This window comes from Corythoichthys intestinalis, chromosome 15, assembly GCF_030265065.1.
Source record: "Corythoichthys intestinalis isolate RoL2023-P3 chromosome 15, ASM3026506v1, whole genome shotgun sequence".
Taxonomy (NCBI): Eukaryota; Metazoa; Chordata; class Actinopteri; order Syngnathiformes; family Syngnathidae; genus Corythoichthys; species Corythoichthys intestinalis.
The window spans coordinates 35,481,570-35,542,517 of record NC_080409.1 but is presented as its reverse complement, the minus strand read 5'-3'; the positions used below and the strand labels follow the sequence as shown (position 1 = coordinate 35,542,517).

The 60,948-nt window shown below is 38.6% G+C and overlaps 2 protein-coding genes across 8 annotated transcripts; one reads left to right on the top strand and one right to left on the bottom strand.

The window, feature by feature from the left end:
• Positions 1-235: 235 nt before the first annotated feature.
• Positions 236-33,430, bottom strand: LOC130930661 (inositol-3-phosphate synthase 1-A-like). 4 transcript variants are annotated; one of them, XM_057858661.1, is made up of 12 exons: positions 33,300-33,402; positions 24,299-24,325; positions 19,467-19,591; positions 19,228-19,389; positions 17,248-17,377; positions 14,058-14,251; positions 13,832-13,981; positions 8,169-8,384; positions 7,785-7,949; positions 7,562-7,675; positions 2,267-2,484; positions 236-607 (listed from the first exon to the last, which is right to left on the bottom strand). In XM_057858661.1, the coding sequence occupies exons 3-12, from the start codon at positions 19,578-19,580 to the stop codon at positions 415-417; spliced, it is 1,656 nt and encodes a 551-aa protein (XP_057714644.1). In that variant the 5' UTR covers positions 19,581-19,591; positions 24,299-24,325; positions 33,300-33,402; the 3' UTR covers positions 236-414. The 4 variants fall into 4 exon arrangements, with proteins under 4 accessions (XP_057714644.1, XP_057714645.1, XP_057714643.1 ...); XM_057858662.1 differs by lacking the exon at positions 33,300-33,402 and adding an exon at positions 24,420-25,013; XM_057858660.1 differs by lacking the exon at positions 24,299-24,325 and having other exon boundaries at positions 33,300-33,430.
• On the top strand, positions 19,263-52,963 carry LOC130930669 (programmed cell death protein 10-B). Of its 4 annotated transcripts, none has more exons than XM_057858678.1 (8): positions 19,263-19,410; positions 36,564-36,844; positions 40,365-40,418; positions 42,451-42,568; positions 42,629-42,755; positions 43,480-43,558; positions 43,642-43,724; positions 51,647-52,963. In XM_057858678.1, exons 2-8 carry the CDS (start codon positions 36,755-36,757, stop codon positions 51,726-51,728), a joined length of 633 nt encoding a protein of 210 aa, XP_057714661.1. In that variant the 5' UTR covers positions 19,263-19,410; positions 36,564-36,754; the 3' UTR covers positions 51,729-52,963. The 4 variants fall into 4 exon arrangements, with proteins under 4 accessions (XP_057714661.1, XP_057714658.1, XP_057714660.1 ...); XM_057858675.1 differs by lacking the exon at positions 19,263-19,410 and adding an exon at positions 32,653-32,818; XM_057858677.1 differs by lacking the exon at positions 19,263-19,410 and adding an exon at positions 32,703-32,828.
• Positions 52,964-60,948: the final 7,985 nt, after the last annotated feature.

Sequence of the window (60,948 nt, the reverse complement as noted above, 5' to 3'; positions counted from 1 at the left end):
TGTGCCATGATCCCAGTATTTGACATAATATAAAACACGCAGCTTACCCACCTCACAATGGTCCCACAGTTGTCGGACTTGTTTTGGTCATTTTCCACAGTGAACGGGAACTTTTTGAAACCCAAGAAAGGTCACACGCCTCTCCCTGGTGCAGCAACAAAAGCCTGCAGCACGTTAGGCTGGCGTGATGCGAAAAATATATATTGACAGATGCAATTGACAGATTTCTGTCTCTATAACAGCTTTAATTAACATTGTATGAATGTATTGGATGTATCAAAGGTACAGACAGATTTAACAACAAATATGGATGGTTTTCAAAATTCAAAGGTGTGTCTTTGCCTTTTGAGCTGTCTACTTTAACACGTGTCTGAAATGACATTCAGGATCTCAATTCTGTGTAACATTTGCCGTCTACTTGGAGTGCTCGGCGTCGTCGTAGTCATGCACGCCGTTGGTCATCTCCGTGTGGTTGATGCTGGCCATCGCCTTCTTCTTCTCCTTCGGGGTGGCTACTTCCCTGTTGACGTGCTCTGCAACCAGAAAATTCCTCTGGAGCTTTTCTTCCAGAAGCATGTGGCTTTGAGGGGGCAGGCCCAGACATGCCCTGGAAAAAGAACACATTTCAAGAAAAAATGTGAACCCCATAAAAATGCTCTACTCAGTGGTGTACCTGAATGAGTCCATATTTTGGGCGAACATGAACAACATCAAAATGCGATGGCGCACTTTTGAAAAGCAATACGAGCTGCTTAATGGTAAATGGTGTTACATATTTAATTGACCGTAACATGGTGCTGATAGAAAACGACTAGTTTGGCAGATTTTGAAGTCCATCAAAAAGAGTTCAATGCTGATAGATTTCAAGTCTTTTTATAAGACTGAAGTAAACTAACACTAAACACACGACGAAAGTAACATATTCCTTGCATTAAAATCCAAAATAGATTTTATCTTGAGAAGTGCTGTTAGCTTAATGCTATTATATACTGTAATAGCGTACCGCACAAATGCTTTTTTTAGACCGTTATGTCGCATCGTAAAGCGGAAATGGGAGATTATAGACACACCCTCGCATCCAAACCATTATATTTCTGCTCGTTTTCTCCTGTAATCTTTCAAAAACAAACATGCCGATCAAACACTGCTATTATGGAACTTGTAGAAACGACTCTCGATATTACGACCGTCCACATACGAAAGATGTTTTCTTCGTACGTTTCCCAAAACCAAAGACTCAAAGGAAAAAATGTGAACAATAGATCAGCTTGTGCGGACGTCCGAAAGACCAGTTTAACGCCAGCAAGGCGAAGTCATTCACCTTCATATGCAGTAAAAATTTTGTTGGGGGTCATGGTCCTACAAATGACATTTCCAACCCATTGACTGCCACAGCATCCCAAAAGAGGTGATATTTTTACTTATTTTCTAGCGTGGCGTTTTGCCGTGCTGCTTCTGAAAATGAATGACCAGGAAAAAATTAAAGTACTATCTGACTGCCACCGTTGTTACCTTTTCTGCTGTAAACAAACAACTTTAGTAAGGGGGAGGTGTAAATAAATTAATAGAATTATGATGTTATTAATGAAAAAATTTAAAGTGTTCGTTCGCTGTCACTGCGTAGCATTTTCGATCGCTACACAAAACTAACACTATTAATTACCCCCAAGAACGGTCAGAGACGTAAGACAATCAGAGGATATAATATAGAAGAAAGACAGGGCATATGGGGGTAAAGGATAGCTTGTTGAAACAGGAGAACGTCATTGTCAGTGGCGTAAGGAAAAAGGTGCGAATCAGCTCGGCTCTTTTTCAGCCCTCGGCACTCAAGCCATCTCTTTAACTGAACATTTGTATGTTCTTCCACATCTTTACCAGTTGATTTGGCACCAGGGACATCATTTTCGGACAGAATTGGTAGGTTTAGCTCTGTAAAAATCTCCTTCGTACACGATTTCCATTCATTTACTATTGGGGACAAACGGTAGCGTGTCCCCCCAATAGAAACAGTTGCTAACGTCACGAACATTAATGAGTGGAAGTGACGTGAAACATGCGGTACGACATTGAATAAGCCACTAAATTGAAAATGAGCATCGATTGTCCTTATTTAACTTTCAAAAGAATAAAAATTAACTCATGAAAATGCAATCAAATTTCTTGTCATACTTCATTTTTGGAAATGAGTGCAACATTTCCGACGAACTAAAACTGTACTAGTTCATTTTGAAATTTGTGACCTGATCTTCCCCAACACTGCTTGTACCTCATGATGTTCTCTATGGAGGCTCTCTGGCGGAAGAAGGCGTTGATGACGGGGGTCCCAGGTGGGACCAGCGGGGCCTTGCAAAGGAAGGAGAGCAACGCCAGGACGCTGTGGAAGGACTGAAAGTTGGTCTCACCATCGAGCCGAAAGCTCACGCGCTGACACAGCTCCGTCAAGATGGCCAAGTCCAGAATGATGGGGCTGGCCAGAAGAGAGTCCTGATGGGCCAATTATGGCACAGCCCCCCAAAAAAGAAAATAAGAAGGAAATAAAGTCACAATGTTACCATTGGTCAACAGTGGGACTTGTAACTTTACCAGAAAAATCTTTTTTTTGTTTTGTTTTTAATAAAATCACATTTTTATGTAAAATTGTGGAATTTTAGGAGGATAAAGTCAAAATGTAATGTGGAAAAGAGAACATTTGAAATATTTTGTGGCAACGGTAATTCCGCTGAAATAAAGTCAAGATACAAAATGTGAAAAATTGTGGGGATGTAATAGTTTTACTACAATAATGTTGGAATTTCATGATCATAAAGTAGAATGATGTGGAATAATTATATTTTATATATATATATATATACATATATATATATATATATATATATATATATATATATATACATATACATATACAGTATTGTGCAAAAGTTTTAGGCAGGTGTCCTGTGTGTGTGTGTGTATGTATGTGTATATATATATATATATATATATATATATATATATATATATATATATATATATATACACATATACATATACATCATTCAAGAAAAGTTTAGGGCAAGTGCCTATTTTGGGTTATAAAAAAGATATATATATATATATATACAGTATAAACTATACAGTATAAACTATACAGTAGTTTTAGGCAACTTTTGCACAGTATATATATATATATATATATATTTTTTTTTTAATTATTAAATTTATTAGGATCATGGAAGCTTCCACTTGGGGAAAATATATACATACAGTATATCCTGTATATACATAATATAATAAAAATATACAGTACTATGCAAAAGTTTTAGGCAGGTGTCCTGCCTAAAACTTTTGCACAGTACTGTGTGTGTATATATATATATATATATATATGTCTAATTTTTTCATGAGGAATAATAACCAACAATAGGCATTTTTTTAGGTGCCTCCACCAATGGATCTTTTGTGTGGGTCTGAGCTGAAACATAATATGAGTTAATAGAAAATCTAAATGAATGGGCCTTTTTTTAGGTCCAAAAAAGTTTTGTGAGGGACTGGGAATTTTTGAGCTAATGAAAATACAACCATGAGTCTTATGAATTTTTAAAACATTTTTTTAAGTTGTAACGGTGCAAAATGTGGGAAGCGATAGGTGCCAAACTTTTCGCCTACAAAAAAACGGGGCAACAACGGTGTTAATCTTCCTTTAAAAAAGTAATTAATTACAGTTCGAAATGACTTCTCCCAAAAAGTAATTGTGTTAGTAACTCAGTTACCTGAATGTAAGAGTAATTAGTTACTTGGTAAAGTAACTGGTGATAATTTTCTTCTTTTTTTTCCTCAAAAAAAAAAAAAAAAAACAGGTCACACAATGTGAAGTTTAAAGGGTTTTTTGGGGGGGACGATTGGCCCTAGCCCAATTCTTTACCCTAAACTTAACTTGACACAGGGGTATTGCGGATATTGCGATAACTAGATAGTAACCTTTGCTATGTGTGGAAGTCATTTAATGTTGTGAATCAACCTTTAAAGTTGTTAAAATTGCTCCCATTATTGCATTAGTTCTCTTCTGTTTACTTTTGACATGTGTAAGTTTTAAAACTATTTCATCATTTAAAGATAAATTTCAGTCAAGATTTTGCCGATTTAGGAGCATTTTAGATAAAAAGTTACTTAGGTTCGCTAGGAAGGTTCTCTGCAACAGAGCCTTCCTGTGAAGTCTACTGCTTTAAGATGGTGGCTGTTTACTAACGCATTTAGTTCTTTATTATCAGGGGTGCACATAAGTGGTCCGCATGCGCGCATGTGTACTGGACATAGACAAATGCTCTGGCCCTCAACGGCTTCCATACGCTTTTGCGTACCAATGGCTGACTACTGTATTTGCGGCGGACACGAGAAAATCACTTCTCAAAATGTCAAAGAGGCAGGCCCCACTGAGTAATTATTTCCGTGTTCGCCCGTCAAAAGACAGACAGAGACGTCACCGGAGCTAACGAAAAAAAGGACTTTTGCTGAAAAGTGGCTGCAGGAGCTACCATGGCTAGAAGCAAATGATGCTCGCACGGAAATGTGGTACAAAATATGCCGTGAGAATCCCAATGTCGCTGTCGCATTTTATGTAGGGTCAAAGAATTTCAGCCATCCAAACTTTGAAAAGCACGAAAAAAACAGCATGTGGCAATTAACTCATTTGCTCCCAAAAACGTATAAGTACGTTCAATTTTTTAATTATTTCAGTGTCCCAAAGGCATATTTATACGTCTTTTACGTTTTTTCCAAAAAAGACATCTCTGGCTTCTGATTCAATTGAGGTACAAAGCAGAAAATCAATTTTAAAGCAATAAAACTGGCCTTTGGAGGGCAGTAGCGCATTTGGTAAGACCCGCAACCCTATTCAATGGCAACGAGAGGCCAAGCTGCAAAGCCGGGTCGCTGGCGGAAGACGACCGAATGGATGCCAGGTGGTGGACGACCAAGCAGAACAACCGATTGGACGCCTATTTGTCTTTTTGTTTGTGATATTTTGTAAAAGGAAAACATTGTTCAGGTGTTTGGGATGTCACTAAAGCAACAAAAAATTGCTGTGTTAAAGTCAAAGTTATGTTTAAAATGTATGCGTTTACAAAAAGCTCATTTTCTCCGTTTTTTCATCAGAAATTGGAAAATTGCTCAAACTAAGCTATTTTCTAATGCTGATTTCTAAAGAATGGAAAATGATATGAACTTACTTTTTTTCTGCTGAAATAAGAGAGTCTAATCTTTCTTTTGGTGGCTTCCATATTTATATAGCAATAGAACAGAACTTACTGCGGCTTTGCAAAATCAGTCAAAATCTAGTAAAACGGCCGGGAGCGAAGGGCCTTGCTCTGGTGAAAATGGCTGGGAGTGAATGAGTTAAGCAAACTATCGATGTCAGACAGGACCCCTCTCGTCCTATGGACAAGTGGCGGAATAAAGTTGAAGAACAGCGCCATGCACTGACAAACGTGTTTTTGCTTGCATTTCACAAAGCTAAACATGCACGTTCAATGAGCTCTTATGAGGAGGACATCCCACTTTTACAAAGGCTTGGAGTTAATGTGGGAGCCGCATAATGCCCTTTATTTTGAATTAGTGCTTTTATGTTTATTTCTTTATATTTCACTTCAAAGTAATGGCAATGTTGTTGTGCCAGTTGATGTTAATAAAGCATTAATTCTTAATATAATTAATTAAAGGTAATTGGCTCTAAGTAAAGCTTGTCATAATTTTATCGCATCAGGCGGGTCGGTTCTCAAGCTCAATGAGGACCAAGTCACATCTCCAGGTCCTCCTCTGAGAACCTGGGCAAAAAAAAAAAAGTGCACCCCTGTTTATTATACATGTTGCTAATGCAGCCGTGTCTGTCATTTGCATCTAGTTCTGGCCACATGTGATATCTACCGAAGCATCATGTGGGCGTAGTTTGTGGGCTATCGGCTACAGTCAGGTATTATTGGAGCCACCTAGCATAGTAGCATCGCGTTTGCAACGGCGTCACCCTCCATTGCCTGCTCCCTGCTCTGCTATCTCGTCTCCGTGAGTCCGTCTTTCTCAGACTTTTATCGCATCAGTCAACCAACATAGTAACGTACGCCTTTCCCGCCTCAGTAACGGTAACGGCGTTGCCAAGATGAGAAAAGTAATTAATTAGATTACTTACTACTAAAGAAAATAACGCCGTTATATTCTAACGCCATTATTAACAACACTGGCAACAACTACAGCAAATTAAAAGCATCATCACTAGGGTTGTTCGGATCTTTTTTTTTTTTTGCTCCCGATCCGATCGTTTTAGTTTGAGTATCTGCCGATCCTGATATTTCCAGATCCGATTGCTTTTTTTTTGCTCCCGATTCAATTCCAATCATTCCAGATAATTTTTCCCGATCATATACATTTTGGCAACGCATTGAGAAAAAAATGAATAAAACTCGGACGAATATATACATTCAACATAAAGTACATAAGTACTGTATTTGTTTGTTATGACAATAAATCGTCAAGATGGCATTTACATTATTAACATTCTTTCTGTGAGAGGGATCCACGGATAGAAAGACTTGTGACTTTGTATATTGTGACTAAATATTGCCATCTAGTGTATTTGTTGAGCTTTCAGTAAATGATACTGTAGCCATGCCCAAATGCATGATGGGAAGTGGAACCATGACTTCGTAGTGCTACTAATTGATATATCTTCTCTGCGTTGGGAAATAACATAAGGTGTTAAGAAAAAAGATCAATTGCTACATTGCTTCTTATGATGTTTCTAATTGTAGGGAGAGGGATTGTAAGGCTTTAGCCAATTAAAAAAAGGCTCCAAAGGCTGCCAAATTTCACTCTCCTCATTCTACGCTGCCTTTTATCTCTCTATATAGGTAAAACGGCGCCGTTACAGATTGAGCGCGACAATGCGTGAGTGGGTCGTGCAGTGCATGCATTAATTGCGTTAATGTTTTAATGTGATACATTTTTTAAAAAATTAATTACCGCCGTTATCGGGATAAATTTGATAACCCTACCTTAAGCCTAAACTAAAGACTCTGGATGAGTGTAACATATTATGTCTGTAATGTTAAATAAAATTAGAAAACGATTTAATTAAAATATATATATACATTAAAAAAAGGCATGGCCGATATTTTTTTGCCGATTCCGATACTTTGAAAATGACGTGATCGGGATCGATCGGGACATCTCTAATCATCACATTTGTTAAGAGTGGGCACTCCCTTAAGAAGTTATCAAAAAGTTGCTTTTATAACCTCTGTGACCTCATTCTTTCAAAATGTAATCACCTCTTCGGTTTCATAACACTAACATATCCAGATTTGATAATAATCATTTTAATCATTCTTGAGTTATCTTAAACAAAAACATACAGACATAAGGAACCGAATGCATAACCTCCGCCTTCTGTATGTTTTCACCTACCGTCGGAGGTAATAACATATGTGGGATGCTTTTTAAAGTCATAACATTCTCAAAAGAATGCTTTGTCTTTGTGTCTTTGTTAAAACCAAAGCATTCTCATAAGAATTCTTTTATACGTAACTAGACTGACCTCGCAGGTGTTGTGTAATACAATGGTGTTAAGGCCGCCCATCATTATCTCAGATGTGTATTCATCCATGGCTCGCTTGCTGTCTCCCACGTATGGAATGTACTTAATCACCACCTGGTAAGTTACGAATCACAACAATTCCTTTTTGTTACAGCAGTAGGTGCACAGCACTAGTAGTAGCATGTTGAAAAAGAAAATCAATTTAGAGTTGAACATGACTCACGCAGTGATCAGGCTTCTCCCCGCGGCAGTAGAGTACAGGGTTGGAGCGCACCATATCATCCACCACATTGCTTTTTGTGATTTCCTTGGAGCGGAACTGCTGCGGCGCTGACAGGTTCTTGCCGTCATTGTTGCCAAGGTGGTTGTAGCTCACGATGGAGGTCGGCTGGAAATTGGGGAAAAAAGAGGGACAAAAGTTTGAACTTTCCTAAAATACAACAACTATGATATAACGAGACAGGAAATGGAATTGGAGTTCAATTGTGGTGTCAGTCATACAAAAAAATTGGGGATTGCTGGCATTGACTGATCATCTTTCAGTGAGACAGGCAATCCATTTTGTTATAAATTCAGCTCAAGCAGTATGTCATTTTGTTAGCTTCACCTTGATACCCGAGCTGACCAGGAAATCCACCAGCACTGACTTTATCTTGGTCTGCCCGGACTTAAAGTCGTCTCCCCCAATGAAGACGCCCCTGTGCTGTGCCAGCTCCACAACCCCTGGCACGAATGTATTCTGCGGGGAACCGTTAATGTAGGCGCACCCCTCTAGGATGCTGGCCACTGCGAAAAGAGTGGAGGGAGACACCTCTGAGCCTTCCTGACCAAGGAGAGGGACAAAAACAAACAAAATCCAACCATCAATTTGCTGTCTCTTGAGGACGGTGTTAAGTATGAGTTGAACTGGCACCTGGACGAGGGTTTAGCTACGTTATCTGCATGCTCTGCTGCAACTGTTATTGCCTGGGTTTGAATCTCACTGTATCTAAAGTGAAGTCCAGTTCACTTAAAATGTTGGTTTCAAACCACTTAAAGAGCATACGACAGGAGAAAAAAAGTCTTAAATAGCATTATTATGTGAATTAGAATCATATTTTGAGACGATTCGACTATATACAACAATTTAGCAAAGCGCAGATGACGAGAAATTAGTCTTTTAATCTGCCGGTTAGCCACGCCTACCATTATAGGGCTCAAGCGTCCCCAACAGGTGGATGACGTCAGCAGGAGGCTGGGCTCATCGGTTTTACTATCCAGCCCATTGAGGGGGAATTATTCATAACGAGGAAAAGGCAACGAAGAGAGCCACAAAATGTCATTGTTTCAGTCTCTCTACTCCAATATTTTTACAGGATATTCTTTTTATCCAAGTATTTTTCCCCAATAGCTAAATAAATGGCTTGAGAAGGACCAGTCAGCCCGTCGAGGGGGAACTATTCAAAACGAGGAAAACGCGACGAAGAGATCTGCAAAATGTCATGGTTTCTGTCTCTTTACTTCATGTTTTTACAGTATATTCTTTTTATCCAAGTATTTTCCCCAACTGCTAAATAAATGGCATGGTCATGACGAATAACAATCTTGTGCTAAATGGAATATGAAATAATAAAATTGCACTTATTCAGGACGACATGGCAAAATTACTCCATAATGGTCAAAAGTGTCGACTGTCGCACCTCCCGAACGATATTTTATGACACCTGAATCGGACATATGTCATTTCCCTTCCCCGGCTTCGGAGAATGTAAACAAACCAAGAGGCGTGACAGCTAGCCGACATGCTAACCCGAACCGAGTGATGTTTCAAAGTCTTCGAAGCGGAAAATCACACATAACTAGCCCGGATTATTTGACATGACGACTTGGTTGTCGATTGTCTTTGCGGATCGGCAAACCGCCCGGCGGAGAGCAATTTATGGCTCGTTTTTACATGCCTATCAATGATCAAACATAAGTAGTCCTTTATTTAAAGAAAGTTTGTAGTGTTTACTTTGTAATCGCTGTATTCGTATTTGACATACCGTAATTTCACGAAAATAAGGCGCACTTTTTTTCCCCAAATCCACTTGTAAAATCGAGGGTGCGCATTATACACGGGTATATGGATGGAGACAGAAATAAATACATATAAATATGTATATTTTAAGACTTTTTCTTTATTGACACGGCCATGTTGTGTTGAAGAAAACGCATACGGTGATCTGTTGCCGCCATTACGGTATATTACGTCATGATTTGTTTTGGTAATTCTTCACTCTGATTGGTCGAATGACTTCCGTGAGTTCGTTTCGTCTGCACTGTTATGAGCTCCTTTCGTTTTCCCACTTCAGTCGTCACTTTTACTTTACAGTATAATTCCAAGGAAGATACATTTGCGGTATTTCATGATGATGAAACGAGCAAGCTACACGGCAGCCTTCAAAAGGAAAGTAATTTCCGTATCTGAGGAAGCTGGAATTCGTGAAGCGGCAAGACGGTATGACGTCGGAGAATCGAGTGTGCGGTATTGGAAATGAATGAAGAAGCAGCTGGAACAAGCAAAGTCATCAGCAAAAGCAATTGGTAGGGGCAGAAAAGCACTTATAAGAATGCTTTAGATGTTCATGTATAATACAGATATGGCTGTTTTGTTTTCTCACGGGTTCTCTTAAGTTGGAGAAGTTGTTAAAGGTTGTTACAGTAATGTTTTGCACTACCGGTATTTATCACTGTGCTATGCTTGTGCTGTGTTATGTCTGTTTATAATTTGTTAAATTAAAATGACATTTCTGTATTTCTACACGAGCTGTTTTCTTGTATTCTACCGTATTTATTGGTGCTAAAATTAGGGTGCGCGTTATACACGGGTACAAGAATTTTCCCTAGATTTTGCAGGTAAATTGGGGGTGCGCGTTATACACGGGTGCGCCTTATATTCGGGAAATTACGGTAATACAAAACAAGATGTTTACTCATTTCCACGTAAGTCCAATGGTCCCACAGTATTAGGGCTTGTTTTGGCCAATAGCCACGGTGAATGGGAACCTTCTGAAACTCTAAAAAGGCGCACACGCCTCTCCCTCATACGGCAAGATTTTTCTGCAGCCGTTTGGCTGGCGTGATGCGAAAAATAAACATATTAATCCGAAAAATCAGCTGAATCCTTAGTCCTCATACACAACAGCACGGCTGTGTAGTGAAGAGGACTCCCTCTCCCGTACACGTCACAGCGCCCTCCTCCTCAATGCAAGACCGAAGCCAGAAGTCACTCATTTTCATGGCGCGGGATTCAAAAAACTAAATAAATATAGTGATCGCTTCCACACACATCCAAGCGGTCCATATCATTCAGGAGCATAAAATACCGCGTGTATTATGAAATAAATATGCTTTTTCGTGTCACATGCACTTTAACCCATTCTATATAGCGCAAGTGACTATTTTTGGTCTGTTTAAAAAACAAAAAAATGGAGTTCCACATACATTGTGGCCTACATGATCCAAAAAGACATGACGCCAGGTCTCAATTTCAATGATGATATTTTTCATATTTGTTATGAATAAATTAGGGCTGTCAAATTTATCGTGTTAACGGGTGGTAATTAATTTTTTAAAATTAATCACGTTAAAATATTTGACGTAATTAACACATGCACAGAATGACCCGTTCATGTGTTGCCTCAGTTTACAATGACGCCGTTTTAGCAAATTGAGAGCGAAAAGGCAGAGAAATGCGAGTGGACACAGGCGTTCATTGGACCACGCCTTTTATTGGCGTAAGCTTTGGCAGACACTACTAACAGTCATGGTTGCCCTACTTCCCATCATGCATTTGGGCGGAGCAAGAGACAATCTTTTTCTTAACACGCTTAATTGACCACAACGCAGAACATATTGTATACCGTTTGCAGCCACTACTGACAGTCATGGTTGCCCAATTTCCCATCATGCATTTGAGCGGAGCAGGAGATGATCTTTTTCTTACCACGCCTAATAGAACACAACGCAGAACATACTGTATACCATTTGCAGCCACCACTGACAGTCATGGTTGCCCAACTTCCCATCATGCATTTGAGCGGAGCAGGAGACGATCTTTTTCCTATCACGCCTAATAGAACACAACACAGAACATACTGTATACCATTTGCAGCCAACACTGACAGTCATGGTTGCCCAACTTCCCATCATGCATTTGGTTGGAACTATTAAGTCGCTACAGTATCATGTAGTGAAAGCACAACACAAATAATATTCCTATCTCTCAAAAAAATAATGTTCACAAAAAGAAAAGCGCTCAATGCAAAGAGAAATCAAAATAGCTAGGCAAAATACACATAAAATTTACTCAGACTTTGCCTTGGCTAGATCTCCAATTAATTTAAAACTGGCCATTGACACCTTGTGGTGTATTTCACCTTATGTAGTTAAAGACACTGTGGAAGAACGGCAGGGAGCCCCATGTGACGTCACCGCTCAGCGACTTAAACAATGGGGAGCTATTAGTTTATTTTTTTAATTGAAAATTTTACACATTTTATTAAAACGAAAACATTAAGAGGGGTTTTAATATAAAATGACTATAACTTATACTCAAATTTATCTTTTAAGAACTACAAGTCTTTCTATCCGTGGATCCCTTTAACAGAAAGAATGTTAAATGTTAATAATGTTAATGCCATCTTGTGGATTTATTGTTATAATAAACAAATACAGCACTTATGTACAGTATGTTGAATGTTTATGTCCGTCTTGTGTCTTATCTTTCCAGTCCAACAATAATTTAAAGAAAAATATGGCACATTTTGAAAGATGGGTTGTATTGCGATTAAATATGATTAATTAATTTTTAAGCTGTGATTGACTCGATTAAAAATTTTAATTGTTTGACAGCCCTAGAATAAATACAATTTTAAATTAATCAATTTTAATCAAACAAAATTAACCAAATAAAAATGGCTGTGGATGCTCATGTTTCAGTGCCATTCACGGCACTAGGCATCCAATCCATTTTGACTGGGAGGGTTGGCAGCGATCATTCGCTACCAGCCTCTCCCTGTCAAAAAGGATTAGCGGTCTAGCGGTGTCAATGTCAACCAATGAGTTGTTAACATATAATGTTGTTTCAACCGTCAACTTGTTCATTTTTTCCATCAAAACTTGCTCAAGTGACATTGGTTTACTTGACATTTCAAGTTCTGCCAACTTTTTTTTTTTTTTTTTTTTTTTTTTTACATCAAGTCATAATGTTGCAAGGCTAGACTATTTGGGTCACTTTTTTAGTACTTTCTGTATCCACTACAAGGGCGTAGGTTTGGTCTCAACATGGGTAGGGACGCTATTACAGCATAACCTGCATGTACACTTTTTGCTGGGGACGGGACATTAATAAGACCAAACAGAGTGGATACATTTCTCAAAAATAGCTGGTTACTACATTAAAATGAAAAAAAGTTAAAATTATTTTCATAGGGAGAAAGTCATTTTTCAAAATGCTTCCTTCATTTCAAGGAAATTTACAGTGGTTGTGTTTTGGTGTTTTTGGGGAGGGGTGAAAAAATGTGCATAGGCTGCAAATACACTTTTTTTTAAAATGATGTAGAAAAAAAATACATTTTAATTAATGAATAAATGCACAAAATGCACAGTTGAATTAAAGTTGACAGTAGGAAACATACAGGAAGACACCTCTAAGCAGCTTTCTACTCTAGTTTCACAAGTTAGCAAGGTCACACTGTTTAATGTTATGCAAACTCTGATGCAGGTTGGACTTTCAGTAGCAATTAGTGGCATATTCCCCACCTCCACAACATTGACATATTTTTACAGTACTTACAGTGGCTGCTGCTGGCCGAAAAAAAAAACCTCTTTTAATATCCCTCCTCTTCAAAGGGGGAGGAGGAGGCGGCATATTGACATGTATTTCTGACGGGATTGTGTGAAATTGGTGGTTCTAGCCATCAGCCAATGAAACGTGTGTTTGAGGGGAAAAAATGGACCGGCACATTCAGCAAGTGAAAAGGGGTGAACATAAGTCTGAACATAATAAAAGTAATTCACTTAATAATGGTAGGGTACTTTCAATCCTAACAACACAAGGGAAGACAATCTAAATTACCTTTATAGCTGAACTCATTGTAAAATTCAAATAAGGTCGCTTAAAAGTTGGTGGGGACAATTTGAGCATCCTGAAAAGTTGCTAGTGTTATGTCCCTACCGTCCCTATACAAACCTACGCCCTTGATCCACTAATTTAGCAAATTTCCTAATTAAACCCTTATTTCTCACCTGAATGGCAGCAAGCAGATTTTCCGCCGTGTCATTTACCCCCGGCACCACGTCGCAGAAACGCTCGGTGGTGGCGGTCCACACCACGATCACTTTATCCACCCCGCTCGACTGCTGAAAGTCACGAATGTCCGCTCGGACGTGCTCTACCTGGAAATTAAATATTGCGTTAATTACAGCTAGTTGGTCAGGTGCCGCTGAACAAGACAAGGAAATTTAGCGCAACCTGCTCAGCCATGGAGCCGCCAAGTACGTTGTCGGCCCGGCTCTCCTGATTGGCGGCAATGAACTCTGGTTTGAAGATGGAGGGTCTTGGTGTCATGATGGCCATATACGGTCGCAGCTGCTCTTGTAGCGACCAGTCCAGCACCTGGGCACGCTCCATCGCCCTTCCCAGATCCAGCGAAGAGATATCCCAGCCTGGGAACACATTCAATACGGAAACAGTAAGTTGACATTATTGCAAAGGCAATTGTCTGGCAAAATGATACCAAGAACATAACCATGACTTGTCAGTGAGGTAAAGACTGCTACATCAGGGCCAATATTATTACAATATTATTTGAAGAAACCTGTTAAAACTGTTTAGAAAGTGAATGATGCGATCCCAATTTTAGAGTAGCCAAGTCAGATAACTGTCCTCAACCCAACAGAAACTATGATTGAATTGAACACTAGCGGGGCGAGTGATTTTTATTTTCAGAAAAGTTTGCATTTTTTAAAGGGCACGACAACACCTTCATTATGTGCATCCCGGCAGAAAGAATCTTGTTTGATGAATGGAAAAATAAAATTTTCACTTCTGATGCGTACCGTAATTTTCGCACTATAAGGCGCACCTGACTATAAGCCGCCACCCACCAACTTTGGCACGAGAACAGCAGTTGTTCATAGATAAGCCGCACTGGACTATAAGCCGCATCTGTTCTCACTGTGTTATGGGATATTTACACCAAAATATATTAACTGGTAACACTTTATTTGTCAATGGCATTATAGACCCTACTCACCTACGTCACAAAATGACGTGTCGCTGTATCCGGCCGCCATATTGTCCGTCATATTTTAGCCCTATTCTCAATGGTTTCAATTAGTCGTGCAATTTATAGAGCAATTCATGGAAGCCCCGGTGTTATCTGACGCTGTAAACTCATTGGATGCGTTGCATAAAAGGCGTTATGTGGAAAAGCTTCAGTTTATCCATTCGCCAGATCCATATTTGATGCCTAAATCGATGTTTTTTGACCCGCTGTCTTCGCCGTCTCTGCCTGACATCTGCTACCCTGATATTTACAACTATCTTGTCCACACAAAATCAGCCTATTCTCACGAAAGTTTGAAAAAGTTTAAGAGCTTGGAGGCTTATAAATACTTCGTTGCTGGTTGGGTGAAACAGCTCCTAGTCCACGAAAATTCGGCAGGAATCTATCTTGTGCTCGGGAAGGTGAGTTATGAAATTTTCAGTTCAAAATCTTTTGTTCTTGCTAACATCCACTGTCAAGTCTAATGTATTTCATGTCATTTGTCAATGGAGCTAGGGCTTTTAATGTTTATATGGTTTAGCGATAGCACTCTCACTACATACATATATAATATGTAATAAATATGAAGTGCGATAGCACTACTCCAGATTATCCCTAGTTGAATTTATTTTTTGGCTTTTGACCTCAATAGTGAAATTGTAAATTAATTGTATGACAACTGTCTTATTATCCCCTTATAATTATATATTTTCAGGTAGTTCATTCACAACGTCTGAGTGTATGTTGTCGGCGATTAGCCTAGCAATGATCTTAATTGTGGTTGTCAGCCCAAAACCCTCTAAATATATATTAAATGCATCTTACCAGATATAAAATGACTACTACATAATCTGTGGTAATCGTTTGGAGCCCAGTTTTCTCGTCGAATTGCAGCAACCCATCTCGCTCTCCTCCCCGGGTCTCTCGGAATCCGGTAGAACTTCAAGTCTCTCCGTCTATCTTCTCTGTTATTGCAACCGACCGCCACACACGCCTTCATCATTTTGCTTATTAATGTTAACGAGCAGAAAAACACGCCATAATAGGAGGAATTTACGTAGCGGTAATGCATCAAAAGTAATGAGTTGACGGACAATATGGCGCGGGGGCGTGGTTGTGACGTCATGTGAGTAGGGTCTATACGACTGTCATGAGACCAAATGAACCACCATGAAGCTTTGAGCCAATTGGCTGCAAAGCTTCATTGCTTCAAGAAGCTTCATTTGGCCATCACTGCTCACTTGGGGGAGACCGTCAAACCTCTGTTGCCACCTGCTGTTATCAGTGTTGTCGTCCAACATGCCTCCTAGCATGCATTGCGGCACTACGGATGTAAATAACAATAAAAATTCATGTTCTAATTATTTCTTCAGTTACTGTTCCAGTTGTTTCATTAATTGCTAGTTATGGTATTTAGTAACACTTTATTTGACCGTGGTGCCATAAGACTGTCATTAGACAATCATAATTATGACATGACACTGTCCTGAGCATTTATGAATGCTTATAACAGATGTTATTTAGAGTTATCTGGCAAATTATCTCACTTTTGAATGGATGTTAAAGATTCAAGCTAGACATAAACAGAGTTAGTTGCACAATTTGCCGGATGACACTTGATGACATACTGTAAGCATTTAGTAATGCCCATGATAGTGTCATGTCATAATTATGACGGTCTTATGACGTTTTTAGGATGCCCCTCTCAAATAAAGTGTTACCTATTAACCCAGCTAAATTAACAAATAAGCCGCGCTGGACCATAAGCCGCAGGATTCAAAATGAAGGGAAAAAAGTAGCGGCTTATAGTCCCAGAATTATGGTAATAGTGGACAAAACATCAATAAAAGGAGGTATTTCCAGGAAGTGGTCTCGTTGGTGCAGAAAGTGGACAGACATTTTATCAATGCCAGCAATATTTTAGGCATTCAAATGAATCAGATTTCCCGCCCTTCTTTGTGACATCATTGGTATCCATTAATATGTGCACCTGTGCTTGAGTCTACCATTGTGCATGTGGGTGGGTATAACTGACATCACAAAATGACTGCTCTTGTTTAAACGTTATTTTCTCCATTGTAAGTCTAAGAAATTCGCCATTTTCATATTTAAAATAAATAAATCATAATAATAATAATGAATACTTGTCTCAAGGTATTTTTTTTTAATTTACACTAGGGTGTTGTCTGTCCATTTAACTCATTCATTGCAATTGCCATTTTTTGTCAATGGCAGCCAATGAGTTAATGTTGTCATAATCCCAACTTCAACCTCAGGAGTAACATTTTCAAAAGTTAAAACCACCCTCGTTTCTGTGTCTATTGCATTCTGGGAGCTCTAAATTTGCCATGAGTAAAAGATTCCACTCAAATACACGCAAAAAAGACACCTTACCGTCAAAGACGATGTCGTTGGGGTGAACCATAGGTAGCAGATCACAGAAAGGCACGTTGACCTCTCCGTCAGGCCCTGATCCAAGACACACAGAGGAGGCCTGCAGCAGTGAACCGAAGTAGTTGGCTTTCTGAAAACAGAAGTGATAACATCACATAAAGTCAGGGTGCACGGGTGTCAAACTAAAATTTAAATCTTGATTTGAAAATAAAAGAAAAAGCTTGTAGTAACAGCTTTAAAAATAGTTATCAACTCATTTGTTAATCAATTGGCAGTGGATAGTTTCACTGCCTTTGAAAGTGCTAGGGATTATATTCAATTTGACTGGGAAGGGTTGTAGTGTCTCTCTGAGATTTAAAGTGCTTGTGACACGAAAAAGCATGTTTATTTCATAATACACGCGGTATTTTATGCTCCTGAATGATATGGACCGCTTGGATGTGTGTGGAAGCGATCGCTATATTTATTTAGGTTTTTGAATCCCGCGCCAGGAAAATGAGTGACTTCCGGCTTCGGTCTCGCATTGAGGAGGAGGGCGCTGTGACGTGTACGGTAGAAGACGTCCTCTTCACGCTACAGTGTACTGTTGTGTATGAGGACGAAGGATTCAGCTGATTTTGCGGATTAATACTTTTATTTTTTGCATCACGCCAGCCAAACGGCTGCAGAAAAATCATTCTGTATGCGGGAGAGGCGTATGCGCCTTTTTGGAGTTTCAAAAGGTTCCCATTCACCGTGGATATTTACTGTGGGACCATTGGACTTACAAGGAAGTGAGTAAACATCTTGTTTTGTATTATGTCAAATACGAATACAGTGATTACAAAGTAAACACTATAAAATTCCTTTAAATAAAGGACTACTTACGTTTGATCATTGATAGGCATGTAAAAAGCTATCCTCACGCTCATTAGCAGTTAGCTGTTAGCTACACAACAATTCCAGCCACCCTCCTCCAGGGAACGAACTGTAAATTGCTCTCCGCCGGGCGGTTTGCCGATCTGCAAAGAAACTCGACAACCGGGTCGTCATGTCAAATAATCCAGGCTAGTTATGTGTGATTTTCCACTTCGAAGACTTTGAAACATCCCTCGGTTCGGGTTAGCATGTCGGCTAGCTGTCACTCCTTCTGGTCTGTTTACATTCTCCGAAGCCGGGGAAGGGAAATGACATATGTCCGATTTAGGTGTCATAAAATATCGTTCGGCAGGTGTGACAGTAAAGGTAAAGTCGACTGTTTTGACCATTATGGAGTAATTTTGCCATGTCGTCTTGAATAAATGGATTTTTATTATTTTATATTCCATTTAGCACAAGTTATTTGTCATGACCATGCCATTTATTTAGCAATTGGGGAAAGTACTTGGGTAAAAAGAATATCCTGTAAAAATATTGAAGTAAAGAGACAGAAACAATGACATTTTGCCGCTCTCTTCGTCGCGTTTTCCTCATTGTGAATAGTTCCCCCTCGACGGGCTGACTGGTCCTTCTCAAGCCATTTATATAGCTATTGGGGAAAATACTTGGATAAAAAGAATATCCTGTAAAAATATTGGGAGTAGAGAGACTGAAACAATGACATTTTGCAGCTCTTTTCGTCTCGTTTTCCTCGTTCTGAACAATTCCCCCTCAATGGGCTGAATAGTAAAACCGATGAGCCTAGTCTACCGCTGACGTCATCCACCTGTTGGGGACGCTAAAGCCCTATAATTGTAGGCGTGGCTAACCGGCAGATTAAAAGACTAATTTCTCGTCATCTGCGCTTTGCTAAATTGTTGTATATGGTCGAATCGTCTCAAAATATGATTCTAATTCACATAATAATGCCATTTAAGACTTTTTTTCTGGTGTCGTATGCTCTTTAAAGTAGCTTTAGTTTGAATCTCAAGCTTTAACGTGAACATATAAATCAGTTTTTCCACCAAGGTCATCTGGCCACAAGAACACCATTAGAAACCGGAATCTCAGGACCTCGCTCACCTTGACTCCGGTCTTTGTGTTCCAGGTAAGCTTCATCTTGTTGGCCAGCACGGCCGCTGTGACCGTGGTTCCGTTGTTGCCTCCCCAGCCGACCAACATGACCCCCAACCGGGGAACATGCGTCTCTGTGCGGAGGGTCATCTCAGTGGAGCGGGGCGTCACCTATGTGACAGTATGAGCCCGGTCAGCACATGTGCAGAAGACATTCTACCAAGTTTACATTTTATGTTTTTACTTACCGTGACTGTAGTGCCATTTTTGTGCACGGATGTGGTGTGGTAGGAGTACTGAGCTTCGATGTGTGTTTCTGAGTACTTGACATTGGGACTGTTGATGTGAATCTTTACAGACATGTTTGACGATTCTGGAAGGAAAAAAATGAATGTTATTCAAACATGATTTGAACCTATTTAAAAAAAACTGCAGAAACGTGACGGTGAAAGTTAGAACGTGCAGATTCTTTTATGTGGCACTTGCAACACAAGCATTTGTAACAATATTCGTAAAGACATCTAAATAATATGAGGAAAACTCACACGCTGTAAAAAGAAAACTTCCTATTACTCAAGCTGAGCTAAAATTTTAACTGGTTCCAGGGTGTTTGGCTGAGGCGGGGAGTCAGCGACCTGTGGCTCTAGAGCCGCATGCGACTCTTTAGCGTTGCCCTAGTGGCTCCCTGGAGCTTTTTCAAAAATGTTTGAAAATGGAAAAAGATGAGGGAAGAAAATATGTTTTTAGTTTTAATATGGTTTCTGTAGGAGGAAAAACATGACACAAACATTCTTCTAATTGATTAATATTGTAATGAAGTTAAATTTGAGGCGGTATCGTTCAACAGAATATTTACGTGGTGCGTCATTCTCAATAGGAATTACTTCAGAGAAAATAAACATTTACCGAGGTGTTAATTTGTGCCGGATCCTGCCGGAACAAGATCCGGCATCTCTTGATTTCTGCCTCCCTGTGTTCCGGTGTTCTGCCAAAATCTCCTACATCGGCAAAACGTGCTACATTAGCCGAATTTGACACCCAAAGTGCGCTCTAAACTTGTTTTGTTTAGATGCATACAGGAATTACGTACTAAAAAAATGCCTGCAGAAAATACTTAAATGTAGTTATATCAAATAAGGACGGTTTAAATACGCTACGTGACTAATATGGTCAACTGCTTTAAAGCTAACACAAAAAAAACACAATGGTTAAAAGTATGAGAGGGTAATACGTGCAAAAATTATCTTTGAGGCAGTGAAAAGGTTCTAAATAACTAAATAAAAACAAAAATTGTGAGTACTCGCCGCTTCTAACCGATGTGCGCATGCGTGTGGATGCTTGCTGAGCATTATGTAGACGGTTCGCCGCGTAGTAAGGAATGGCCGAACACCGGTACTTATTTGTGCAGATCCGGCACCTCTCGTGTATAAAAAAAAAATAATAATATAAAAACTTTTTTTTTTTTTTTTAAGTATAAAATAAAATAATAATATGCATAAATTCATTTAGAGAACAAATCCCAAGAATAGCGTACCGCACGAATGCTTTTTTTAGACCGCAAGGCTGCATGACGTCACCATCGTAAACCGGAAAGGGGGCAACATAGAAGCGAGCTCGCATATAACACATATTAGTACTGAGTTGAGGCTTGTAAGTCCCACAGCATGGCAAGTGGGCATTTGTGTGTTGTTTTCAGCACAATTTTCTGCATATGTTCCTGGACCTGTGCCCGTCTCGTCATCCCTGCGCTGTCATATGTACTTTGCGTTCCGGCACCTTATGATTTACAAATTAAGCGCTGCATTTACCTCATTTTCTGCACTATAAGGCGCACCTTCAATGAGTTGCCTATTTTAAGATGGTTTTCATGCACAAGGCACATTGCATTATAAAGCGCAGCAGCAGTAGTAGTAGTAGTAGTAGTTAGAGGTGGGAATCTTTGGGCACCTAACGATTCGATTACGATTACGATTCAGAGACTCCTATTCGATTATAAATCGATTATTGATGCCCCCATCCCCCCATTTTTTTTATTATTTTTTTAATGTTTTGTATATTTGTTCCAAAATTGTTCAAAAATCCTCTCAGGCTAAATAAACCAAACTGCTATTTTAGTATCAAGTTACCGGTTAAAAACAGTAAATAAAATACTCAAGTCCCCATTCTGTATCAGCAGCTTTAAACTACTACATACAATTAATTTAATGTCGTGAATCAACCGTTAAAGTTGTTAAAATTGCGACCGTTATTCCATAATTTCCCTCATGTCTACTTTCGACATTTGAAAGTTTTAAAACGGTTTCATCATTTAAAGATAGATTCAAGTCAAGATTTTGCCGATTTAGGAGTATTTTAGATAAAAAGTAATTAGGTTCTCTACAACAGAGCCTTCTAGAGAAGTCTACTGCTTTAAGATGGCGCCTGTTTACTAGCGCGGGAAAGTCTGTCATTTCACATCTAGTCTAGATATATGTGATATCTACCATAGCCGTATGTTGCCGTATGTTTGTAGCAACTAGCAAATGGACACTGTTTGTAGCGGCTGACGGCCGCAGTCAGGTATTATTGTGTTTTTTGTTTTTTACCTAGCGGCATTAGCTGCACATGATATTTACTCTCGGTCCGTTCCTCATTGCGTCCCGAAGACCGCGCTGACTGCGTTTTATTTCCGCTTTACCTGGTATAATTCAATAATCGGAATTTTTATGTTTGTGAATCGTTCTCGAATCTTCCACGGCCGAATCGCGAATAATCTAAGAATAGGAAATTTTGACCGCCTCTAGTAGTAGTAGTAGTAGTAGTAGTGGTGGTGGTTGGCGTTGCGTTATGCATCCACAAGATGGAGCTTAGCTGAACGGAATATCATGACATGATTAACTAATATTGATCCATATATAAGGCACATCGGATTATAAGGCGCACTGTCGGTTTTTGAGAAAATTGAAGGCTTTCAGGTGTGCCTTATAGTTTGGAATATACGGTAATCATGAAGGCTGTATTTGTAGCCAATTTAGTCATTTTTATAATAGGCTAATATAGCTAATATAGTTACATACAGCATGTGTTGCCTTCATTATAAAGTTTATATAAGGCTTGAAATTTTTTGCGGCTCTAGACATATTTTTTTTTACTTTTTTGCTCCAATTTGGCTTTTTCAACATTTTTGGTTGCCGACCCCTGGGCTAAGGTGTCTGCATGTTTTGCTCCCATTGTGGTGGCCAGAGTTCAAAACAATGGAAGCCGGTAAAAGAGACAAATCAAAAAACTTTTTATTTCATTTCATATATTTTAGTTCAGTCTACTTAAAATTTTGAGTATAAACACTTAACGGAAGTCCAAGTTTCTTAAAATTTTTAGTTTAAGGCGTTTTTTATTTTTTACTTCAAGTTTTCCACCAACTCTTACAAATACTTGTGAAAGGGTTTGAAATTTCAGGTTCTGCCAAATTTTTATTTTATTTATTTTTTTAACAGTGCCGCTTTACAAAATATACAGCGTTAATGCATACATAGTGCTGTCAACGTAAAAGCTATTAAAGCAGAAAGACTACAATTATGAAGAAAAATTGAAAATACATATATATACAGTGGGGAGAACAAGTATTTGATACACTGCCAATGGGAAAACCCATTGGCAATGTATCAAATACTTGTTCTCCCCACTGTATATCCTGTATATATCACGGTAAAATAATACTAACACCTTGATCTTATAAGTACATTCCCAATATTCCCAGGAAAAAACATTTCGCAAGATTTTGAAGTAATTTTACGAACATAGTCACATTTTTATGGCAGGGGGGCTCTGGATTTTTTTCCCTCGCTGCAAGCGGCGATGTCAGCAGACTTGATACCCACTCGGGCTTGCTTCCAGAGCTGGCAAAAAGACCAATGGGCTTCCAGAGTACTTGAACCAGAACCGAGTCGTCAGGGGCATTTAGAAAGAAAGAATCATGGCAGCTAGTAACAATGGCCCTTATGTAAGGGCGAGCATAAATGCCAAACTTTGGTGCTACGTGCCTCAAGTCAAGTGATGTTAACCCTTTATTGGGCAAGTGACTATTTTGGGAAATTGAAATAACAGCCTCATAAAGACCTGGCGTCCACATGTACGTAGAGATCACATTTTGGGTCAAGCAACAATATTAATATTCGGTATAGTACAAGAGTGGCCTACAACTACATGACCTAAAATGATGTTCACATACGTAGACGTCAGATCTCAATTCTAATTACTTCCACCTGTCAGTGAAAGGAGGAGAAGGTTATGTATTCAGTTCCATGTCTGTCTTTCTGTGATCAGGATAACTCAAGAATGAATAAAAGGGATTCTTATCAAACTTGCAGGATATTTTTCATAGTATGAAACAGAAGAGCTGAATAAATTTGGTCAGAAGTCCGAAAAGAAATGTTCATGTGCAGTGTCGTTGTGTTTCTCAGTAAAATAAAATTTATATAACATTTCTGTTGCCTTCGATAAAAGATCAACAACTGCAGGAATCAGATTTTTCCTTTTTTAAACATTTTCTTTAATAAATCAATTAAAAAGACTACTTACTGTTTGTTTGTTTTTTTATATATATAAATACAAAAATAAGAGTGTTTACAGTTTTTCCCCCTTTATTATCATATTTTTATTAAAACGTGAAAGTAACAATTAATACATAAATAAAAATTATTTTCCCCTATTTATTAAAATGAATAAGTAAATGATAATATTAACAGTTATCCCTGCTTTTGTAATAAAAATTGGAAATTATCAGAAGAATTGGAGGTCAACAATATTTGAACGATTGATCAACAATCAAAATAGTTGTCGATTGCTAATCAGTTAGTGGATTAATCATGGCAGCCTTAGTTTCTCTGCTATTGTAGTTACCGCAACACCAATTCAGGTGCGTTAGATAGTGCACTATGAACTTGCTTGAAAGTCAAAAATGAAGAAAAAAATCAACGTTTTCACATGTAATACAGCAAAAGAAAATGTCAAAAAGATTGAAACATCCTATGATTTAACATGCAATTCACTTACTTTTTTAACACACAATCAAAGCCACAGTTCCTCATTATGTAATGCTTACCGGTCTAGCACACTGGTTGATTTTCCACTAGAACCAAGAAAGAAAAGCATAATTTAATTTGAATCCTTAGCAAATGTCTTAACTACCAATACAAAAGCTTATAAATGAGTGATGCTCTTACATGTGTTTGCTGCATGCGTGTCTTGCTGCTGCTGCTGGCAATGTGAGCAAGTGGGAAAGTTCCACAAGCTTCTACAAGCTTCCACAAACCTGGATTACTGCCAATGTATTTACTCCTCCCCTACATATGCCCCCTCAGTACATTAATACAGGACACGATACAAATGTGTTATTATTACACAAATGCAATTAACCAGCTAAGGGGAATTAGCTAGTCATTACATAATAAATATGCAGAATTAGTGAGGATTTTGTTGTAAACGAGGCAAATCCTCATATTTTTCCTGAAAAAAATTGCATTAAAATTAATTACAATCTTTTTACAGCATTAGGAGAAGAGAAACTTGTCATTTTTAAAACTATTTTTGTAAAAATAATGTTTAAATTTTACTAGGAAAAACAACATGCAGTTTTACAAGAACAAAGTTGTCATCTTAGGAAAATAAACTAAGTCGAGAAAAAAAACATTAACTTTAATGACAGCGACACTTAAAATATTCTTTCCTCCTTTTAATATTTTGACTTAAATTGAATACTTTTAATCATTTTTAAATATATAACCGTATACAGTGCCCTCCATAATTATTGGCACCCCTGAAAAAGATGTGTTTTTAGCTTCTAATAATTTTTTAAAATTTAAATGATATGGGACCTTAATGGAAAAAAAGAGAAAAATCCAACCTTCAATACAAGTGCATTCCTTCAGTGGGGAAAAAAATCCCACATAAAGAAAAAAATATTTGACATCAAATAATGTGTGTCACAATTATTAGCACCCCTGGTGTTAATACTTTGTACACCCCCTTTTACCAACAAACCAAGGTCTGGTGATTGAGATGGCCATGGGAGGAGCTTGATTTTGTGTCTGGTGAACCATTTCTGTGTAGATTTGGCCATATGTTTAGGGTCATTGTCTTGCTGAAAGACCCAGTGACGACTGGATTGGATTTTTCTCTTTTTTTCCATTAAGGTCCCATATTATTTGAATTAAAAAATATATATTAGAAGCTAAAAAACACATCTTTTTCAGGGGTGCCAATAATTATGGAGGGCACTGTAAATAATGCTTGTACTAATATGGCAATATTTTTGTAAAATATTGAGTCTTTGCTTGTCGTATTGGAATACGAATACAGTATTTAAACATAAGCGGATTTTAATGGGGGGCCAGGCCCTGGTGTCCGACAAGTGTCATTGAATATAACTGACTTTCCTATATATATAAAAGTTGTAAAGCAATAAAACTGCAACAAAAATGAATGAAATTAACAAAAAAATATATTTTTATAATGGGTCAAAATTATTGTTAGACTTCTTAGACGGTGATTTGCTTTGCATATAATTCCCCCCCCCCCCCCCCAAAATTTTTTTTTGAAAAAAAATTTTTTTTTTTAATGTTTTTTTTCTTTGATTGAAAATATGTTTTTTTTTTTTTTTTTGATTGAAGCAATTTTTGGGGGATTGAATGATTTAGACACAAATGTCCTAATCAGAATATGGCCCAAACAAACAAACAAAAAAAACATTGCTTCAATCAAGAAAACTTTTCAATGAATTCAATCTCAAATATTTAAAATAATTTTTCTATGATTGAAATTTTTCTTTTTTTGATTTAAGTGATTTTCTTTGAAAATCGATATTTTTTGAAGCAACTTATTTTTTGATTGAATAATAAAGAGAATAATGTCCTAGCCAAAATGAGGCCCAAAAACAAATCAACATTAGTTCAATCAAAAAGTTGCTTGAATCAAAAAAAAAAAAAATGCATGTGAAAGCTTTTTTTTTTTTTTTTAGTTTAGTTTTTTGAGTTTCAAATTTATTTTTGCATTCAAACACATTTTCTTTTTTTTTTAATTGAACTGACATTTTTTGGGGTTGAATAATAAAGACACAAATCTACCGCAATATGGCTCCGCCCAGGGGATACAATTTTTGAATGGTGTAACTACATTGGCACGACACCGGCGGGCGTCCCATATTCAATGGCTGACGATCTTGCCGAAAAGTATTGCCTAAGCAGCCTGATTAAGAATTCCCCTCAAGAATGATTGGGGAAAAAAACGCTCATCGTCAACTTATTATTAGAAATATTCTTGTAAGTTAATTTTATTGCTGACACTGCTTTTCGGGGTCATCAACATGTTGTGCCCCCCCCCCCCCCCAGGCCCAAAAGTCAAACTCCGCCTATGTGTTTAAACCTAAATGTTTGTGTTTGTATGCGTCTTTTACAATATCTGGGCTTTGCTGTCCTTGCCACACAAAAATATTTCGACTTTACTCCCTTAATATAAAGCCAATTCTATCATGTTGCCCAAAATTACAATCTCATGAACCACACTGTTGAGTACTGTATTTAAAAAACAGGTCTTTACTCTTTCCCTGTGTGGGTGTGTGCGTGTAGATAGATGTCTTCAACCGGAGTCGGAAGCGTACAGTGCCTTGCAAAAGTATTCGGCCCCCTTGAATCTTGCAACCTTTCGCCACATTTCAGGCTTCAAACATAAAGATATGAAATTTAATTTTTTTGTCAAGAATCAACAACAAGTGGGACACAATCGTGAAGTGGAACAACATTTATTGGATAATTTAAACTTTTTTAACAAATAAAAAACTGAAAAGTGGGGCGTGCAATATTATTCGGCCCCTTTACTTTCAGTGCAGCAAACTCACTCCAGAAGTTCAGTGAGGATCTCTGAATGATCCAATGTTGTCCTAAATGACCGATGATGATAAATAGAATCCACCTGTGTGTAATCAAGTCTCCCTATAAATGCACCTGCTCTGTGATAGTCTCAGGGTTCTGTTTAAAGTGCAGAGAGCATTATGAAAACCAAGGAACACACCAGGCAGGTCCGAGATACTGTTGTGGAGAAGTTTAAAGCCGGATTTGGATACAAAAAGATTTCCCAAGCTTTAAACATCTCAAGGAGCGCTGTGCAAGCCATCACATTGAAATGGAAGGAGCATCAGACCACTGCAAATCTACCAAGACCCGGCCGTCCTTCCAAACTTTCTTCTCAAACAAGGATAAAACTGATCAGAGATGCAGCCGAGAGGCCCATGATCACTCTGGATGAACTGCAGAGATCTACAGCTGAGGTGGGAGAGTCTGTCCATAGGACAACAATCAGTCGTACACTGCACAAATCTGGCCTTTATGGAAGAGTGGCAAGAAGAAAGGCATTTCTCAAAGATATCCATAAAAAGTCTCGTTTAAAGTTTTGCCACAAGCCACCTGGGAGACACACCAAACATGTGGAAGAAGGTGCTCTGGTCAGATGAAACCAAAATTGAACCTTTTGGCCACAATGCAAAACGATATGTTTGCCGTAAAAGCAACACAGCTCATCACCCTGAACACACCATCTCCACTGTCAAACATGGTGGTGGCAGCATCATGGTTTGGGCCTGCTTTTCTTCAGCAGGGACAGGGAAGATGGTTAAAATTGACGGGAAGATGGATGCAGCCAAATACAGGAACATTCTGGAAGAAAACCTGTTGGTATCTGCACAAGACCTGAGACTGGGACGGAGATTTATCTTCCAACAGGACAATGATCCAAAACATAAAGCCAAATCTACCGTGGAATGGTTCAAAAATAAACGTATCCAGGTGTTAGAATGGCCAAGTCAAAGTCCAGACCTGAATCCAATCGAGAATCTGTGGAAAGAGCTAAAGACTGCTGTTCACAAACACTCTCCATCCAACCTCACTGAGCTCGAGCTGTTTTGCAAGGAAGAATGGGCAAGAATGTGAGTCTCTCGATGTGCAAAACTGATAGAAACATACCCCAAGCGACTTGCAGCTGTAATTGGAGCAAAAGGTGGCGCTACAAAGTATTAACGCAAGGGGGCCGAATAATATTGCACGCCCCACTTTTCAGTTTTTTGTTAAAAAAGTTTAAATTATCCAATAAATTTTGTTCCACTTCACGATTGTGTCCCACTTGTTGTTGATTCTTGACACAAAATTAAAATTTTATATCTTTATGTTTGAAGCCTGAAATGTGGCGAAAGGTTGCAAGGTTCAAGGGGGCCGAATACTTTTGCAAGGCACTGTAAGTAACTGGTGGCCATCTTGCATCAGGATGCTCCACTGAGTTATACTGTGTGGTTTATTTTTGTTTATTTAATCTTTATTTTATCAGGCAGTCTCATTGAGATTAACATCTCTTTTACAAGAGAGGCCTGAGCACAAAGAATCATTCCCAAATATCAGACAACACAAAATACACTAATGGAAACAGTTACAATGATCAGTAAAAACATCAGACATTAGAGATTTAAAATCACCTGGATGAATGATTGACTGTAGTCTAAGAATAGATTGCAATTCGTTCCACTTAAGAGGAGCATAATAGTTAAAGCCAGTTCTGCCAACATTAGTGCGTGTGAGTGGAATGTTTAGGGTTAAGTAGTTAGTCGATCGTGTTTTGTAGTTACTGGATTTGAATGACAGGAGAGATGTGAGAAAGCCAGGAGTTTGCACAATAAAGCCTTGTAGATGAATAACATGAGGTGGATATTTCTTCTTGACTGTAGTGAAGACCATCCAACGTTTTAATAAAGGGTACAATGATGAGTGCAGAAATTGTCATTGGTCATGAAATGTAGTGCACTGTGATAGACAGTGGTGGACTTGGCAATTTTGGGGACTAAGGCGAACATATCCAGGGGCCCTCTTCATGGGTCAAGGGTTAAAAAGCTGAGAAGGGTGTGGAGGAAATATGTTCCGGTACACTAGGGCTGTCCTAAACGACAAATTTTCTCCTGATTAGTCAGCCAACTAGTTTTATGATTAGTCGACTAATCTAATAATTTTCTGTTTTTTACTAATTTAGTGATGAAATTTTTGTTGACGCTTAGTAATTCACAAAACTATTTTGGAACACTTAAATTCTTTATTAATAAGTACAAATAATCATGTAAATAACAATAATTAATCACAAATAAACAATGAGGTTAAATGCTGATAGCATTTACTAGTGCAAAAGAATGGAAAGTAAACAGATTCAGAACACCGACTTTGCCTTTCCAACATTATTCAAAAACAATTCTTAAAAAAAAAAATTCTAGCATTATTTTTATGGTATACTACAATATACAGTATAATAGTAGCATAGTATTTATAATAATTATTCATTGCCAATCATATTTGTCATAAAGAGTGTCATTTGAAAGCTATTCATAGTGTAGAATCTGTATTCTGTAGTATTTACTCAACATATTATAACATTAATTCTGAAGTATGTGGGATAAACTCCAGAAATCATTATTTATATGACGAACATGACGTGCTTTTATTTTGAAATGTTCACCGGAGGTATGTTCGCTAAACCGCTAACCGAAAGCTTTACATTCCGTTAACAAACATTCTTTGTCATTGCTTGTGGTGTCACAAATAGATTTAATTTTTTTTTTCGTTAGCAAATGCTGTTAACCAGCTGTTGAGTGTTATTGTATGACTGATTGGAACTGTACTGCATTGTTTCGCCACAGGGTGTGCTGTCGTGTATTTTATGTTCGGTGTAAAGAAGAAGAAGAAAGTTAAAAGAGGCATTACCAGCCTGTTCTCAACTTCTCCCTCACTGCACTTTGGCTCTCATGGAGAGCACGTTCGCTCATGTGTTCGAAATAAATGATAGCCGACGTGCAAAGTAGCAAGTGAGCTGTAAAAATAGCCAGCTTAGTGGCGTAAAAACGCGGGAGAGCTAAGTGAAGCTAACGAACAGCTAAGCGGATCAAAGCGATGCTAAACGGAGCTAAGCGAAGCTAAACGGTGCTAAATGAAGCTAAGCGACTGATACTCAGTCCGTCGTCGTGGAACAGTTCATTGTAGTGCGGGTGTGTGGGGGAGAGATAATATAAATGCAGCATTCAAATGGCTTTCTTTTTTGTTTTGTTGTTTGTTTGTTTGGTATGCTGACATAATTATACATGACGAATAGTTGGGGGTGCTGCTGGCTCCGGTGGCCCAAGCTCTTGCTCGTTGGGGCAAGGGCAGCTGGTTGGGGGCCCCCTACTAGTTGGGGGCCTAAGGCGATCGCCTACTTCGCCTGGATAGTAGATCCACCTATGGTGATAGACCGGGTTTAACTGATGAAGAGTTGATGGAGCTGCATGACAATACAGGATGTCCCCATAATCAAGAACAGAAACAAAAGAAGATAACACAATGGTTTTTTTTCGGTTAGAAGTTGACAGACAGCCTTTGATTCTATACAGGAAGCTAAGTTTGAATTTAAGTTTACGGATGATGAATATGGGTTTTGAATGATAAATTACTGTCAATCCAAATTCCTATGTATTTGTATGAGTCAGTGAGAGTAATTTGGGTACCAGTTAGGGATTTGATTTCGGGTAAGTTATTGTCAGTAATGGTGGAAGTGGAGAAAACCGTGTATTTAGTTTTTTCAGCATTTAAAACTAATCTGTGGTTATGAAGAGATATTTGTAAAGAATCAAAAGCAGTCTGTAAATGAGTCAGACCTAGAGCTGGGGAAGAACTGGGAGCATATAGACCCCACTCACATAACGTCACAACCACGCCTCCGCGCCATATTGTCCGTCAGCTCGCCGTGTTTACGCATTACCGCTACGTAAATTCCTCCTATTATGGCGTGTTTTTCTGCTCGTTAAAATTAATAATCAAAATGGTGAAGGCGTGTGTGGCGGTTGGTTGCAGTAACAGAGAAGATAGACGGAGAGACTTGAAGTTCTACCGTATTCAGAGAGACCCGGAGAGGAGAGCGAGACGGACTGCTGCAATTTGACGAGAAAACTGGGCACCAAACGATCACCACATACTATGTAGTAGTCATTTTATACCTGGTAAGATGCATTTAATATATATTCAGTGGGTTTTGGGCTGACAACCACAATTCAGATCAAAGATGGTTATTTCTTCCGCCATCATTATTTTTTTAATAATATTTAGCTGGTACCAAGTGAAAGAAGCTGGCCTCGTCTGCAGATCATCAGTTAAGCAGGGGTGTCCAAACTTTTTGCAAAGGGGGCCAGATTTGGTGTGGTAAAAATGTGGGGGGCTACCTTGGCTGATTTACGTAGAACAATATATTTAAACAATTTTTAGCAAGCCCTTCTGTGTGTCACATTTGCTTTATTATTATTTTTTTTTAATTCATAATTTCAACAATCTCGCCTTTGTGGCGTTCTCTTTCAACACTCGGGCTCTTGCGAAATGCTGCTGCTGTGAAATTAAATTAGCTTCAAGTTGCTTTAATTTCTCGCTGCGTATATTCCATGTAATGTTGTCGTACATGTCAGCGTGTCTTGTTTGGTAATATCGCGTCACATCGAACTCTTTGAAAACAGCGACTGTCTCTTTGCAAATGAGGCAGACACAGTTGTTGCGTATTTTATTGAAGAAATAGTCCAATATCCACCTATCCTTGAAGTGTCGGCCATCGCAGTCAACTTTTTTTTTTATTGATTGTCGCCATTTTAGAAAATTGAAAGTAAAGGGTCACACGGGGTAATGTTGCTTAAAGTGCTGCTCTTAAAGTTTTTCAAAGTTTCGTGAGAATAGGCTGAGTTTCTGTGGACAAGATAGTTGTAGATATCAGGGTATCAGATGTCAGGCAGAGAAGGCGAAGACAGCGGGTCGAAAAATATCGATTTAGGCATCAAATATGGATCTGGCGAATGGATAGACTGAAGCTTTTCCACATAACGCCTTTTATAAAACGCATTCAATGAGTTTACAGCGTCTGAAAGCACCGGGGCTTCCATGAATTGCACTACAAATTGCACGACAAATTGAAACCATTGAGAATACGGATAAACAATGATGGACAATATGGTGGCCGGATACAGCGACACGTCATTGTGTGACGTTGGTGAGTGGGGTCTATAGAATGCAATCATCAGCAAAAAAGTGGACATTACAATATTGATTAGGAAGAATAATATTATTAATGTACATCGTAAAAAGGAGTGTCGTTTATGACCAACAACATTAAGAATGCGGCTATGATTTAGGATGGCTGGTGGAAAATAAACGTAATGCTTTTTCAAAGTATTTTTTTAAGTATACATCAAATTTGCTGAATCTCTGACGTTTGAAAATTGGTTGAAAATTGTAGCTATTTCACGGCCCCGACGCCAAATGGTCGACAAGTGACGACGCTTGTTCCCATTGACTCACAGCACGTGCCGGACATTTACTTTAAGTATATGATATCTATGTGTAAGCCGATGACGTTGAATATTCGTCCTCTCTGATTGGTTGAGTGAGCGTGTACGTAGCAACCGTCCGGAAGATGTCGCTCAGGCCAGTCCAAAAAAACTTCCGCCTTAAGTTGTAAAGAAAAACATAGCTGCTGCTAAAAAGACGGTTCTCGGACGACGCAAGCGCCCCTAAAAGCAGTCCGAACACAGGTAGAATCAAGTACGCGCGTCACACCTCGTCGAACACCCGCCACGTAAGCACTTTAGCAACGCTTGTTTTCTTTTACCGGCTTCCATTTTAGCAGGTCCGAGACGAATGTTACGCTTACGCGAGCTAACGCGGCTAGTACGTCCGCCGTTGTGGGCAGAATGCCGCTAACACTCGGGTTGCCCCGTGAAAGCGCTCGTGCTGTGCGGGCCGTGTCTGATCATCGAACCTGGACCCAATTGGGCCTTTGAAGAGTCAAACCAAACACTTCGACGAGTTTAGTCGAACGGTTTAGAGCCGAACGAAAGCTACGTCGGCTTCTTTCGAAGCTAGGCGAGCCCAGCCTAGCCGCTAACAGGCTGCGTTCAAGGTGGGCTTGGAGAGAAAAATGTCCAAACACACACTTGAATTAAAAAAAAACGTTCAACAAAGGGATGTTTCTTTTTCAATTCACAACTTTTGATTTTCGAGGGGTATTCTTACCCTTTTTATTTTCCAAGGCTTTGTATTTCCAAATGCCGGCAACGTGGAAAGCTTTCAGTTCAGAAATTTGTAAAGAATGACTCGTCATTTAATGTGTTTGAACAACCGCACAGGTTGTCTGCCACTCCCAGTTCTTGCCCCCCACCCCCCACCCCCATTTTCCTAAAACAACCGCATGCGAAACCATTGGTGTCCAAACTACGGCCCGCGGCCCAACTGCGGACAGTTATGGACCTTCACTGTCACTTTCAAAATTATATTCGCATGTCACTAACTTGACATTGGTAAAGTGACTGTTTTTTTTTTTTTTTTTAATTTAGAAAAACTTAACCTGGCTAGTTTTGTTTTAGAGCTGAAACGAATACTCGAGCAACTCGAGTGGAGCTGAAACGAATACTCGAGTTTAAAAACTGATCTGAGTAATTTTATTCCCCTCGAGGAATCGTTTAATTTTGCCAGCTCTAAGCATCACGTTCTGCGCGGACTACTTTTAATGCGGAACAACACGCTGACGTCACGTGCGTAGAGGAAGAAGCAATACAATATATATATATAGATATATATTAAAAAAAAAACCTTACTGCAGCTGACAGCCACTACAAACTACACCGACGTTGCCAAAAACTACGCCCGCATGATGCTAGTGTGGTAGCAGGTAGTGTCCGATGCGTCTCATAGATATCGCATGCATTTAGGACTAGATGTGAAATGACAGACTCGGCCGCGCCTGGGCAACGTTAGTAGACAGCCGCCATCTTTAAGCAGTAGACTTCTCAGCGCTAATAAATATAACGTTACTGTCACTCGCTCACGTAACGTTAGCCCTTCGGAGGGCTAGGTTTCTATTGATTATGACCACTGTCGATGCTTGGCTAACGTGTCTTACATACAGGCTTTATTTTATCTGTAAAAACACAGCGTTGAAGAGTGATGAGGGTGTAAAATTAAAACATAAAGCTAACTGTCAGTTTTAGCTCAGTAGTCATTGCTGAAGAAAACACCAAGTAGCACTGGTCCCTAATGTGCTCCAGTACAGTAGATATCATACATTTATTTTTAACACTGCAAAAACTCAAAATCCTATCAGTACTTACAGTTTAGACTAACTTAAAACTGAAGTAGAACTTAAAAATAGCTTGTCCCAAATGGAAGTTCAATTGAAACACGTGGGAAAAACACATAGCTTTCAAGTGATATGTGTTATCAAGCGTAATTACATTTTTAGGTAAGATTTTTTTTTTTTTTTAATAAGATCTAGAAGTTTTTTGAGTGAAAGCAGTGAATTTTTTTTCTAGTCACATCTGAGATGCAATTGTTGGCTGTTTTCAAAAATGTACATCGAAAATAAAGACATTGATTGACTGAAAATGGTTCAATATTGGATTAAATGTCTTTTCTTCTCATGTATATTTATAATTTCTCTTATCCTAAAAAAAAAGTTTTATCCGATTACTCGATTAATCGATAGAATTTTCAGTCGATTACTCGATTACTAAAATATTCGATAGCTGCAGCCCTAAACTCGAGTTTAAAAACGGATCCAAATAATTTTATTCCCCTCGAGTAATTCGTTTAATTTTGACAGCTCTAAGCATCACGTTTTGCCCGGACTACTTTTAATGCGGGACAACCTGCTGAAGTCACGTGCGTAGAGGAAGAAGCAATTTAAAAAATAAAAATAAAAAAAAACTTACCGCAGCCGACAGCCGCTACAAACTACGCTGACATTGCTAAAAACTAGCCTACAATGGTAGCAGGTAGCATCTGATGTGTCTCATAGAGATCACATGTATGTTGAACTAGATGTGAAATGACAGCGGCGTTAGTAAACAGCCGCCATCTTAAAGCAGTAGACTTCTAAGCGCTAATAAATAAGATTAACGTTACTGTCACTCGCTCACGTAACGTTAGCACTGCGGGGGGCTAGGTTTCTATTAATTATGACCACTGTCGATGCGTGGCTAACGTGTCTTACATACAGGCTTTATTTAATCTGTGAAAACATAGTGCTGTAGAGTGATGAGGGTGTAAAATAAAAACTTAATAATGCTAACTGTCAATTTTAGCTCAGTAGTCATTGCTGGATAAAACACCAAGTAGCACTGGTCCCTAATGTGCTCCAGTACAGCAGGTATCATACATTTATTTTGAACACTGCAAAAACTCAAAATCCTACCAGGACTTACAGTTTAGACTAATTTAAAACTTAACTAGAACTTAAAAATAGCTTGACACAAATAGAAATTCAATTGAAACACGTGGGAAAAACATCTAGCTTTTAAGTGATGTGTGTTATCAAGCGTAATGGCATTTTTAGGTAAGAAATATATATTAGAGCTGAAACGAATACTCGAGCAACTCGAGTTTATAAACAGATCCGAGTAACTTTATTCACCTCGAGGAATCGTTTAATTTTGCCAGCTCGAAGCATCACGTTTTGCCCGGACTACTTTTAATGTGGGACAACGCGCTGACGTCACGTGTGTAGAGGAAGAAGCAATACAATATACAAATTTTTTTTTTTTTTAAGTTACTGCAGCCGACAGCCGCTACAAACTACGCCGACGTTGCTAAAAACTACGCCCGCGTGATGCTAGTGTGGTAGCAGGTAGTGTCCGATGCGTCTCATAGATATCGCATGCATTTAGGAAGCGATGCGAAATGACAGACTCGGCCGCACCTGGGCAGCGTTAGTAAACAGCCGCCATCTTTAAGCTGTAGACTTCTCAGTGCTAATAAATATAACGTTACTGTCACTCACTGTCATTTTTTAAACTAAAATAAAAATGATACAGGTAACCCTGGTTGCATTGTATGTTGCGTTATTTTTAATGGTCTACAAATATAGATATCGGATTGGTATCAAAAAAATAAATACCGGTGATCAAAAATCATCAGTATATCATGTCCATCTTTCCGAGCATTCACATACATGGACATCAATTTTTTGGGTCATGCAGGCCATGATAATAACAGTTGGTATAAATGTGGCCAACATGTGATGTCCCCAGATATGGATGCCAGTTAAAGGATTAATGCGGCAAGCTTTCGCTGCCAGCTTTCCCAGTCAAATTGGATTGGACCTCTTTTGCCATAAGTGGCAGTCAATTTGTCTGCAAACTCAGAATTCACAGTAGAACAGCCTTCGATGTTCCGACAACCTTCTCTTTGAAAATCGTAAAAGATGAAATAAAATAAAATAAAATAACATTCTCTTTGGCACTAAATGAGTACACTTGACTTGATTCTATCTTTTTCTTAAAGGTTGCAGTCCCTGTGGAGATAAGATATTGTTTTTAGAAGAGTGTGCATGTGTGCGAGTGTGTATATGTGAATAAGTTGCTGTGCGTGGGTGTGTGTGCGTGCGTGCGTGTGCATGTATGTATGTGTGCGTGTGTGTGTGACTGTGTCACCCCCTCACCACCATCTGACCGAGAGCTCTTCCTCCTTGGAGGATGACAATGGAGGAGATGAAGAATGAAGCGGAGACAAACTCCATGGTATCCATGACTCTCTACGCTGTGATGTACCCTGTTTTTAATGAGGTAAAGAATATACAATAGCAATTCTTTGAACAATTGAAATTTGCCGATTTTACAAAGTCTGCTTCGATTCAATTCAAGCTAGAGTTGTCAAAAGTAGCCTTCAGCCCATCTGGTCACTGCTGCGGGCTTGTAGCCTCGTTTTTTATTTATCAATTTGTTATTAATCGTGTTAAATCGATTTTTTTAATGGAGTCGAAAATTTTAGCATTGTGACAACACTAAGCACTTTCGATGGCTTTTCTACTACATTGTGTAAACATTTAATGCAAACAGTTCCATTGCAACTGAAAAAAACATACAATTTTAAGGTTTTAGACAAATGTGTTGCTGAAATACGTTAGACATTTGAATGAAAATCAATTGAAACATAGCAGCAGACAGTGCTGGCCAAAAGTATTGGCACTCCTGCAATTCTGTCAGATAATGCTATATTTCTCCCAGAAAATGGATTGCAATTACAAATGCTTTGGCATTATTATCTTCATTTATTTTGTTTGCAATGAAAAAACACAAAAGAGAAAAAAAATCCTTATCATTTTACACAAAACTCCAAAAATTGGCCAGACAAAAGTATTGGCACCCTCAGCCTAATGCTTGGTAGCGCAACCTTTAGATAAAATAACTGCGAACAACCGCTTCTGGTATCCATCAGTGAGATTCTTACAATGCTCTGCAAGAATTTTAGACCATTCGTCTTTGGCCAAGTGCTCCACGTCTCTGAGATTTGAAGGGTGCCTTCTACAAACTGCTATTTTCAGATCTCTCCACAGGTGTTTTGGGTCACTGTCCTGCTGGAAGACCCATGACCTCTGAGGGAGACCCAGCTTTCTCACACTGGTCCCCACATTATGCTGCAAAATTTGTTGGCACTCTTCAGACTTCATAATGCCATGCACACGGTCAAGCAGTCCAGTGGCAAAGGCAGCAAAGCAACTCCAAAACATCAGGGAACCGCTGCCATGTTTGACTGTGGGGACCGTGTTCTTTTCTTTGAAGGCCTCTTAATTCTGTCTATGTGTTCTGTCTGTCTATGTGTTATGTTATGTAAAGCGTCTTTGAGTGTCCAAAAAGCGCTATACAAGTTTGAAGTATTATTATTATTCTTTTTTTTTTCTCATGTAAACTCTGTGTTGATGCCTTTTCCCAAAAAGCTCTACTTTTGTCTCATCTAACCAAAGAACATTCTTCCAAAACGTTTTTGGCTTTCTCTGAAGGCCTCTTTTATTTTTTTTCTCATGTAAACTCTATGTTGATGCCTTTTCCCAAAAAGCTCTACTTTTGTCTCATCTGACCAAAGAACATTCTTCCAAAACGTTTTTGGCTTTCTCAGGTAAGTTTTGGCAAACTCCAGCCTGGCTTTTTATGTCTCTGGGTCAGAAGTGGGGTCTTCCTGGGTATCCTACTATAGAGTCCCTTTTCATTCGGACGCCGATGGATAGTACGGGTTGACACTGTTGTTCCCTCAGACTGCAGGACAGCTTGAACTTGTTTGGATGTTAGTCGAGGTTCTTTATCCACCAACCGCACAATCTTTCGTTAAAATCTCACGTCAATTTTTCTTTTCCGTCCACATGTATGGAGGTTAGCCACAGTGCCATGGGCTTTACAGTTATTGATGACATTGCGCATGGTAGACACTGGAACATTCAGTTCTTTGGAGATGGACTTGTAGCCTTGAGCTTGCCCATGCTTCCTCACAATTTTGCTTCTCAAGTCCTCAGACAGTTCTTTGATATTCTTTCTTTTCTCCATGCTCAATGTGGTACACACAAGGACACAGGACAGAGGTTGAGTCAACTTTAATTCATTTTAACTGGCTGCAAGTGTGATTTAGTTATAGCCACCACCTGTTATGTGCCACATGTAAGTAACAGGTGCTCTTAATTACACAAATTAGAGAAGCATCACATGATTTTTCAAAGGGTACCAATACTTTTGTCAGGCCCATTTTTGGAGTTTTGTGTAAAATGACAATGATTTAATTTAATTTTCCATTCTCTTTTGTGTTTTTTTCATTGCGAGCAAAATAAATGAAGATATCACTACCAAAGCATTTGTAATTGTAATCGTTTTCCAGGAGAAATTGAGCATTATCTGACAGAATTACATGGGTGCCAATACTTTTGGCCAGCACTGTATGTAAAAGAACACCATGTTGATAGTTTTGCATTTTTATTAATTTTGATGAGACGGTTGTTTACCCAATCCGTGTTTCGATCAAGATCAATTCTTTACACGCCTACGAGAGTTCTATTGAAATTGTACAATAGCACCCATCACCTTTATCGTGACTAGAGATGTCGATCGGGTCCGATCACGTCATTTTCAAAGTATCGGATTCGGCAAAAAAACATCGGACATGCCTTTTTTAAATATATATACCGGTATATTTTTTAATTAAATCGTTTTCTAATTGTATTTAACGTTACAGACATAATATGTTACACTCATCCAGAGTCTTTAGGCTTAAGGTAGGGTTATCAAATTTATTCCGTTAACGGCGGTAATTTTTAAAAAATTTATCACGTTAAAATATTAACGCATGCGCTGCACGACCCACTCACGCATTGTCGCGTTCAATCTCTAATGGCGCCGTTTCACCTATATGTGGAGCTAAAAGGCAGCGTTAAATGAGTAGAGTGAATTTTGGCAGCCTTTGGAGCATTTTTTTAATTGGCAAAAGCCTTACAATCCCTCTCCCTACGATTAGAAATATCGTGGGAAGCAATGTAGGGAAGAAAGGTAGTAATTGATCTTTCTCTTAACACCCTATGTTATTTCCCAGCGCAGAGAATATATATCAATTGGTACCACTACGCACAGTCATGGGTGCACTTCCCATCATGCATTTGGGCACAACAGTTAAATGGCTACAGTATCATTTACTGAAAGCTCAACAAATACACTAGATGGCAATATTTAGTCACAATATACAAAGTCACATTTATCCTTTAAGAATTACAAGTCTTTCTATCCGTGGATCCCTCTCACAGAAAGAATGTTAGTAATGTAAATGCCATCTTGAGGATTTATTGTCATAATAAACAAATACAGTAATTGTGTACTGTATGTTGAATGTATATATTCGTCCGAGTTTTATTCATTTTTTCTTAATGCATTGCCAAAATGTATATGATCGGGAACAATTATCGGGAATGATTGGAATTGAATCGGGAGCAAAAAAAAGCAATCGGATGGGGAAATATCGGGATCGGCAGATACTCAAACTAAAACAGTCGGATCGGGAGCAAAAAAACATGATCGGAACAACCCTAATCGTGACCACATATAGCAATAATTTAGGGGAGGTTTTGCATGGCTCAGCAGTCTCAAACTATTATTTTTTACCGCATCTTGTCCTCCTTTCGTCATAATGACCCTTGTCAAAAAAGTAGCTTATGTGCTGCCATGTGTGTCATAATCAGTGTATATTTAGATAAGCGGCATTCACCAAGTTTAGCCATGAAAAATCGCATATTGAGCCCTCACTGACCCTGATACTTTCTGCTTTCTACCGTAGTTGGAAAGGATCAACCTATCAGCAGCGCAGACGCTCAGAGCGGCCTTCATCAAGGTAACTATGTCAGAAGAAAAGTATGGGCTTCAGGGTTTCCCTCAGAAAACTTGATAGCCTGGTGATAGAGAGGCTGTACAACATGTTTTGGGGAAAAAAATAAAACTTCCTTGCTGGGAATTATTATTCGTAAATTTGGTGGAAAAAATTAGGCAGGAAATATACTTGTCCATCCCTCTTGAGATTTAATTGCCGTGAATGTGGCCCGCGCATCAAAATGAGCTTGACAGAGAATAGTTAAACTTATTCACATATGAAGTAAATGTTAATTAACTTTAAACAGTGTCTCTTAATGCTCACCTTTGACTGAGGAAATGCGCTCATAGCGGATCACTGAAATCAATCTCAAATTTTCCATGACACTCATTTTTGGGGCGTAATGATAAAATTGTTTTACCCTTGTGTCGAATCGTTTTACCCTTGTGTCGAATCGAATCTTTGGCTGTCAAAGGCATAATTGAAACATGATCATTCCCTACCAGGCCTTCAAGTCCAGGATTGGACGTCTGTTACCTTCAATTGCCGCTAATGCCTTGCAAATAAATAACAATTGCTCCAGAAAAACGACTCCAATGTAGAGCTGCAACCAACGATTATTTTCACAATCGATTAATCGGACGATTAATTAAACGATTAACCGGATAAATATCACTTTTTTCAATTACCTTCACAATTTACCTTGAAGTTGTTTTAGCCATATTGTAAGTAACAATGAGGACAAAATGGATGATTATTTCCTTCAAAAATATTTTATTACAGCTTCCTGATTTAACTGTAGTCTACAACTGTATTGATTGTTAAATTGATTGGCAACTAATTTATTATTCGATTAATTCGATTACTTGTTGCAGCCTTATTATGAAGCTATTTAGACAGTAAGATGTCCGAAAATTGCCAAAAATGTGAATTGTTTTCCCGAGTAAAAGCAGGTTTTTGTTTATGTCCTACTTTGACTTAACAAAAATATAATGAAGAAATCTGATACCGTAATTATCCCGACTATAAGGCGCACCCCAAATTTACTTGTAAATTCTAGGGAAAATTATTGTACCCGTGTATAACACGCACCCTAATTTTGGCACCAATAAATAGAAGAATACAAGAAAAGAGAGTTCATGTACAGATACAGAAATGTCATTTTACTGACTGGTGAAACACAGCACAAGCATGGCACATTGGTAGTTCAAAACATTACCGTAAACTGACAATATGTACGGTAATAATATGATCTGATAACTTCTTCAACTTACCAGAATCCAGGTGAAAACAAAACAGGTGTGACTTTTCTTTTAAAGGCTGCTGTATAACTTGCTCGTTTCATCCTGACGAATAAATGTTTCCTCCATGGATTGATATGGTAAAATGAAAGTGAGAACGTAAGTCGGAAATCCGAGAGAGCTCATTGCTGTCGACACGTCAGTAACAATAGGAACTATTGTTATTTGGGTTTGAGTTTCCCGAGGGACAGATATAGTTGACGGACACAGGAAGTCTGTGTTGTGTTACGTTTGTTATGGTCCGAGTTGCGGAGCTGCAATAAACGTTGACTCAAATGAGTTCAAGAAACTAAATTCTGTGCTTTATGAAGAGTGAAAAAAGCAGAATTTAACAGTAGGAATCTTTCGGCCGATCAGAGTGAAGTATTACCGAAACAAAATGGTGACGTCACGTACCGTAATGGTCGGCAACGGATCCCCGCATACGTTTCTTCAACGCAACATGGCCGTGTCAACAAAAAAAAAATCGTTTTATACATTTCTGTCTCCATCCATGTACCCTTGTATAATGCGCACCATGATTTTACAAGTTGATTTTTTCGCGCGTTATATTCGGGAAATTATGGTATTTACAACTGAAGTTATATATTTGTTATAATCTCAAGAATTTAGACAAGTTTAAGGTGAAGAAGGTGTTAAACGATTAATTGGTTATCAAAATATCGTCAATTAATTTGATAATCTATTAGTTGTCAATTAATGGATTCATGGTTGCACCTCTACTCCAATGTTTGCTTGTATTTTTCTTTGAGCAGGCAGAGAGGGAAAACCCTGGCCTGACTCAGGACATCATCATGAAGATCTTGGAGAAGAAAAACGTCCAAATCAACTTCACCGAATCGTTGCTACGCATGGCCGCTGACGATGTGGAGGGTACGTAGGCGTCGCTCAGTGTCCCGCTGATCCATCACTGAACCCGATCCTCTCACATAGAGTTTACCATCGACCGGCCCGAGCAGGAGTTCCAGGACCTGAACGACAAGGCCCGGGCACTGAAGCACATCCTCAGCAAAATCCCGGATGAGATCAATGACAGAGTACGCTTCCTGCAGACTATCAAGTGAGTGATCATATTTCAGTTCCATTGAATAATCGTTGCCAGTCCTACCACTCCGAATGGATTGAACATCTATCATTGTCAATGATAGCCAAAAATGAAATGTTAAGGCGACGTGTAATAATTGGAAGAAATGGAATAGAAAAGTTTTCTCCTTCAATTGGAAGTTCATATGGTTTTCTTGTTCATGTATTAGAAATTCTTAAAACAGAGTCTTACAAAACTTGAGAAATACAGTTTTAACTGACAAATAAACAAAAATTCAATGCGATTTAGTGCAATGGCAGGCAGCTGGGAGTGGTTTGTTTACATATCTACCATAAAATGTCACCATTGCGCTTTCAACCCTATCACCAGACTTGATTAGAATATGTATGTTTTTTATATTTTTGTGACACTGTTATAGCCGGTCATAGGGAGCAATAAAAGCCTGGTGGGCTGCCAGGTTCATAAAGCACTGGGGGAAACACTTGGAAAAATTCATGAATCTGTCAAGGAGTTGTCTTTTCTTAGAAATAAATTGATATAATCCAAGAAGAGTCATCAATCAACATTTAAGGTTCTTCATTTTCTCCTTTTTTTCGGAGAATAGCCTACTGTTGGGAATATTAAGTTGGTTGTCATTGTGCCAGTTCAAATGAATTGGATGTTCATTGCTGTTAATGGCAGCCAATGTCTTCATTATTTTGCAACCCCAGTTCTCACTGATGATTCTACCCTCATACAGAGATATAGCCAGCGCCATTAAAGAGCTCCTGGACACGGTCAACAACGTCATTAAGAAGTATCAATACCAGAATCGCAGAGTAAGTATCGCCATCTCTTCACGTTTTAATTTGCCGTTCATTATGTATCTTCACTATTTTCACATTTGCGTTTGGCGGTCAAGGCTCTGGAGCATCAGAAAAAGGAGTTTGTGAAGTACTCGAAAAGCTTCAGCGACACCCTCAAAACGTACTTCAAAGATGGAAAGTAAGTCCATTTCGGAGGGATCGTCATAGGTGCAAACCAATCCATGTGGCATTTTTTCAGTTTTAAATTTCAAATCAAAAACTAAATTAGCCAGAAACGTCAGCTGTTACTGTTATTTAAGACCAACTGTTACAGCAAGTAATATTTTGGGTGCACTTGGCCGAAAGGGGGCAAGTGGAAGTTTTTCATGAGCAAGTAAAAAGTTGCAAGTGTTCAAAAATGTTAATTTTGAGCCCTGATTCACAAACAGTGTTGTTTTCGTCAACAATGACGAATACGAAAATATTCGGTCAACGAACAATTTTATCATAGCGATAAAATGACGACGACGAGCTAAAAACATGGCCTGGGAGACTAGAACGTAGCAGGACGAATGTCCGTCGTCGCCTGACGAGACGACAACGAGACGAGAATGCTACATCGTTTCTGTCATATGTTCGCAATGTGTGACGTTTTGATATTGTACGTCAGCTTGCATCGTGGTTGTGTCTGGGTTGTGTCACTCATGTGAGATGCGCTGCACCTCACCCTCTTCACCGGAGTTTAGGATGTGTCTCCTCTCAAGCTAGGCTGCGCTCCATCTTGCTTGTTTTGAGACACACGGTAAGATTTGTTTTCTTATCTTGACAAGAAAGAATATGCAATGTTGCTTTAGCCTTTAAAAGTCTGATGAGTGATCATCAGACGCTAAATGTAATCCTAGCGTTTGCGTAGTGTTCACGTTGGCATTAGCTTCAGAATGGGGAGCGTCCTGTTAAAACACTGACCAGTGTAAAGCAGAGCCACTTGGCTTTTCTGGTCAGTAAGTCTAGATGATGTTAAACTCCTGGCCACCTTTTTTTTTTTTTTACACACTGTTGGTACTTCTAGGTAGGTTTAATCGACAATAATGTACTGCTTTTCCTGCTGAGTGTGTATTATCATCACAAAGTTGGCGTTGTCTTTGTAGAAGCTACAATATGTGCTCGTCTGTCTATTTTAGGGTGACCGAACGTCCTCTCTTGCCCTTACATGTCCACTTTTTACATCCTGTCCGCTGTGTCCGGCGGGGTTCAATAAATTCATGAAAAGATCTGGTTTTCATTATTTTTCACGAGACCAATTAGGCTAGGTTCATACAGCAGGTCTTAATGTACGAATCCGATTTTTTCGTGTTTTTCCGACTCGAGTGAGGCAATAACTTGACGGTCTGAACGGGACAAGTCGCATAGAAGTGGACCATTTCAAATCTGATCTGGGTCACTTTCGTATGTGATTTAAATCCGATCCGGGCCACGTTTTTCCAGAATGTCGCGCCGGTCTGTATTGTCAAGTCGCAATTCATGCAGCAATTATGTCATCAACGGGCAAGAGAGACGGTGCTACGATAGCGGTGCAGCTGTGCGTTATTAGCGCCTAGCCTGCATTAAACACTGCTTTTAGGGAAAGGTCGGGCTTGACAACAGTCATAAAAAATAAAAATGGGTTGAGGATAGGCCTGAGAATGCTCGGTTTTCTCTCTGCTCTATATGAGCAATATTCCAAGATTGATTAAACAGCCGAGAGTCTGGGCAAACTGCCCGTATGTGTGTGTGACATGCACGGACAGTGTGTGCATGATATCGATCCATATAAACAGTGACTATAAGCCTAAACGAGAATTATTTATGTCTGTTATTTGTGTCCTCTTTTTGAAAAGCAAAATATGATCTTCCTGGAATGACAATGACAGCCAGCATGCGTAATTATTTGTTTTGATGCTTCTGCGCATGTGGGTCTTCCTGCTCAGCTTGTGTCGGAATGCGAATTAGTGCGCATGCATAATACTTCAACGGTCTCAATGGACAAAGGCAGTCTGAACAGGCACGCCAGAAAAACAGAAAGACCAAAAATCCGATTTGTGCATTAAGACCTGTGGTATGAATCTAGCCTTAGAGTGTGTTGAAATTGACTGATTCTTTGCACAGAATACTATGGTTTTGTGCTGCCTGTGACGTGTTCCCAGAGAGCCTGCCTAGTGGTTGGTTCGGCTGTGCCCAGTAACAGAGAAGTGTTCCATTGTGTACTACGGAGTATTAGGGCCAAAGAAATAAAGGACTACGGGATTAAAGTCGTACTATTGCTACAAGAAAAAAAGTATTATTACGTAGGTGTAATGTACCTGTAAGCCTCTACGCACTTTACGTACATGTACCTTAGCTGGGAGCTACAATAAAGCATTAGTATAAATGCTTCTGTTAATCATAATTTGATGTAGATGAGGCAAAATATTAAGCATTTCCCTATTAGTGAAACCGATTCTAAAACACATGATGCTTTCAATTAGGCATGTGCCGGTTACCGGTTTCACGGTTTACCGTGGTGTGAAAACGTCGCGGTTTCAAAACCACTAAAATTTACCGTCAGACCGTAGTACGGTATTCGCTATTTTTCTTGTGTCAAAAATGCAGCCAGAAGCGGCTTGACGTAGCAGCGCTCACCCCCTCCCGTTTGTTGCTGTGTGTGAAAGTGACGCTATCGGCTAGCCAGCCAGCTAACCCAAAAATAAATACTCCAAATATAAGGCGTACTGTTCTTCAATTTATTGAGCTCTCAAATCGTGGTAAGTGTAATATACAAAATGAATACATTTAAAATGTTGTACAATTAGATTTTTCCATGTGAGTAGCTTCAACAGATTAGCACCATGGAAAAAGTTCGCCAAAAACAAAACACACATTTTCCTTTCAAATTCAATATAAAAACTAACTAAAAGCTTACAAAGATGATTGTTAGCCCAGGCTTACCTGGGAGAGCAACTTTGTTGAGTGTGACAGCCGCAGAGTGAGAAAACAAGCTTGAGTCGCTTGAATGAAGGGGGAAAAGTGATAGCGTCAAAGATCGCCAATAGCAAAAGATGATCTTGCCCTAAGCACAAATCCATGTTCACTGGATCAAGGAGAGGTCTCACTCCCAATGTTTTTTTTATTTTATTTTATTTTTTAGATGAAACCTTTCCACAACAATATTGACATTTTAACTAATTTATACATTTTTAACTTATGAATTCTTTATGTTCTTTTTAACACAAAGGCATGACATCATGTAGACTAGAGTTGACACAGTGGCTGAAAATGGCGAAACTTCACTTAAGCTTTTCCACCCTCAAAAAAAAAGTCATGCAGTATAAATTTCTAAAAAAATTTTATTCAGAAGTGTTTTTACTTTTTTATAGAAATTATTTTGTTCTTGCTCTAATCTTGAGCAACTTGAGCTGTGGCTAATTTTATTTAAAATATTTTTATTATGATTATTTATTTTAACAATATGTTCATGTTCCAATTTGCAACTATGGTCTGAAAAAAAAAATCCTGTTCAATGGAAAAAAGTTTTTTTTTTTTTTTAACCCATACATCTCAGAATTTTTGGGAGCTATAATTGCAATACCGTGATACCGTGGTATTTTTGCTCACGGTTATCGTACCGTCAAAATATCATACCGGCACATGCCTACTTTCAATATTGTTGAATTTTAATTGGGGCGGCAACACGCTATGTAAAGTACATAGCTGCTTATTCAGCTACATTAGCTCTACGTAATAATACAACTTATGTTCTCATACTATTTTTCATTCATTTCATTTCATTCGTTTATTTCAGGCCATGATTCCTTGTCAAGGCCTGAAATAAACGAATGAAATGAAATTTCATTATTAAACTATTTGAAATTTATTCTTGTAGTAATAGTTGGACTTTTTTTTCTCGTACTATTACTACTGGGTTATTTAGAACATTGTTTCAGATTATTTGTACAGTAATACTTGAAAAGATATCTATTATTTTGTACAAGGATGATTCGCTAATAGAGAAGAGGCATTCTTTTTTAAAAATCATTATTTAATTCCAGTTCTTTTACGTTATTATCATTCTATTAGGAATAATGAAGCCTGTTGAGTAACCTCTGAGAATTTGAATTTGTCTTTCGTTATATAGCTATTATTTTGTTATAAAACTGAATTTTCTATCCAGACGGAGGAGGCCCACTTTAAATCTATTAAAGTGAGAAGGAATCTTTGAGTGGACTTTAAGTAAAATTTAAGTATCTCGAGGCCCGGCCGAGTTAGCCTGGTACTCCAGACTCACCGCTGTTCCAGCTATACTCTCAGTGTTTGAAAAACACGGGGAGAACAGTCTGGCCGTGCCAGGCAAGGGCCGAGTGTCCTCTTTTTTAGAAAACAAAATATGGTCACCCTAGTTGAAATTATTGGAAACCTTAATTTATTTTTGTACTACAACTTTTGAATTTAACAGACGAAAACATTTTGAGTAACTGTCGACTAAAACTAGACGAAATTGGTATGAGATTTCGTCGACAAAATGACTGAAATATGACTAAGGCTAACGAGCATTTTCGTCCAAAAGACAAAGACTAAGACAAAAATTAAAAGAGCACAACACTGTTTACAAAGAATTTGGAAAAGTTCCAAAAGTACTAGAGTACAGTGATCCCTCGTTTTTCACGGTTAATGGGGACCAGAACCCGCCGCGATAAGTGAAAAAGTGCGAAGTAGCTTGTCCCCCACACACACACACCCATCCCAAATTTTTTTTGTTCAATGTATTTATTCAGATCTAGCACTGGAAAGAGATACATTTAAGACATGTATTTTTACCTTTTTCCCCAAAGTATAGACTATATACAGTATATACAAATGTATATATATTAGGGCTGCAGCTATCGAATAATTTAGTAATCCACTGAAAATTCTATCGATTAATCAAGTAATCAGATAAAACATTATTTTTATTTTTTTTAGGTAAAGAGCAATTATAAATGGAAAAAAAGACATTTAATCCAATATTGAACCATTTTCAGTCAAACAATGTATTTATTTTCGATGTACATTGTTGAAAACAGCCAACAATTGCATGTAAGATGTGACTAGAAAATTTTTTTCACTTTCACTCAAAAAACTTCTAGATCTTATAAAAAAAAAAAAAAATTCCTACCTAAAAATGTAGTTACGCTTGATAACACACATCACTTGAAAGCTACGTGTTTTTCCCCACGTGTTTCAATTTAATTTCCATTTGTGTCAAGCTATTTTTAAATTCAAGTTAAGTTTTAAGTTAGTCTAAACTGTAAGTACTGATAGGATTTTGAGTTTTTGCAGTGTTCAAAATAAATGTATCATACTTGTTGTATTGGAGCACATTTGGGGACCATTGCTATTTGGTGTTTTATTCAGCAATGATTATTGAGCTAAAACTGACAGTTAGCTTTATTATGTTTTCCTTTTACACCCTCATCACTCAACAGCGCTGTGTTTTTACAGATTAAATAAAGCCTGTATGTAAGACAGGTTAGCCACGCATGGACAGTGGTCATAATCAATAGAAACCTACCCCTCCGAAGGGCTAACGTTACGTGAGCGAGTGACAGTAACGCTATATTGATTAGCGATGAGAAGTCTACTGCTTAAAGATGGCAGCTGTTTACCAACGCTGCCCAGACGTGGCCGAGTCTGTCATTTCGCATCTAATCCTAAATGCATGCGATATCTATGAGACGCATCGGACACCGAATTATTTTTAAATAAGAATAAAGTAGAAAAATGCTTGTCTTTATTAAATGCTTCGTTGAGTGTCCACTCAAATCCACTCCAGCTGCTCACTTACACACAAGGAGTTGCCACGGCAACTGTTTAACAAGTTAAACGATGAATGACGCATTAGGTGCTGTTAAGGTCGAGTCTCTGAAAAAAAATCAAAGCTTAACCGTCTGTCAATCATTGTTTGCTGTCAACTCCAGTTCACTGTCTGACAAGCAAAAAGCAGAGAGAGGGAGGTAGCAAGTGTGAGACTGCGCGATAGTCTCGGGACGGCTCATCTGTGTTGTTATTATTTTTTTAATAAATCCGCAATGAACTGAGGGCGCGAATTTTGAAGCGCGGAGTAGCGAGAGATCACTGTACTTCCAGTTGGCAAAAGAACGATGGCTGTTCAGTACTCCCAATCAAAATGGATTGGACATCTATCACCGCCAATGGCAGGGATCATTCATTGCCATTCACCCTATTTTGTCTACCGTTTACAGTAGGGGTGTGCCGTCTTGGGCACCCCACGATTCAGTTCGATTACGATACAGGGTGCTACGATTGGATTATTAAACGATGATCACGGTATTGACGATGATCACGATTATCGATTTATTGTACATTATTTATTAATAAAGTAGTCAAACAAAATTATGTCCATTATTTATTTAAAATATCCAAATGATTCAAAGCTGCCCTTGTTTATTGCTTTTTTTTTTTTTTTTTTTTTTTTTAAACACACAAAGTGCAGAAACTTTAACCATTTTAAAGGCAGTACTTATTTCTCAACATGCCTATACAACACACAGCTGACCTTGAGATGCTCTTTTTCACAAGAAGGTGCAAAAACATTAGCTGTTTCAATGGCAGTACTTATTTCAACAATACAATAAAATTTACCCTGGTGGAATGAATTCCACATTTTCTGCCTTTAGAAATAAGACTTCTTTTAACCACATATTTCTGTACTATTTCGCATGTTTGTAGTGGTCCCGCAGTACTTAATCCTGGGTTTAAACGTTTTGAATCTGGAGTAACTTTTGTACACCCACCAAACAACGCACAACTTGACAGGGAAATACATGTTAGCGAAGTTGCTAATTAGCATAGCGCTTGGCGCTAACTAGTGACATCTCAAAAATAACAATAAAAGCTAGAGATGCACGATAATATCGGTCACCGATAATTATCGGCCAATAATGGCAATTATGACGTCACACAGATAATCCAGATAAAACGAAATTCAACCAATAATGCAATCCGATAATTATATACTTGATTTAGCCTCCAAATGTGCGCAATCAAGTTTTGTCCAATTCTGCTAGTTTTTAGGAGGTGTTTTTGCAGTGGGTAATGTGATATATGTTAGGAATGGCTTACTTTTAAAGGAATTTTTGTGCTACTTGGGTGTTTACTCTCTAAGTAATTGTTGCCAAAAGCTAACCATTACGCAACGTCATTGCCATTGTTTAGTTGTTGGAATTTACTACTTGTTCACATTTGATGTGGAAAAAAATAGCACTAAATTACATTTTTGCACTGTAACATTTGATCCTTGTATACTTTAAAATTTTACATACATACTTGAATAGAATTATCGGTGTGACATTATCGGTTATCGGGTGGAAGTGGCAGGAAATGATCGGTTATCGATATCGGTTGAAAAATGTATTATCGTGCATCACTAATAAAAGCTAAACAGTACAAGAGGGTTCGTGGACTCACCTCTGATAGACGGACACGGGACTTTACAAAACACTAGGGACTTTTTCCAATTAACACGACTTGAACTTGCAACGAACTCTTCCCTTCTCACTGTAAAAAATAACTTGCACACAGAAGAGGACCCAAAACGCAACTGCCGGGTCGGTCCCTACCTGTCTCATACACAGATTTATTTTCGAGTCTTTTGAAATGGAGTAAATCTCTCGCTCAGTAACCAGCAGCATCCATCATAATGTTTTGCGTGCGCCCGTTGAAGGTGTCCGGGCGGCATTTAGCGGCTGTCATGCAATTATTAGGGGAAATCATCGTTTTTGAACATTTATGAATCGTAATCGAATAATCACGTGTCGAATCGCGACGTATCTATTATTAGATTTTTTTTAGCACTCCCACAACAGACGTTCAATCCATTGGAACTGGCCCCCTCAGTTCAAATGGTTGGTCGACTACCAGTGACAAACTTAATTCAAATTCACAGCATGAAGCATGAAAAGAGCCACATGATTGGATGTCTATCGTTGATGAAGCAAAAAAGTTCCAAACAGCTCACATTCCTGGATTTAAATTTTGTCTGACTTGAAATTGCCAATGGATTGAACTGATGATGCATGAATAAAAGCGCTGTGGTCTTTTGCTCACTAGGGCGATCAACGTCTTCAACAGCGCAAATCGGCTCATTCACCAAACCAACCTCATCCTGCAGACCTTCAAGACCGGCGCCTAGCACACTGAGGACGAGGTGATCGGCGCTTGGGAGCGCCTGACCCGTATTTGTAAATTAGGAAGAGTTGATTTTAGGGTTGGGGATCCGCAGCGGGAGACTGAAAAGTGCCATTCGTCAAAAACAATGAGGATTTTCCAGTCTCCGGCTAATCAAGGCCTAAAAGTCTACTTGTTTGATTTTATTTGGACGCTTTTAATTTATAACCCTGATCTTTTTTTTTTTGGTTCCTATTTGGAAGGGGAGTAGTTTGAGGCGAAGTGTTTATTAAAGACTAATTGCCATTTTTCTAATATATTCATGTTGATCATTTTATGTAAAAAAACAAAACAACATTGCAACAATCATAGCTAAGCATTAGAGACGGCGTCCATTATGTGTCGTTGTGGAGGATTGATAGGCGGCTGTTTGAAAGACCCCGCATTTGATTCCTCTTGGCTTATCTGACAAGCGCAAAGGCCAAATGACTTCTGCTTAAATGAATAATAAATCCTGCAACATTCCTTCCTCATTAACTCGTTGGCTGCCATTGACGGCGATAGACATTCAGTCCATTTGAACTGGGACGGGCTGGCAGCGAATGAACGAATGTTCATTCGCTGTCAGCCCGTCCCAATTCAAATGGATTGGAAGTCTACTCGTGACAAACTAATTAAATTCACAAAAAAAGGGTGAAAAGAGCCATATGATTGAACGTCTATCACCGTCAACGGCACTGAAAGAGTTAACCGAGACACTCCTCGCTGTCGCGCGTTGTAACAAGAGATTCTGTATTTAACTCAACCTGGTTGCAAATGTTCAATAAATAGTTTACAAATGACGGGTTGATGCTTTTTGTTATGTTTTTTTTTTTTGTAAAATATTTGCTACCCGACTGTTTCAGTCATCGGTAGCCAAGAAGTTCATTTCAAGAAGGGAATTAAAGTGCCTGTGACAGCATAAAAAAAAAACGTAAATAGCATTATTATGTGTATTAAAATCATATTTTGAGACGATTTGACGATTTACTACGATTAGGCAAAGCGCAAATGACGAGAAATCAGTTTTTTAATCTACTGTTTAGCCCTGTTGTCATTATAGCGCTCTAGCGTCCCCAGCTGGAGGATGACGTTGGCAGGTCACGATTTCATCTGATTTAGAATTTAGCCCATTGAGGGAATTATTCAGAACGAGGAAAATGCGACGAAGAGAGCAGCAAAATGTCAGTTTCAATTGCTCCAATATTTTTACTGGATTAAGATTTGGCCATATGTTTAGGGTCATTGTCTTGCTGAAAGACCCAATGACGACCCATCTTCAGCTTTCGGGCAGAGGGCAACAGGCCTTTGGAAGCGAAACAGCCCCACAGCATCACTGACCCACCCCCATACTTCACAGTGGGTATGAGGTGCTTTTCAGCATGCGCATCTTTTGTGGCACACCAGACCCACTTAGAGTGTTTGTTGCCAAAAAGCTCAATCTTGGTCTCATCTGACCAAAGCACAGGGTCCCAGTTGAAGCCCCAATAACGCTTGGCGAACTCCAGAAGTTTGCGTTTATGATTGTGAGTGAGGAAAGGTTTTCTCCGCACATGCCTCCCAAACAGCTTGTTGGCATATAGACAGCACCTCATACCCACTGTCAAGTATGGGGGTGGGTCAGTGATGCTGTGGGGCTGTTTCGCTTCCAAAGGCCCTGGGAACCTTGTTAGGGTGCATGGCATCCTGAATGCTTTGAAATACCAGGACATTTTAAATCAACATCTGTTGCCCTCTGCCCGCACCAAATGATGGGTCGTCACTGGGTCTTTCAGCAAGACAATGACCCTAAACATATGGCCAAATCTTCACAGAAATGGTTCACCAGACACAAAATCAAGCTCCTCCCATGGCCATCTCAGTCCCCAGACCTCAACCCCATTTGTGGGGTGGCGTGACTCAGTGGTAGAGTAGTTGTCCCCCAACCCAGAGGCTGTAGGTTCAATTCTCAGCCCTGATGAACTCGTCTAAGTGTCCTCGAGCAAGACACTGAACCCCACGTTGCTCCTGGTGCTGCGTCACCAGTAGGTGGATGGCGAGATAGTGTAAAGCGCTTTGAGCGCCTTGAAAGGTGGAAAAGCGCTATATAAGTATAACACCATTTAAAACCTGTGGGGTGAGCTGAAGAGGAGAGGACCCAGGTCTCTGGATGATTTAGAGATATTCTGCAAAGAGGAATGGCTGAAGATCCCTCTTTCTGTCTTTTCCCATCTTGTGAAACATAGGAGAAGATTAGGTGCTGTTTTGTTGGCAAAAGGGGGTTGTACAAAGTATTAACACCAGGGGTGCTAATAATCATGACACACATTATTTGATGTCAAATAATTATTTCATTATGTGGGATTTTTTTCCCACTGAATAAATGCACTTGTGTTGAAGGTTAGATTTTTCTTTTTTTTTTACATGAAGGTCCCATATTTAGGAAAAAAAATAAATATTAGAAGCTAAAAAAAACAATTATTATAAATCCAATAACTATGGAGGGCACTGTAAATGGAGTTAGTGACATAATTTGCCGGATGACACCTAATGACATCTGTCATAGGCATTGACTAATGCCTATAATAGTTTCATGTCTTAATTATGACGTTGTTATGACACCGCTGTCAATTAAAGTGTTACCCATTAACCAGAATAAATCAACAAATAAGCTGCACTGGACCATAAGCCGCAGGATTCAAAATGAAGGGAAAAAGTAGCGGCTTATAGTCCAAAAATTATGGTACTTTTTTGGGTTTTTTTTCTTCTTAATAATAATGATATGAGCAGAGGTGGGTAGTAACGCGTTAGATGTACTCCGTTACATTTACTTGATTAACCTTTTGAGAAAATTTTACTTCTAAGTGTGGTTTTACTAAGCCATACTTTTTACTTGGGTAGACTGAGCTGCCCTCAACATGACTCGAAAGCACGGATTTAAACCTCTCCCAGTCTCTTATTTGGCGCAGATTGACCACGGAAAACCGGAGATATGATCCTCTATTCACTATTAAAACTAGGAATTATTTTCTCCACTAGAGGGCACTCATGCTCTTTAGACGAATAATGCTTCATTTCTGTCATTTTTTTTTCTCCCTTTTTTTTTTTAATTTCTTTGGTTTAATGTGGTTATGTAATGGTTTATTGTACCAGGTCCTGCACCCATCCGCAGCAAAACTGTTCGTAGCTTTGTAACGATTTGTAATTTCGGAATCGCTGATGAGTTTAGTAACATACACCTAACAATAAATACAGCAGAATGTCCATTTCGCGTGATTGTGGAAGCCCGTCGACATCTTTACTCCATTTGTCTTCGGCTTGCTCGTAAGGGTCAACATTGTTCACATCCTTAAGTTTGATCACATATCTGTTCTTCGCCTTAGTAACGAGTTTGTCTCTTTATCGAACTGGCAAGTTAAAGTTTAACGTCCCGCGAGCCAGACCTGCTTCCAATATGGCTGCGTAGTTGTCAAATCTCACGTGATCCCCCATTCTGTGACGTAAACGCTCGAGCCTAATAGCGCACGTACTACAGAGCCGATGTTTTCACACACAAATCGGAACAGCTTGTGCGGCAAACTAGGGCTGCAGCTATCGAATGTTTTAGTAGTCGATTAATCGATGGACTAGTTAATTCGAATAATCGAGTAACCGGATAAGGAACATGACAAATTCAAATACATGAGCTGAGCCTCAAACAGTATAATTTTTTTCTTTTTAATGAGGATCTACGTACAAGAAAAAAACAATTGGCTAACTTAAATAGAAAAAGTTCGCTAGCTTAAATGCTATAAATTTTTTTTTTTTTTTTTTTACAATGCTCTTAACAAATTTTTCAGACACATATTCCCACTAAAAACGGTTCAATATACCTATAAACTAAATTATGAATGCAATCAAAAACTTAGCTTACTTTGGTCTTAACAGTGAGCAGTTTGCTCATTTGTTCAGCCATAAGAAAAGAGGCAAACCAGAGGGCAGCGTATCCATCTTAATTAGTAAAACTGAATGCAAACACTTTCAAAACAAACAATTACAATGCAACTTTAATTAAACGAATACTCGAAGCAACAAAATTTAATTTGAATATTTTTTTCTAATCGAATACTCGAGTTAAATCGATTAATCATTGCAGCACTACAGCAAACACACACACGCAAAACAGATGCAGAGGGATATGATGGCAGAGCATTCCGAAGAAAATTTGTCCTTTACGAGGTGGAGATATAAACACTATTTCAAGTTGGTCCAAATTACAAGAAAGAACGTGCATGTAAAGTGTAATTTATGTCCCGGGGCAAAGCTTTTGTCGACATCTGTGGTAAGCAGTTCAAATCTGTTTGTTTATTTTTGTTGCACTTCAAATGTAGGATAAATCTGTTGCTGGTGAGGTGCAATAAATATTACAAGGTTCTATAACACAACTACCTGTCTGTTCTTCTCTATTCAACTGACTCGAATACTGCTCAGAAAATTTTAAATTCTTTGACATACAACTTCTTTTTACAGTAACGGAAATAGTTACTTTCCCTGGTAACTAGTTACTTTTACTATAGGGTAATTCAGTTACTCAGTTACTTTTTGTAAGAAGTAGTGAGTAACTATAACTAATTACTTTTTTAAAGTAACGTGCCCAACACTGCTCATTACTTGAATATTCTTTTCACTAAATACTTTTTACTTGTACTTGAGTACATTTTTTGGAAGACTTTATTTACTTTTACTTGAGTAATATTATTTTGAAGTAACACTACTCTTACTTAAGTACAATTTTTGGCTACTCTTCCCACCTTTTGTTCTGACACATTTTGGCTGGCAATCCGTAAATTACCTCCAGCTCAAAGGAGCTTGGGTATAATTGACAGCCAAAATGTCAGCACATGTGAGTTTTATTTTCTGTGTATATTTATTTATTTGGAATTTGGATAATTATATTTGCAAATTTAACAAACATTTTTCACATGAAGGTCATGTTAGATAAAGCTTCCCTCTTTCTTGGACTTCGAAGGCGTCTGAAATGAAAGCAATAAGGTCATTTTCCACCAGTAGATGTCACTGCAGCACCCCCTGTTGACTGTCCTACATTGTCCAAAAAAGCAGTAAAAAATTCTGCAAGATATCCTAAAATAAGATTGATAATACATTTGAACAACTGTATAAATTATGTTGAATAACTGTAATTTAAGGGACTGGGGAAACTTTTTTTTTTTTTTTTTTTTTTTTTACTGTAATCAAAAAAAGGGTTGAATGTTAGCCAGTAGATTTATTTTTTCTAAATAAAAATATCAGGAAAAAAATAATACAGTATTGTAATTTACTTAAGTAATTTGAATTTAAAGTGAACTTTACAGTATACATCTGTTAAATGTTAGCCAGTATAAATATTTTTATTGAAGATAGTAGGAAAAAATTAAATTAAAATTGTTCATTTTGTGATTTTCTGTAAAATTAAACTAAAAAAAAGCTATCAGTTTTTACAGTTTGTTGCAGTAAAAACAACAGTTAAAATGCAATAACTTAAAGGCAATTTGTAAACTTTACAGTCTCCCCAATTTTGGAAGGTAAAACGCCGGCAGCAGTATTTGACAAGTAAATTTGACAGGCTCTTTTAATACAGCGTACCGTCATGATTTTTTACTTTGACTGAGCCAAAGCTCAATAAATTGGACATGAAAAAATTTGACCCTGTAAAATATATACTAAAATGATGCTTTAGTCCAGGGGTGTCAAACGGAAGGAAGCTACAATGTATTTTTGGTTTCCTTCGAAGGATCTGTCTTAAAAAACGAGGGCTGCCGCAGTAAATCGACTCATCGAAAACCAATCGTTTATCAAATGAACTGACAGGTTCTTCCAAATCCTATTTTGTCAGCCTTTTATTTACAAATATTCTTATTTCTTTTAACCCTTAGATGCACAAGTTACTGGACCCTACACTCTTCCATAAGTGGGTCAAAAATGACCCATATGAGAACCAATGTGTTTTTATGCCATTTTGGTGAAGAATAATCACTTGTATGATATTTAGGGCCACACAAGAATGAGTTCATGCTTTAAATATCTTCATGATTCAATCAGACTTCATCCTTCAAATAGACTTCATCCTTCCTTGTATTTTATCAGCAATGATGAAGAGCTCCCATACATCTTTTTGGTGAGACAGCAGTGCTAAGCCCTTGTGGAGGCACTGACCGATTTCTGAGGATATTGTGGCTCTGTGTTCTGCCCTGGGTGGGAGGTAATTCTCTCTAGTAAGAGCCACACCAACTCATTCTGTTGGCCATGATTTGGACACTTTCTTCTTCAGAGGACGCATAAGTGGAATCTTATGAGTCAGATTGATCCTGTTCAATTGGATTTCCAGGTGGCCAACTGCCACTGCCACCTGGAGAATAGTCTGGGTCCTCATCATCAGAAATTTTGGACACTTGAGTCCAACCCCGTCACTGCTTCTCCATCATCCAACATCTGTAGGACCATTTCAGCTGTAAATCTAGCACAAATCCGATTTTTTTCGTGTTTTTCCGACTCGACTGAACGGGAAAAGTCGCATAAAAGTGGACCATTTTCAAATTCGACCCAGGTCGCTTTCGCATGTGGTTAAAATCCCATCCGGGCCACATTTTTCCAGAATGTGGCTGCTGTCCGAACTGTCAAGTCCCCCAAATTGGAATTCATGCAGCAATTAACATTAGCAAAGAGCGAGAGAGACGGGCTGCTACGGTAGCGGTGCAGCTGTGCATTAGCGTTAGCGCCTAGCTTGAACGCGGCTTTTGGGGAAGGAGCGGGCTTGACAGTCGGTTTTCTCTCTGCCCCAATGCTCCTGCGCTTGCGGGCCAGTTTGCTCAGCGCATCTCGGACTGCGAATTAGAGCGCATGTGTGATACTTGAACAGGCTTAATGGACAAAAGCAGTCTGAACGGGTAATCCAAAAAAAGATGACAAAAAATTGGAATTGTGCATTAGGACCTGTGTAATGAACCTAGCCTTAGTTAGCTACCTAGTTATGAAGTAGGTTAATATGTTGATAAATAATAATAAAGAGTCATGAAAGACAGACACACAAAATACTATATGGACATAATACTTACAGTACACGTGTCAGCTCTTGATGTGTAAAATAATCTTCTTGAGGATGTCACTTTTTACATACCTTGTCTGTGTGGTCCACGGTAAATTTATTCCTGACAGCCAAAGTTGATAAGAATGAAAGATTCCCATTGGATTCCATAGAAAATGCATGTGGGTCATTTTTGACCCACTTGTGGAAGTTTAGGGGGTAGTAATACAAAAATGACAATTTCTTCAAATGAATAAAAAGTTCATAAAAAAAATTGAATGTCATTATGTCAAAAACATGTTTTTCGAGGAATACCTGGAATATGAATTGATAACCATTTTTAATTCCGAAGATATTTCAAGAAAACAACCTCACCGGGTCATTTTTGACCCACTTATGCATCTAAGGGTTAATATGTTTCATCAGCATTTTTTTAATTAAGGAGGGAGTTTATTCAACTATTGCTATTATTTTAAAAATCATTTTAATTGACATTTTTTAAATATGAAAAACAAAAAATTTTCTACGTTACTTTTCATTTTATATGAATTGTTTTGCATTGACGTGCATTTTTTTAATTAAAAAAGGAAAAACTAAATGTTTTCAATTTATTTTTTAATTTACAAAAAAGGGGAAAACGCCGTAATTTTAGCCTTTTTATTTTTCAATTCTGATTTCTGTCATCTTTAAGCTCTTATCGTGAATTACAGAAATTGTATTTTGGCAAGAAACATGTCACCAATGTACATGATTTACTTTAACGGGCCGCACAAACTAATGTGTCGGGCCTGTTCTGGTCCCCGGGCCTTGAATTTCACACCTGTTGATTAGTTGGAATTCACTCTCAAATTTCAAGTATAGGTTACTGTACTTTCCACCAAGGCAAGAAATACTTGCTAAAGTACTGTTACAAATATTGAAAATAAAGCAATCAGGTGTCTCGACAAGCAACATAAAAGGTGTTTGAAAGCGATGAGTCACAGACTGGTTGAGACATTGAGGAATACCAAGCGCGAGCGGCGGCATGTCCGAACACGAGGACGGCGTCACTTCGCAGTCCAGACCGCAGCTTAAGCACAAGAATGGCCGTCACGGGAATAACAACCCCGAAAATATTTACGCGCAAGAAGGAAAGAGACAATCACAAAAGGTTCCACGTGTTCAAAAGGCAGGAAGGAAGTGAATTTGCGCACACAAAAGTGTTCCCGTTTGCTAAGGCCCGAGGGAATCTTTTTAGACGCCCTAAAAACGCTTGCAAAGTGCCAGTTTTTCTGAGTGTTTGTCAGTACTGACGTAATATTCGGCCATGGAATGTAGCCAGAACAAAAGAAAAACTGGACCTCAAAATTTTAACTCATTGATTGCCACTAAAGCCGATTGTCGTCCCATCTATTTGGACTGGGAGGGCCTGCCATTATGAATATGTAAAGAACATGGTCAGTGTTGTCATAGATTACTCGAAAAAGTAATTTAATGACTGATTACGCCTCAAGAAATTATTCTAGTTACTTTACTGATTACTTATCAAAGTAACCAGTGTTGTCAGTAACGCATAAGTAAGGCTTTACTACAATCTGATTACTTTCGTTCAGTAACGAGTAATCTAACACGTTCATTTTTCGAAGCCAGTAATCTGATTAAAGTTTGTTTCCTTAGTGTCTGTGCGTTACTATTTTGTTTTTTCCTCATGATGTACAGTGAGGAGAACAAGTATTTGATACACTGCCGATTTTGCTGGTTTTCCCACTTGCAAAGCATGTAGAGGTCTGTAATTTGTATCATAAGTCCTCTTCAACTGTGAGGGACGGAATCTAATACAAAAAAAACAGAAAATCACGTTGTATGATTTTTAAATAATAAATTTGCATTTAATTGCATGAAATAAGTATTTGATACATTACCAACTAGTAAATATTTCGGCTCTTAGTTCTTTTTTAAGAACCCCTCCTGTTCTCCACTCATTACCGGAAGTAACTGCACCTGTTTGAACTTGTTACCTGTATAAAAGACACTTGTTCACATGCTCAAACAAACAAACTCCAACCTCTCCACAATGGAGCTCCAAAGAGCTGTGTAACGACATCAGGGATAAAATAATAGACCTGCACAAGGCTGGGATGGGCCACAGGAAAATAAGCAAGCAGCTTGGTGAGAAGGTAACAACTGT

What these genes read in the sequence shown, in the direction of transcription:
- LOC130930661 (XM_057858660.1), bottom strand. Translation starts at nt 33,387, where the DNA reads ATGACGAGTCATTCTTTACAAATTTCTGAACTGAAAGCTTTCCACGTT. An exon ending in ACACAAAGACCGGAGTCAAG is followed by an intron (nt 17,378 to 19,227) that starts GTGAGCGAGGTC and finishes TTCTGTTTTCAG; the next exon opens with AAAGCCAACTACTTCGGTTC. An exon ending in GGGAGAAGCCTGATCACTGC is followed by an intron (nt 7,676 to 7,784) that starts GTGAGTCATGTT and finishes GTAACTTACCAG; the next exon opens with GTGGTGATTAAGTACATTCC.
- LOC130930669 (XM_057858678.1), top strand. Translation starts at nt 36,755, where the DNA reads ATGACAATGGAGGAGATGAAGAATGAAGCGGAGACAAACTCCATGGTA. An exon ending in ATCAATACCAGAATCGCAGA is followed by an intron (nt 43,559 to 43,641) that starts GTAAGTATCGCC and finishes TTGGCGGTCAAG; the next exon opens with GCTCTGGAGCATCAGAAAAA. An exon ending in ACGTACTTCAAAGATGGAAA is followed by an intron (nt 43,725 to 51,646) that starts GTAAGTCCATTT and finishes TTTGCTCACTAG; the next exon opens with GGCGATCAACGTCTTCAACA.